Consider the following 68808-nt stretch of genomic DNA (forward strand, 5'->3'; position numbering starts at 1 on the left):
AATATCTCCCATAATCAGGAGCAGAAACCCAAAGTAACCAGACACATTAGGCAGAAGCACTTCGCTCAGGTACTAACATATACACATGGAGAAAGAATTACAACCTCTCCACAAGTTCATAAAATTATGTCCAAGACACGTATATACACAGAATGACAATATCACCAGGCATGCATGCTACATAGACCCACACAGGAACACAGTCCCATGCATACGCATAGAATCACAAAGTGACACAGACACCTGTCACCCAGTGCACCCACCCATCCTGAAGCGACCCCACAGATGAGGTGACACAGAGTTCTGGTGCCTATCAAGGCGAGGTCTTTATGGTGGTATAGAAACTGGTGGATTTCAGAGCCGGCGTGGCTGGTCCAGTCCTTTCCCGTCCCGCAGCTTAGCACAGTTCTCTTTATTGAGGGCCCAGTTCATCCCCTGAGGGAAGGAGGGATGAGATCCTTTTCCCCCCGTAGCACCCATCTGGACAGGCAATTTCCTCAAATAAACAGCGAAAAGTGCCTTTTGGAAAAGGGAGCGAGTTAGACTGAGAGAGGAAGACGTTTTCCTGTGGGAGACCAAGCATAGCACCATTGTAGAAAGGGGGCTGGGGACATGTGGGTGGTGGCAGAGAACGGAGAAGTCTCAGCCCCTCTCCCTGCCTCCTGATAGGTGGATAGGGCTATGCGCGTGCCTGTGCGGCTGGGGAAGTCTCCTGCACTGTGAACCTCCCAAAGGGGGTGAGGGAGTCCCAGGTTCCCCAGGTACCTGGGGTCAAGGTAAGTGCATATCTGGAGGGCTGAGGTGGGGAGTGGAGGGGATTCTAAGACAAGAAATTTTAGGGATATGAGATTGGCACTGGAGAGGTTTGAGTGTGAAGTCCATGGGCAGCGAAACCTGGAGGATAGGGATCTGGAATGGGAAGACTTAAGAAAGGGAGTAGGCATTGAGACAAGTTGGGCAGAGTGGGAAGGCCAGAATAGATTTCGGGGGCTGCATTCCAGAAGCAGGGAGTCAGGGGTTGATAAGATTCAGAACCAGAGGAATCCGTAGGGTGAGGTTCAGATTCTAGAACCAGAAACATTTGGAGGCTGAGTTCCAGAACCAGAAGGATTTGGATCTGAAATCAGAGGCAGCTGGCAGCTGTGAAAGCTTAGAACCAGAGGGAGGTATAGAGTAAGAGCTAGAATCAGAAAAAGCCTGAAGACTGAGTTCTAGAGGGATTTTGGAGCCGTAAGAATCAAGAGTTGGGAGTTGTAAGGTCTAGAACCAGGTAAATTCCTAATGCAAGGTCTATGATCAGAAGATCTTTGAAGGCTGACTTCTAAACCCGTTGCCATAAGATAGGCAATGAGGCAGAATTAGAGACTTTCTAGGGCTAAGGGAATTTATAGCATGAGGTCTGCAATCAGATACCTTTAAGGCCAAGTTCTAGAACCAGAGAAAAGAGATAATCATATCTAGAGTCAGAGAACCCTGGAAGTTGCAAAGTCTAGAAGCTGTGTGATCTACAGCCAGTGAATAGTAGATAGAGGTCATGAGCTCTAGAATAAAGAACTGGAACATGATGTCCTGTTCTGGAGGGACTGGTTATAAGATCAAAACATAAAACTCATTTTTACTTCTTTTTGATGGGAAAAGCAAATCTTGAGTGCAGAAAGTTAGAAGGGATGAGCTGAGAATCATTAAGATTTAGAAACTAAGAAGTTGGATTTGGAACCAACTGTGTTACAGATTGTGTTACAGACTAGAGCCAATAGGAAGCTTGGGGTTGTGAGGTCCAGAATCAGATAAGATGATCTGTTGTAAGACCTGGAACCAGCAGGAATCGGAGAGTGTGGCATCTAGAACAAAGGAGTTTATAGGAGAGGTCTAGAACCAGGGAAAGTCAGGGAGTGAGTTCTAGAACTGGAGAATTCCGATGGTCAGAGGCTCTAGAGCCAGAGAGAGTTGGAGGTTGTGAGGCCTGGAACCAGACAACTTTGGAGACCATGAAGTGTGAAAATGCAGTTGGAGGCTGTGAGGTCCAGAATGAGAAGGAGCCAAGGATTGTGAGATCTAGAATCGGAGGGGTTTGGAGGCCGTCAGGCCTCCACTAGAGCATTCGGGAGGTGTGTGCAGCCTAGAAACAAAAAGGCAGGGGGCCGTGCAGTCCAGAACCAGGAAGGTCTGAGCGTGTGCAGTCTAGAACCAGAGACAGCCTGAAGTTGTATGGTCTAGAACTGCAGAAGACTGGAGGTTTGTATCGTCCAGAAGCAGGGGAAGTTGAAGGCCATACCTGAAATAGGAACTCCACAAACAAATTCCGTACCCAGGCAAGGCTGGGTGCAGCGGAAACCCAGAATGGAGGGGAAAGGCAGGTAGGCAGAGCTGGGTGGCGGTTTGGGAGGCCAAGGGATCAATCAGAAGTCACTGGGTAGCGAGGAGGTCTGGGCCAGAGGCTCCCCTCCCCATTGACACCTGAGAGTGAGGGTGAAGGTTGAAGTCCCACATTCTTACGGACTCTGGGCAATTCATAGCTATCGAAAACATATCACAGAAGCAAAATTAAAAACGATACTAAAAGACAGATGGGAAGAAACATGATTGCGGTTATCAATAGGCCCCAGAGCCTAGAAACACAGGTCTGAACCCCAACCTCCCCCACCCCTAATTACCCACGTTAAAGCCAAGAGAGTTGGAGAAAGGCATGAGGGAAGCAGTATCAAGAACCCCAAGGGAAGTCCTGAGAGAAGGAGGAGGAGGGGGCCAGCGACCCCCTCCAGAGGTCACTGAGCTGAGACCACCCCCAAAAACCCGCAGATGGGGAAGGGGCAGAGGGGTGAGCACTGAGTAGGCCCGAGGTGGACAGGGGCTGCTGAGAGGAGAGGGGGATCTCTTGTCCCAGCTCCCCCATCCTGTGCATGGGCTGCCAGCTTAGACTGCGGTTGAGGTCCTTTCTGGGAAGGAGACGAGAGATGGGAAGAGGGGCTGGCTCAGTCCACCTGGGCCAAGCTCATTGCTGGCTGGAATTGCCTCTTGGGTTGGGTGGTGCCTTCATTCGGGCAGAGACGGAGCAGTGAAGGGCCCAGGCCTGTGGGGGAAGATAGAAGGTAAACCAGTGAGGAATTATCACCCCAACCCATCTGCCCTTCTTGACAATCAAAAGTGGGTGATGAGGCAGATCCACACGGATTCAAACCCCAGTGAAATCTTGGACAAGATCTGCTCTCTGAACCTCAGGCATTCAGGATGTTTCAAACAGTAAGTAAGAAGCCTGGAGCCAGGCCCTGCCCGGGTTTGAATCTAGACTCTGCTGTTTACTTGCTGTGTGACCTGAGGCAGGTGACTCTACCTCTCTGAGCCTCAGTTACCACATGTATAAAATGGGCAAATAATAGTGCCTCTCTCCCACGAGGAGTAAATGAGTGAATCCACGTCAAGTACTTTGAACAATAACTAGTGCTATTGCTACCTGGAAAACAGAGATGCTTATATCTACCTCATTTATTGAGCACCTACTGTGTGCCAGGCACTGGGGACACAGCAGTCAGTGAATGGGGAGAATGGAACGCCATGACCTCGAGGGGCTGGCATCCAGTTAGGGGCGTCAATGAGGTCATGCACATGCATTTAGCCCAAGGCTTGGCAAAGTGAGTGTTAGATAAACATTAGCTCTTCATTTGCAAACATATATTGAGGATCTCCTCTGTGCCCAGCCACTGGCCGGCACCCCCCACGGCAGAGTGCAGCAGTGACCAAGACAGGCCTGCCCCTGCCCTCACAAGGCTCACACCTCCAGGGAGACGACAGCCAGTAATCAAATAACTATGCAAACATCTCTGTAAATATGGTGTGTGATGAGTGTTAGGAGCCCTGAGCTTAGGAAGTTAGGGAAGGCTTCATGGAAGGAGCCATATTTGCACGGAGATCTAAAGGATGCAGTCCTTAGACAGAGAATGTATGGAAAAGCATTTCAGGTGCGTGGATCAGCATATGCAAAGGGCCTGAGACAGCCTCCTCAAGCAAGATGATTTCAAAGTCATTGCAATGCCCTCCAGAGGCCCTATGCAATATGCCCTACCCCACTCTCCCCTCCTCTGTCTGCTCTCGCCACACTTGACCTTGTTTTTCCCCAAATAAGACAGACACCCTCTCCTCACCCCAGGACCTTTGTATGTGCTGTTCCCTCTACCTGAAATGCCCTTCCGCCCAAAATTGCCACGGTCCATTCCCTCACTCCTTCTGGTCTTTGCTCAGATGCCACCTTCCCAGTGAGACCGCCATGCCTGCTCGTACGCACTGCTGAAACTGCGCCAGCCCAGAATCCCATTTCCCTTTAGGCAGTATTTTCTCCGAGAGCATCTTTCATCTCTCACACCCTTTACTGTCTTGGTCTGTTCGTCCTCGACTGTCTCCCCCACTAGAATGTCAGCCCTGCAAGGGCAGGGCTTTCTGTGTGTTTTGGTCACAGTTTTGTCTCCAGTTCCTAGGACGGTGTCTGGCATTTCCTGTGTGTTCTATATGGATTTGTTACATGGATAACGGACAGAAAGAATCAAAAGGCAGTGACTGTGGCTGAAACAGAGGATGCAAAGCAGCATGTGGTCTGAGATGACCCGGCAATCAGGCCCCAGAGGCTTGCATCCCAGCTGAGGAGCTTGATCTCACTCTGAAGGGCACAGGGAGCCACGAAATGATTTGGAGCAGAGGCAGGCCAGGGTCAGGTGTGTGCTTCGAAAAGGCCCCTCCGGCTGCTGCCTGGAGGTTCCGAGCGGAGAGCTACAGCTATTGACAGTCGCGCTGGAAGATGATGGTAATAGTAACACAGATGAGAGAACGGTTTGCCTTGCGCTCTGCGGAGGGGCTGTGCAAGCAGCGTGGCACACACGCAGGTCTTTTCCCTTTCCTTATTTTTCCCTTTCTTTCTTTTTCTCTCCCCTTCTTTCTTTTTAAAAAGATTTTATTTATTTATTTTTAGGGAGAGGGGAAAGTGGGGAGAAAGAGAGGGAGAGACATACGATGTCTGAGAGACACATCAATCTTGTGTGAGTGATACATGGATTGGTTGCCTCTCCCGCGCCCCCTACTGGGGATCAGGCCCACAACCCAGGCCTGTGCCCTGACTGGGAATTGAACCTGCAGCCCTTTGGTTTGCATGCTGGTACTCAATCCACAGAGCCACACTAGCCAGGGTCCACCCTTCCTTCCTTTCTTCCTTTCTCCCTCCCTCACTTCCATCCTTCCACATTTAGCGGTAAAGTGTCTTTTAAAAAAATTATTTATGTATCTATTTTTAGAGAGAGGTAAGGGAAGGAGAAAGAGAAGAAAAGAAACATCGATCAGTTACCACTCTCACACGCCCCCAACTGGGCACCAAACCCACAACCCAGGCATGTGCCCTGACTGGGAATCGAACATCGTGACCCTTTTCTTTGTGAGATGACTCCCAACCATCTGAGCCACACTGGTCAGGGCAGGGCAGGCACTTCCTGATCATTTATTGTAAAGCAGGCCTTGTGCTAAGCTCTTCCTGTGCAACATCTTTGCAGGTCCTCAAACATCTCCTTAAGGTAAGAACAATCACAATAAACCCTAACTGATGGAGGGGGGGTGGGAATGGAGGTGGGACTCAACCTCAAAGCTTAATCAGACACACGTTTCAGGAGATCTAGGCCTTGGGCTGGGCCCAGGTTGCGGGCCTCCCTCAGGGCCTCTCTTTCCCTGCACAGGGCCCCTGAAAGGAGAGAGGGGCTGCACCTTTCCACCAAGGTCACATCCGGGCACTGGCAGCGCCCCACCACCTTCAAGATTGCTCCACCTGTCAGTCAGCCATCAGGCACCTCCCAGGGGCGGGGCCAGGGCCTCTGCTTACCCAGGTTGCTACTCACTCAGGGGCTCATTCAGTTGCAGGAGGTGGCTGCGGGGATCCTGCTGGCTCACGGGGGCTGGTCCTCCTGTCAGAAGGAGACTCTGCAGGGCAGAGACAAAGCCATCACCACCACCACCATCATCATCAGGAACCATATCCAAGGAGGCAGGATTGCGCAGTGGTTGAGGGCGCTGTGGGGGTTCAGTGGCTGCTGCGGGATTTTGGGTCAGTCACCGTCCCAGACATCCTCCGTACGTCCCTCCCGAGCCTCATCTCCCCTTCTGCTGTGCCCCAGCAGGCTGCGTGTGCGGACCCCGTCCACGAACACCCTCGCTCTTGAGTGTCCCTATTGGGTTCATGTAACGGCAGATGCCAGCAGGTGGGAGGGGGAGGAGGAGGGGTGTTTGATCTTCCAGCTGCTGGGTCCTCACGGGATGGCCATGTCCCTTCTCAGAAGATTTCAGATCTTACAAGGCAGACCCTCCTTTCTGCAAGATCTGGTGACCCTCCCCTGTCCTGCGCCTTCAGGTTAGGGGTGGTGCCAGCTCCCCTCATTGTGGGCTCCTGGCTGCTGCACTAGCACGAGTTGATTCTGCCCATACCTTTGCCAACAGTCCTGTTATTAAATTCTCCTCAACACCCCATTTCAGCCCTGGCTGCTGTGGCTCAGTGGATTGAGCACTGGCCTGCGAACCAAAGGGTCACCGGTTTGATTCCCAGTCCGGGCACATGCCTGCGTTGCTGGCCAGGTCCCCCATAGGGGGCGCTCGAGAGGGAACCACACAATGATGTTTCTTTTCCTCTCTCCCTTCCCCTCTGTCTAAAAACAAGTAAATAAAATCTTTAAAAAAACACCCCATTTCAGTGTGCTGTCTTCTGCCTAGACTCTAACGGATGCGGTTGCCTAAACTCTCTTGTGTTAATGTGGATGACAATAACAATAATAATAATTATTATCATTCAAGAATGGTCATGGAGGTTGAATAATTTAATCATGTGAGGAATTAGTGCAGTCAGCATTTGGTACGTGGTAGACACTCATAAATACAAGCTATTGATAATATCGGTCACACCCCTCATGTTCAAACAGCCCTGTTGGGTAAGGAGCCAGGGAGCCCTTTCCTGGGAAATAAAGAACCATGGAAAGTCCCAGGGGGAGGGCTTGTGGAAGTCACTCAGTCTAGGCTGGCTTTTAGGAAGAGTGTCCTGGCTGCTGTTGTGCAGAACCGGCAGCCAAGGCGAGACTGGGGGCGGGGAGGCTGCGGGGGAACGGACGCTGCTTTGCTTTGTTTTCATACCCCCCACATATCTACAGTCTGCTGAGGATCGGGGAAGGGCCTCATTTCCAGTGCTTCTCATGGCAGCCCTGTGAGATGTGGGAACCGAGGGTCAGATGTTTTCAGATGAGGAAACCGAGGGGTGACATCACCTGCCTAAGGTCTCAGTTACTGGGTGGCTGACCTGGGACATGAACCCAAGTCAAACCGATTCCAGTGTCTGTTCTCTTAACACCACACCAATCACTCAAGGCCAAGACCTGTTCTTGGTTTGGAACGGGGCCCATGGGAGCAGGGAAGATACCTACGGATACCAGGCCTTGGCATTTCCTCTCTTCCCTTGCTAAGTTTTCTTCTTTCTTTTTTTTTTTTAAGATTTTATTTATCTTTAGAGGGGAAGGGAAGGAGAGGGGGAGAGAAATATCAATGTACAGTTGCCTCTAGTGCGTCCCTTGCTGGGAACTGGCCTGCAACCCAGGCATGTGCCCTGACTGGGAATTGAACCACGGTTGTTTGGTTTGCAGGCCCGAGCTCAATCCACTGAGCTACACCACCAGCCAGGTCTTGCTCAGTTTTCTTCTTAGCACTTCCTACCAACTTACATAAATATGCAATGCCCTTTCACACCCATTACCTGAGCTAGACTATCAAGGTCCTAGCTTCAACATGACCTCACTTCTAAGTGGAATCTAATGAACAAAATGAACTAACGAGAAAAATAGAACCGAAGACATGGAAACATGGAACAGACTGATAACCGTGGGAGGGGAGGAGAGCGGGAGGAATGGTTGAAGGGGAAGGGACTAGTCAAAGAACATGTGTGGCCCTGGCTGGTGTGGCTCAGTGGACTGAGTGCTGGCCTGCAAGCTAAAGGGTCGCTGGTTTGATTCCCAGTCAGGGCACATGTCTGAGTTGTGGGTCAGGTCTCCAGTAAGGGGTGTGTGAGAGGCAACCACACATTGACATTTCTACCTCTCTCTTTCTCCCTCCTTTCCCCTCTCTAAAGAGAAATAAATAAAATCTTTTTAAAATAAAGAACATGTATGAGTGACCCATGGACATGGACAACGAATAGAGAGGGGATTAACTATGGGAAAGAGGGTGCGCTGGGTGGAGGGGGGCAAAAGGAGAAAAAAATGGGACAACTGTAACAGAATAAACAATACAACAAAATAGAGAAGAAGAAAAAAAAAGGTTCTAGCTTCAGCTGGATTCCTGACCTTGCATTTGACCATCAGCCAGCCCCATCCCCCCTGCTCTTCCCATCCATAAACCACTAAGCTTAAGCCTGCTGGGTTCTGAGGGCCAGAGAACCCCACAAACCTCTGCACATACCAGGCTGAGAGGAGGCAGTAGGAAGTTTTCGGGTTCTCGGCTGGGGGACCGTTTGGGGGGTCTCACTCCCAGCAGCTCCACCCCCTCGGCCTCATCCCCTGAGCTCTGGGCCAGGGTCCTAGAGGAAAACAGATAATAACCTCAGAACATAGCAAACACGGGCGGGGTGGGCACCACTGTGAGCAGATGAGGCGCATCCATTCACTCCCCCAAGCAGTAGTTATCTATGCATCCACCCACCAATCCATCTTCCCATTCATCTGTGTGATTCACTCGCCCACCCATACAACCTCCATCCATTGACCCTCCTATTTGTTCACGTTTCTATCCATCCGCTCACTCCCCCACTTGCCGTCCATCCATCATCGATGCATCCCACCACCTACTGCAGTCATGAATTTCCTCCCTCCTGCATTTAACACGTCTTTATTAGGCACCCACTGTATACCCTGCGTCAATCTGGGAGCCTTGGAGAATACCGAGATGTATGCGTAAGAGCCTCGGAAGGACAGTAAACAGACCGCTCTGGAGACTAAATGGGCATGTGCCCACAGCTGCAGAGCAAAAACTGAAGTATTAGGGATCTAACATCTGAGGAAGAGGGACATGGACCCTCTGAAATCACATGCAAAACGTGTATTTCTAGGTGTGCGTAAACTTTCCTGGGAAAGAGCCTGTGGTTTTCAACAGATTCTCAAAGGTATTAGGAAACTTAGTTCTAGACAGTTTCTCTGACGTTGCGGCAATGTCCTCACAACCATGACAAATGGTCGCGAGGCCAGAGATCAGTATGTTCCAAAGGAGAGGGCCCTGGTGGACTGGAGGATTTAGGTAAACAACGAGAACAGGGAAGGGCGCACCAAAAGGCAAAGAGAAAAAACATAGAGGTTGGGCCCTGGCTGGTGTGGCTCAGTGGACAGGGTGCCCGTCTGCGAACCAAAGGGTTGCTGGTTCGATTCCTGGTCAGGGCACATGACTGAGTTGTGGGCCAGGTCTCCAGTAAAGGATGCGTGAGAGGCAACCACACATCAATGTTTCTCCCTCTCTTTCTCCCTCCCCTCCCCTTTCTCTAAAAAATAAAATAAAATGTTTTAAAAAAAACCATAAAGATTGGAACAAACATGCCATGTGTTGGAGATGCTGGGGTGGAAAGCAGAAGGATGAGGCTGAAGGAGGAGGCAGGAGCAAGACAGGCCGCCAGGGACCGTCTCTATACCCCCTTTGCATCCATTCCCCCCATACTGTGGCTCACCTCTTCCGGGCCCCAGCCACGAATGGGGCCGAGGGGTCCCCTCTGGAAGGGCTGGAGAAGCTCAGCCGGGGGTCACTCCCCCAGCGAGGCAGCAGGGTGGGCTCAGGAGGTGGGGGCAACAGGCCGTGGAAGCTCCGTGCACGGGGCCGGGGGGCAGCCCCCGGAGGTCTGTGGTAGGCCCTGGGCACGTGCTCGCTGGAGTTGAGCTGGAAGTCGTCATCCATGGAGATGTACGGGGCCAGCATCTCCAAATCCATGGCATCGACATCCTGCAGAGGGCAGGAAGGAGTTAACAGCGTGAGCCTCAGCCTCGGGTGGGTCCCAGCTCCACCACTTCCAAGTGGTGTGCCTAAGTTCTGAGCTTCAGTTTCCTCATCTGTCAAATGGGCATAAGGACTCTGTGGTAACCAGTTGCCAGCATGGCCCCCAAGGACCCTCTCCTCTTGGCTCAATCCCTGACTGCAGTGACTAGGGCTGCTCTGGCAACTGTAGGACATCAATGAGATGATGGTGCATGATGTCCATCAACATTAGGTTATAAAGATGCCGTGGCTGTTGTATTTTGCTGCTCTCTCTGTCTTTCTCATTCTCTCTCATCACTTGCTTAGGGCGGAGCCATGCTGTGAGCAGCCCCGTGGAGAGGCTCACGGGGTGAGAAACAGGCCTCTTGCCAACGGCCGAGTGAGTGACCTTGGCAGTGAATCCTCCAGCCCCAGTCAAGCCTTCGGGTGACTGCAACCCTGGATCACAACTTGACAGCGACCCGACCAGAGACCCTGAGCCAAAGCCACCCAGTTCCGTGGCTCCCAGACTCCTGACCCCCAGAAATTATGTGAGGTAATACATGACTGCTGTTTTAACCTTCTCCGTTTTTTAAAAGATTTCATTTATTTATTTTCAGAGAGAGGGGGGAAGGAAGGAGAAAGGGAAACACCAACGTGTGGTTGCCTCTTGTGCGCCCCCTACTGGGGACCTGGCCCACAACCCAGGCATGTGCCCTGACTGGGAATTGAACCAGCGACCCTTTGGTTCGAAGGCTGATGCTCAATCCACTGAGCCACACCAGCCAGGGTGGAAAGAGGATTTTTGATGTGTGGTGGTTGAAAGTTTAGCCACAATGCTCTCTGCAGCTGTGGGAAAGCAAAAAATGTAACTAGTGAACTAGGTGATCTAGCTAAGGAGGCCAGCCCAGGTGTCGAAGGGGCTGCCTGATTTCATTTTGTTACTTGGAATCAAAGTCAAGAAGAGAGGGAAGCTAAGGAAATGAAGGACCTGGGACCTGAAAGTCTTGAGAATCCTCAACCTCCCTGTGCACTGAAGAATTAACTTTACCCTGAAAGAGGTTCAGCCCTTGTCCTGGCTCCTGGAAGGTAACATCTAAACCACTGGAATTTCCTGAGTGGTGGGGTGTCTTTGCTGCTCATGGCGGGCCCCTCTGGACCGTGCCTGATAGTTTATGCCAACAAGATGACTCAGGATGAGGGCTGCCTATGCTGGAAAGATCAACGCTGTGATTACAGGGTTGGGGCTTTGGGCCACGTGACACCGGCCTGACCCCCCGGGCAGCAACTCAGTCAATGATGCCTACACGATGAAACCCTTAGGAAAGACTTTGGGCTCCAAAGCTTGAGTGAGCTTCCTGGAGTGGCAATTTTCCACATACAAGTTGCCACACATCAATGTCAGGAGGGTGACACCTTCCTGGGGAAATGGACACTTTGCACTGGGGGACCCTCCCAGTCCCAGATTCCACCCTATGCAACTTGTCCTTTCGGCTACGATACGACTGTAGTCATAAGTATTGCACTTTCCTAAGTTCTGTGACTAGATCTAGGAAAATACTGAGCTTGAGGGCATCTCTAAATTTTTATGCAGCTATTGTGAAGTGAGGGTGGCCCTGAGGAGCCTTGAACTTGGGCATATTTGGCAGTCTGGGCGACTCTGTCTTTTACTTTGGCTTTAGTTGACTCTGGGAACTCCCCAGATGGCAAATACTGCTAAAATGAAGAAATAAATGGTTTCTGAGCAAAGAAGGGCACTCTCAGAAAAGCATGATCTAAAGGAAAAGCCAGGGTCTGACTGTCAAACTCCTTGTGAAGACTTCAGAAAGATCAAGGTTGGTACCTACCCCTGTTCTTCAGTTAGACAAAAGGCTCTACAGTTTTGGGATGTGCCTCATAAATCTTGTCAAACAATAGGGCCTCTATTAAACTTCAGGGCACTCAGCCACCTCAGCAGAAGTATGAGACAGAAAAGGATATATCTCAGTGAGATTTGTGGCACGACTTTTGTTTAATGACGTGAACACCAACGAGATTCATAAAAGACCCACAAAAAGGTTAAAGAAAATCACATGAGTAGAAACACTGCCAGTTTGGACTGAAAGGGACAGAGATCATACAAAATGAGAAGAGACTTTTGGACCACCTGAGTTCTATAAGGAAGCCAGGAATGAAAACCACTCATCTGGGAATACCTGTTACATTTTACAAAAAAGGAAGGGTGACTGAGAGTGGGGAGCAAAGAGCCCAGAGGGCAGAGCCAAGAACCACTAAGAAAAACTCCTGGGAAGTAGCAGAAATGGGTTCTGATCAAGGAACTTTCAGTATTTCCTTGAATTTCAGTATTTCCCAACAGAATTTCAAAACTGCTATGGACCAGTGACACCTGTGTGTTTTCCTTCCACCTTTTTTCTTTTTTAATTTTTTAAAAATATTTTATTTATATATTTGTAGAGGGGAAGGGAAGGAGAGAGGGAGAGAAACACCAATGTGTGGTTGCCTCCCGTGTGTCCCCCGCTGGGAACTGGCCTGCACCCCAGGCATGTGCCCTGACTGGGACTCGAACCGCGATTGTCTGGTTCGCAGGCCCCCGCTCAATCCACTGAGCTACACCAGCCAGGGCTCCTTCCACCTTTTTTGAACAGGTGTATGTACAGCAGTTGTTCTATGCCTCTCCTACCACTGTATGTTGGGTATGTGGGGCCAGATGATCTGTCTCTTCAGTTCACAGGCCAACAGATCGAGATAGACTGTATTGGAGGAACTTCACTGCACCCAGGTCTGATTTAGGGGAGGAGAGGCTGGAATTCAAGCTGATGCTGCGAGAGGAAGTGACTTTGTAACGGAGCCCCCATGGTCCTTGTAGTTTGGTATTCACACCTGTATGTGGTTGCCTTTCACACTGCGCTAGGGTTGGTCTGTGTGGCTAACAGAATACAGTAGAAGTGTCGGTACGTCACTTCGAAGATTAGGTTATAAAAGACAGCACCTTGCCCTGGCTGGTGTAGCTCAGTGGTTTGAGTGCAGGCTTTCGAACCAGAGGGTTGCCAGTTTGATTCCCAGTCAGGGCACATGCCTGGGTTGTGGGCCAGGTCACCAGTAGGGGGTACTCAAGAGGCAATCACACATTGGTGATTCTCTCCCTCTTTCTCCTTCCCTTCCTCTCTCTCTAAAAATAAATAAATAAAATCTTTAAAAAAAAGAAAGACAGCATCTTCTGGCCTGGACCCACTCTGTTCCTTGGATTATTTGCCCGGGGGAAATACATCTGCCCCATTGTGAGGACACATAGGCAGCCTCCGTAGAGGCTCATGTAGTGAGGAACTGAGGCCTCCAGCCAGAGCCAGTGAGGGACTGGGTCCCGCCAGCCACAAGGTGCATAAGTTTGGAAGTGAATCCTCTGTAGCCCCAGATGACTGTAGCCTTGACTAAGACCTTGACTTCAGCCTCATGAGAAACTTGGAGCACAAACGATCCAGCTAGGCTGCTCCCAGATTCCTGATTCTCAGAAACCGTGCGACATAATAAATGTGAGTTGTTGTAAGGGGCTGAGTGTTGGGGGAATTTGTTATGCGGCAATAAGTAATCAATACATCATGGACTGCCATTTATCTATCCACTCAACCATTGATGCAGACATTATCCCTCTATCTATCATCCATCCAATGAACTGATGGTCTGTCTACCCAACTACCTGTGCAAACATTGCCTCCACCCACCCATCTACCCAAACATCTGTCTAAACCTCACTCATCTGTCTATCCACCATCACCCACCTACTAAACAAAATGGTCTGCCCATCCACCCTTCCGCGCGCCCTTTTAACCATCTCCCTTTTCTCCAAAGACCATGTATGCCGGCCCTCACACCAGCCCTTACCTGAGCTACATCCAGATCTGTCTCAATCGTCTCAAGGTCTTTCCCCGAGGCCAAGACTTTGTGTGTGGTCTCCACGTCCCCGAGTAGCTCATCTGGGAGATCGGCCTGGGAGGAGACAGGGTTAGGAAACCTTGAACCTGGTCGATGCCAGCAGGAAGACAGTCTAGACATTTGAGGCCAGGGGTACAAGTGAGGGGCAAAGGTCAAACAGCTGGACACCAAGGGTGTCAGATAGCAAATGCAAATGTAGTTCTTTTTTTAAATTTTATTTTTATTTATATTTAGAGAGAGGAAGGGAAGGAGAGAAACATCAATGTGTGGTTGCCTCTTGTGTGCCCCCAGGTGGAGACTTGGCCTGCAACCCAGGCATGTGCCCTGACTGGGAATCAAACCAGCGACATCTTGGTTTGCAGCCCGTGCTCAATCCACGGAGCTACGCCAGCCAGGGCTGCAAATGTAGTTCTAAAGGCATCTGTTCAAAGAGTGCCTGGATATTGATCCATAGGAAAAACATCAAAGGTCTGAAAGACCAGAGCCCGAGGCCAAGACATTCAAGGCCCTGTGGAATTAAAGGTCCTGGAATCTGGGGGGAAAACCACGCTGAGTCCAGCTGTCCCAGGGGTAAAGAGTGAGGTCAAAGGTCACAGCTTAGTTCTCTGGTGGAGAGAAGATGGGGGGCGCATAGGAACGTCAGCCCAGGTAATATGGACCCCTGAGTCAAAGGTCAGACTACCTGGACTCTTATGTAAAAATAGTAACTGCTATGGTCTATAGAACACCTACTAGGTGTCAGGCTCTTACTAAGGTCTTCCCGCGAATAATCTCACTGAACCTTTACAACAACCGATGAGGCAGCTATTTGCTATTATCCTAATTTTACAGGTGAAGAAACTGAGGCTCCACTTATCCGGGGGCAACACAGTGGTAAGCAGCAGGTTCAGGATGTGGATGTAAGTTTGTGTAATTTAAGACATTAGACGTTCTTAACTCATTGAGGTCAAACTTCAGAGAGCTCGGGTGCTTGGTCCACAAGCCAGGAGGGGCTCACCCAAGCCAATCCCAAACACCCCAGGTTTTGGTCCAGATAATGGTTGAACAATGTGGAATCGAGATCTTAAAGGCATCCCAGGCCCCGTCTCATCCCAACCTTCCTGCTACACAAATGGAGAAACTGAGGCCCAGAGAACAGCAAGGTTCAAGTCAAAGGACAAAGCAGCCTGGATCCCAAGGGCTTACCGGAAGGGGGCTCTGGGGACGCCGGGTGACTCGGGGTGCACTGGGGGTGGCGGCTACTGAAGTCCCATCTAGGATAGGTGCCAGGAGGCGACGGAGGTCAGGGCTACAGAAACGGCGGGGATCAGCGGCCAGGGTGGCCTCGCTCAGGGCAGGGGGGTGTAGGAAGGCCAGGATCCGGGGGCCAGAGGCGTCTGCAGGACACATGAGATGAGGGAGGTTGCAGGATGGTCACTCAGGGCTGAGGGGCGGAGCCCTCCACGCCAACCCGGGGGAGCATTGTTGACATCTTCAACAACCAATCAGGGTGGACACAATTCATAGCACTGGGGAGCTGGGTCTTAAAGAACCCCTGCTGGGCCAGGTGCTATCCCCTTGGTTGTCAGATTATGGCACGTCCAGGAGAGTTCTGTGGGAGGGGACAACATGGGGTGAGGGCACACAGTAGGCTTGAGATAGTAGCAATTGCCCAGCAGTGGGGAAGTGTTTTAATATTGAAAATTGACATGGCTGGACCAGGGCACACAACTGACTGGATTCCACCATTCGGCTGAGGGGGCCTTGAATGTTAGGAGAAGAGCCTGGCCCAAGGCTCTCCAGGACATTCTAAAGTCCCTGCAGGTCAAGACGTGGCCTGAGCCTGTTCTGAGCCAGGGAAGGAAAGGGGACCACCGACTCCACACCACACCCAGGAGCAGGGACTGCCAGCAATCAGCTTGGAAAAGGTGAAGCCCTTGAAGAACAAACAGGGACGGAAGCTCATCCAGGACTGGGGGGATGCCAGGGGTGGGCCAGGGAGGAAGAGGTAGTAAGGAACCAGATTGGAGAGGGTCAAGGTTACTGGAAGCCAAAGAGCAATGAAGGGGGAAGAAGGGGACAAACTGAAGGGCGGGGGCGATGGGGAGCCACAGCAGGATTCGGAGCACAGAAAGCAAACAAGACTGAAGCAATCATCGCAGGGACACAGGAGAAGAGGAGGGAGGAAAGAAGGAAGAGAGGAGAGCATTCTGGGCAGAGGAAACCACACGTGCAAAGGCCCTGAGGCATGAGAGAGCCTGGCACGTTCTGAGAGCCCCAAGGAAGCTGGTGTGGCTCAGAGTGGGTAAATAAAGGAAGGAGGCAGGAGGCGGGTCACACAGGGTCACAAGCCCACGTTAGGGCACTTGGGCTTTCTCCTAGGCATCCTGGGGACACAACCCTTCCCAGCCCCAGCCCTGCCCCATACCGAGGCTGTCCCCAGGATTACGGGTGTCCTTCTGAGAGACGGTGGCCCGCTGAACAGGTCTGCAAGAGCGTTGCTCCGTTTGCTCCAGGGACAGCACCACTCCAGTCTCTTCCACTCGGCTGGGGTACAGGGCAGAAAGGGGAGCGGGAGTCAGGGGGGGTCCTGGGTCCCGCCCAGGAAGCCTCCTTGGACGGTGTCCTTATGGGGGGCAATCCCATCCAGGAGCAGGAGGGCACCGTGCAGAAAATAATTTGTCCCATTTACTGGTTTCTTTTACAAATTTAATGTTTCTTGAATGCTTTTTATTATAATAGCATTTAAAAGAAAGTTAAGTGTATCTTCCCAAGCTCTTCTGTGGAAGGAAAGGCAGAAAAAAAGAGTTGGCATTTAGCATGGCTTTGGCAGAGGGGGAGGCTGAGGGGGGTGGGGAACTGAGAGGCAGAGAGGGCAGAACAAAAGGTATAAAAATGAAATATTCTCTTTATAGATATTTACTTATAGATATATCCATAAAAATGTATTAATGAGGAATATACATTTAACACTCCCATGTTATCAAACATGAAGAATCCATAGGGTTATATTTTAATGCATATTTTAAGATTTTTATTTCTGAAGATTCTATTCATAGACATTCAAGGGGATGGATTTATAAATACATCCCTCTTCTGTGTCCCCTGCGCCTCCCCTCCCCGCAGTCTCCAGCTGCAGAGACAATCCAAATGTTCGCTGAGCAAACTGCCTTTTGGAGAATTGGTCTGGGGTTGAGGACCAGACCCTCATTTGCATCTCATTTGCATAGCGCTCTCCAGGACAGAATGTGGGCGGTCCTCCCACCAGCTCTTAGAGAAGCTATGAGCCTTTCCCACCCTCCCTAAAACCCCTTCTGGGCTGGAAAAGCCGCAGTTTAGGCCGGACCAAAGCTACCCCATCCCCTTTGAAAAACACCAGCATACACAGTACACACACTCACACTCTTGGTACACATGGGCACCAATGTCAACACTCACATATGTCCATGAATACACATAAACAGTTAAGTGCGTGTATTTCATACACTCGGTCTGGCACAGGGAGTTCCTTATTTGTTCATCCCACAAGCATTTCCCAGACAATTGCTATGGCTTAGCAGCTAAGAGCAAGGGCTCTGCAGCCCGTGCGCTCTGGGTTCAAATCCCAGCTCTGCCACTATGAGCTGTGTGACCTTGAGCTTGTGGCTGAACCTCTCTGGGCCTCATTCTCCTCCTCTGTAAAGAAGGAATAATAATAGTAACTCTACCCCAGGTTGCTACAAGGCTTAAGTGAGTTAATATATGTACAAGGGGATAGAGGTAGATGCTACAAAGGACAAGCACCTGAACACACACCAATACAGCCACATAGCCACAGACTGTACAATATATACACAGCACGAATGATAATTAATATCATATGCTCCTCCATCCATGGCTACTAAGTAAACTATCATTCCTCACCCATTTTCTGCTGGCAAAACGGCAATTTCCAGGCCCAGCTCTTTGCTCAGAGTGCAAAAAAAAAAAAAAAAAAAAAAATCCCAGGGCCCGGCCATAAAAAGACAAATCTTCATAATGAATAAAAGCAGTTTCCAAAAGAGGTACATCAGCCCCCGTCTTTCACTGTCTGTAAGTTATTCAAAGATTCTGAACTGGAAAGGTGTCGAAGTGAGAACATTCAAAAGGCCATCCATCCGTGTGTTTTCTCGTGTGACAGAAAGACGCGTGTGAACACTTCTGTCACCACCTTCTATTTTCTAATAGAATCTCTCCTTGATTAAAAAGACCCTGGGAAGACGCCTAACCCTGTAGAGCAGGGGTGTCAAACTCATTTTCACCGGGGGCTACATCAGCCTTCAAAGGGCCGAATGCAATTTCAGCTCCTTAACAGTTAAGGAGTAGTTACATCTATACAATCTGAAATTATTTCGGCCCTTTGAAGGCAACCTTGAGGTTGATGTGGCCCCGCAGTGAAAATGAGTTAGACACCCCTGCTTTAGAAATTGGGACCATGTCCTAGAAGGTACCCTTCAAAGAAAAGCTATAATTCTCTCTGTGTTGTGTGATCCTTTATTGTCTTCAATGCCATGTTGTTATTATGGTGGAAAACGTCTAAGATACACAGTGGGGTGGGGGGCTTGGCTTGCCGTTACACTTCCGTGAGAACAGCTAACATTAAAACCCAACGAGACAAAAAGAGACAATGCAGAATGCTGTCAACCACACGACCGGAGCCTTCATACACTGCTGATGGGAACGCGCCGGGGTACAGCCACTTTGGAAAAAACAGTTGGGCAGTTTCGTATGAAGTTAAATATACACTGCCCATCTGACCCATTCATTTCACTTCTCAGTGTTTACAGAAGAGAAATGAAAACACATGGTTTCACAAAGTCCTGTGTGAGAATGCTTACGGTAGCTTTTTGGGTAATCACCCCAAATGGGAAACAGACCAAGAGTCCTCCGACGGGTGAATGGGTAAACAAACTGGAGTCTATTCAGATTCAAACCCCAGAATACTACTCAGCGTGAAAAAGAGTCTAGGGCTCTATACCACATCATGGCTTTCCAGACATCGCACTGAGCCAGAAGAGCCAGACTCCTGAGGCTGTTACAGACGCCAGAATCCCACCTACACGGCATCCTGGTAAAGGCAAACTTCTAGAGTCAGAGGGCAGGCCGGTGGTTGCCAGGGGCTGGGGGTGGGGAGGAATTCACAATGAGAGAATTTGGGGGGGGGCGATGGAACTATTCTATAGCTTGATTGGGGTCACAGCTGCACAATTCCACGCATGTGTCCAAACTCCTAGAACCCTGTACCACAAAGGATGAGTTTTTTTCCTCAATGCAAATTACACCTCAATATTTTTTAAAAGCAGAACAACTCCCCATGAATCTGCTAGATTTCTTATTCTAACTGGAATACAGCCCTTCTAATTTAAATGAACAGAAATTCATATGCACACACAGGCTCGTGTGCTCACATGTACACACACCTGTCCACACACATACAGACTAGACCCGGCACACAGTCACCCCGCCCCCTCCCGCTTACCTGATTAGGAAGTGGACGCAGATGATACTCTCAGACTCGGGGCCCCGGCCCCCTGACACCACTGTGGCCTGGGTCTGCGTCCACAGGTAGCCACCACTCCGTGCCAGGAAGCGATACCGCCCCGTTACTGCCTGTCCCTTGCTCAGCACTGGGGAGGGGGATGGGAGGGCTCAGGGCCACAGAAGGGGCACATGGAGAGAGAAGGCTCTCGGGGCAAAGGGCTGGGCATGAAGGGGCCAGGGAAGATGGGGTTCCTTGGGGATCGGGGAGCAGGGAGCTAGCTGGCATTGGCTAGGGCCACGCAGGGGAGAGAGAGCCGGAACACATACGGGTGTGGATGCTCTGGCCCACTGCATCCGAGTCCAGTGCGTGGATGTACTCGTAAGCAGAACAGCCAATCAGATCATCGGGGCTGTAGCCGGCGACTTCCGCGATCCTGGGGGTGGTACAGCGGCGCCTGGTCAGTTCAACTGGCTGAGGTAGATGGAGGGTGGAGGGAAGGGGGACATGCGGATCCGGGGACCAAGCTGGCAAGACAGACGGAGACAGGGTTGTGGCAGAGAGAGTAAGAAATAGAGAAAGAAGAGTGCAGTAGGCTGGATAATGACCCCAAAGAGGTCCGGAGCTAATTCCCAAACCTGTAAATGTGTGAGCTTACGTGGCAAAAGGAACTTCGCGGGTGTGATTAAGTGAAGGGTCTTGAGATGGGGAGATGCCTAAATTTTCTGTGGGAACCCAGCGTAGTCATGGGGGTTCTTATCAGAGGGAGGCAGGAGATCAGAGTGAGCGTAGGAGACGTGACGGAGGAGGAGGACGGTGGAGTGATGTGCTTTGAAGGTGGAGAAAGGAGCCGCGAGCCCAGGAACGCAGGGCGTCTTCAGAAGCTGAAAAGGGCAAGGTGACAGGTGCTTCCCTGGACCCTCCAGGGGGAACGCAGCCCTCGATTTCAGCTCCATGGGGCTGATTTCAGACTTTCCACCTCCAGCACTCTGAGGGAAGGGTTTTGTGTCATTGGGAGACACTGTGTTTGTGGCGATGTTACATTAACCACAGGAAAGGAATACAAGCAAAGAGGGAGGGTGGAATGGGACAAGGGAAGAAAAGAAAGAGAAGAGTAACAGTGTGAAAGAAAAAGGAGAAGGGGAGAGAGAGGAACAAAGAAAAGCGCAAAGAGAAAGATCAGACAGAATGAAGAGAAATAAAAAGTCATAATGATGATACTGATTTAAAAAAATACACACACACACACACACACACACACACACACACACACACACACACATCTACGGTGCTTCGTACCAGGCGACCTACTGAGTGTTCAGAACAACTGCTCACAGCAGGTTCTGTTACGACTCCGTAGGATAGACGAGGAAAGCGTGGCGCAGAGACGTGAAACCATTTGGCCGACAACTCACAGCCGGGGTTTAAACCCAAGCTGTCTGAACCCAGAGTTGCCATTCCTAAGTACCACTCCGGGGCCAGGGAGAGAGGGGAGATACAGAAAAACGAAGGGAGGAAGGAAGGAAATGAAGAGCAGAGAGAAGAGACGGAGAGAGAAAATAGAGAGATAGAGTGAGAACTGATAAAGACAGTTTGTTGGGCCTGGTACCGTTTCGCCTGAATTGACCCATTTTAAGAAAGCAGTAGGACAGGGAGGAAGAAACAAAGACTACAAGAGAGAAGGGCAGAGAGAATCAAAGATAAAAAGACCCACAGAAAACTCAGCGAACTTGGGCTGAAAGAAAGAGGAGGGGCTGCAAGGAGGACGGGCGCGTGCGCAGCTGGGCTACTGCGCACCTCTCGTCACAGTACGTGAACTTCATGTCCAGGCTGTGGCGGCTGAGGAAGGCGCCCCGGCCCAGCGGGGGCTCCAGGCTGCCCGGGTGGGGGATGGCTTCACAGATGAGCACCAGGCATTGCAGGGGCGGCTCTAAGTTGGGGCTCCTGGCTGGGGAAGTCTGTGCGGGGGGCTTGTAGACCCTCATGTGTCCAGAACAGTGCAGCACCTGGTGAAGGAAGGGCGAGGCGTGATGCGCAGGGGCCTGGGGAACCCGCAGGGCTGAGAGGTATGTGTCTCTGGGCCCCACAGGTGAAGAAGAGATCCCTGAAGACTGCGTGGGCCCAGCTCAGAGAGCCCTGAGGTCCCCCAGTCCCGCACCTCCACGGAGACCTGACCTAAGGAGGTTCTGAAGATCTCCAGATTTTAAGATTCAGGGAGGTCTGAGGACCCCAGGTATAAACCGCATGGAGAATCTAGTCGCAGGAGGCTCGGACCCCGCAGGCCCACAGAGATCCAGACAAAGAATGGATACAAGGACACCCAGCCCCCCAACTCCACGGACACCCAACCTCCTGGATACCTGAAGGACCCACCAGATCCCGCCCTAAGAGAGACCCCCAGGAGACCCCTGGACTCCCCCCCCACTCCCCGCACTGCAAGCCTTCTTCCAGGCCTGGCCCCGCCCACCTTCCAGGTGGCCGCCTTGAGGTTGAGTGTGCGCCCGCGGTTGGTGAGGGTGCTCTTCATCCGCAAGGAGAAGCAGCGCTCCGTGGGGGCCCCTGGCTTCTTTCTGGACAGGCCTAGAGAGGGCCATGGTGGGGCAGGGGGAGAAGCAGGTGACGGAGGCGGCTTTGGATAGGGTCCAGTTCCCTCTAGCATCCTGGGTACTAAAGCCTCCCCAGCCTCTTGCCCAAAATTGAGACCCGGACCCAGAGAGGGTCTCCCACAGGGTAGGGTTTTCTCCTTCAGACCCAGCCTCCTGGGACAGAGCCACATCCTCCTCTTCTCATTTTTTTTTTCAATCCAAAAATCAAAGAGGAGATATTCGGAGGGCAGGGCAAAGCCGCAGTTTCTGCAATTTGGGGACAGAGGCCTCCAGGGAACTCACTCTGCTGGGGGACCAGGGCATCCTGAAGCTCCTCTTGGTCGCAGGGATGGATGAAATCAAAGATGCTGTGTCCAATGAGCTCCAGCTGTCAGGGAGGGAAGGAGGGGGCTGCCTTGGAGGGAACGCGGTTGGCCAAGGCCTCTGGCCCACCTCCCCCCTTCCCCGCTTCAGCGCCCCGTCCTAATGCAGGAGCCTGGGTTATGTCACCCATCGCCTTATTCATTCATGCATGCATTCACTCACTCATCATTCATTCATTCACTCACCACCATTCATTCATTCATCATTCATTCATTCACCCATCATCGTTCATTCATTCATTTCTTCCTCCAGCATGCTATGTGCCAGGCCCTTGTGGAGATGGAATGGACACAGCAGTGACCACTAAGACAAAGTCCCTGCCTCCCAGAGCTTACTGGGTAGTGAGGGACAGTAGCCAATAAAAGAAAACCAAACCCATATTTATCAAAATAATATAATAAGAAATACGAAGAAAACTAAAGGAGGGGGAGGCGGTGAAATGAAGAGGTGCTATTTCAGAGGCCATAGTCAGGGACAGTTTCTCTGAGGAGGTGACGTTCGGACAAATTGCTGAACAAAGCCAGCGAGGTGGCCTTGTGGCTCTCTGGAGTAGACTGTTCCAGGAAACAGAACGGCAGGTGCAAAGGCCCGGAGGCGAGACCCCATTCAAATCCCACCTGTTTGGCAAACCAAAGACCCAGGTCTTTTTTTCAATTCAGGCAGTGAGCCTGGTGCTGGCAGCGGGGGACACAGGTAGAAGGGGATCCACAGAGCACACCGTCCGAGGGTAAGATCTCCCTCCTCTAACACCACCTCTCGTTGCTGGGTTTGAATCTGGACCCTGCCACTTTCTAGCTTTGGGGCTGTGGGACATGCACCTCTCTGAGCCCTGGAGCTCAAGCTGAAGGACAAATTGGTACCCGGAGTGAGGACACGAGGCAGGGAAAAGGAACAGATGTGACTTGGAACCCATTTAAGAAAAATAATGGTAACTCTTTCCCAGGGTTTGCTGGAAAGATTAGCTGAAATTAGTTCTCCCTGAGTGTCTCTTGTTTGTCTTCCATCCCCAGCAGCCCCTACTCCTCTTCTCCCACCCGAGGCCCTGCATCCACCTCCATCAGGATCTCCCCCACTCAGCCCCCAGAGGAATCTCTGAAATGCAAATCTGATTCTACCTCTCTGACACCACCTCTCCTCTGCTTAAAATCCCTCCGTGGCTCCCCAGTGCCCTGAAGATAAACTTCCTAATTTGACCCTACTCTAGCCCCTGCTGGCTTCTCTCACCTTTTTTTCTCTCTTATCTTCTCCCATTGTACTTTGAACTTAAGCAGGACCAATGTCTTTATTTTCCCAAAACACTCTGTTTTTATCCCACCTCTGGGTCCTGGCATATTCTGTTCCCACAGTTATCTATATTCCTAGCCTTTGCTGGTCTCATTTATTTATTCTCCACACCTTTTGACGGGCCAGGTCCTTCGGGTTTCTGCTTGGAAGTGTTCTCCTCCTGGAAACCCCTGATTCCCCCCAGGTGGGGTCTGGTACCCTATCCACGCTCCCCCGGCTCCCACAGCCCCCTCAGCTAGCTGTCCCTGAGCATCCTGAGTCTTCCAGTCTGGTCACATACCTGCCTCCCTCTGTACGGGGAGCCCTGTAAAGGCAGGGCTAAGGCAGTCCTGGTCACCCGTGTCCCAGCATCACCTGCCTGCGCTAAGCACAAAGCAGGCAGCTCCTCTCACCTGACTGAGGCCCAGGTGTTTGCTGACGTTCTCCGACAGGTAAGCCATGTCTCCCTCAGCGGTGAGCACCATGACGAAACCCTCCAGGGCCTTCAGGTAGCAGGCATCCAGTTGTTCGCCCCCTGTTCCCACCTGGTTCCACTCCCCTGGTGTCCAGACCAGGGTGGGTGGGGCATCTTTAGTCAGCGGGAGGGCCCCGCTGGCTAGCTCCCCTCTGCCTTCCCTCACTCAGAGGAAATTACAGGCACCTCCCAGAAGACAGAATTGGAAGGCAGCAGGTGTCTCCCAAGGGCCTAGAACTCTTAGGACAGAATTCTAAGGGGGCGAGATTCCCGGTGCTCAAAATTCTAAGGGGCCAGGGCTTAGGGGGAGTCGGAACTCCAAGGGGTCAGGCCTCCTAAGGGTTCTGAATTCTTGGGGCAGGACCTTCCAGATGGGCAGAATTCTAGACAAGCAGGGACTCCCAGGTGACAGAATTCTAAGGGGGCACAGCCTCCCAGACAAGTAAAATTCTTTTGGGCAGAAGATTGACAAAGCCTGAAAGAGGATGGCTCCACTTTCCAAGTAATCTTTTCAAGGGTCCTGGGATTCCAAGGCGCATGCGCACGCATGTGTATATGTACGTGTGTGTGTGTGTGTGTGTGTGTGTGAGAGAGAGAGAGAGAGAGAGAGAGAGAGAGAGAGAGAGAGAGAGAGAGAGAAAGCCTCCTGCAGAGTGGAATTCTCACTGGATGGGAATTCAAAGGGATTGCTACTTACTGGGACCAGAAATAGAACTAGGGAGCTGGGGAAGGGAAGGAGTACTTTCTAAGTAATTAAAAATTGGGCAGAGAAGCCTCCCAGGGATATTTATTATAAGGGGACCAGGCCTAGTTGAGGTCTCCCGTAGGACCAAATTCTAAGAATTGAGGTGCTTTAGGGAATTAGCAGGCCCCCAAAGGGAGTGAGGCTTCCCTGGGGTGCAATCCAAGGGGCGGGACCTCGCAAGTGATGGACGTCTAAAGGGGCGGGCTCCGAATGCTCGGAATTCCAGCGGGGCGTGGCCTCATCGCCGAAGTGGATGCGGAGGGATTCGGGCTCCACACGGGAAAGCATCAGGGGGCGGGGCCTTGTCGGGATTGGCTTCCCAGAGGAGGGGCTTCCCTGGGGAAGGACCTGGCCAAGGTGGGAATTCCCAGGAGCGGGGCTCACCTGCGGCGCAGAGGCGGTGCATGCGCAGGTAGCTGATGGTGAGGCGCATGATGGAGGCTTTGTCCAGGTGGGCGCTGACCCCGCGCGCGAAAGGCAGCGTGTGCGCCAACTGATAGAGCACCTCGGTCTCCTGGCTGCGACGGCTTCTAGCCGCATCCCGGGATTTTTCCTTGCGGAGCTCCGTGCTTGACCTGCAGGCATGGGCAGCGTTCACTGGCGGCCCCTCGGGAAGGCATAGAGGTGGACGGCACAAGCACGTGCGACGCGGTTGCCACATGGGACCCGGGTTCGCGGTGTGGTCCGGGAGAGTTCCCTGAGCACTCTGGGCCCTGGAAGGCTTATACTCGGGAGTTGCTCCTAGCCTCGGTTTTTATCTGTCTCTACGCCAGTCCAGGCTGCCCTCCTGTGCCTCGCAGCGCTATTCTGTCCCCTCCCTGACTTATCTGCCGTTTGTTTCGCTGCTTGGGACGCCTGGGGCACAGGGAGGCCTCTTGCTGGGAGGGGGCCGGCTGAGCTGGCCCGGAGCTGGCGGGGAGCCAGGGAAGGGAAGGAGCGTGAAGAACACGCCTGTAGCCTCCCAGGCCCCCTGCCCTACAGGGTCCCAGAATCCCCTCTCCTGACCTTCCCGCGCCTCCGCCGAGCTGAGTCCTCAGAATCCTGGAGCATAGATCTCAAAGTCCAAGGACCCACCGACAGGGCCCCCTCTGGGTTCTGTCTGGCCAACAGCTAAACACTCACCGCTGCCCTTTAATCCACTTCCAATGCCTGGATTCTGCAAGTGGCACTGGGGGTAGAAGAATAAGTATCTTTTGGTCAGAAATATATGTCAGCTCTAGCTAGTGTGGCTCAGTGGACTGAGCATGGGCCTGCGAACCAAAGGGTCACCAGTTCAATTCCCAGTCAGAGCACATGCCTGGGTTGCGGGCCAGGTCCCCAGTAGGGGGACGGGTGAGAAGCAACCACACATTGATGTTCCTTTCCCTCTCTTTCTCCCTCCCTCCCCCTCTCTCTAAAAATAAATAAATAAAACCTTAAAAAAAAGAAAGAAATGCATGTCACTTATTTAGCTTTTACTATTGTGTCAGCTCCTGTGCCTCATGTGTGTGATACCTTAACCCATTTCCAGCACAGACAACCTGAGAAGGAAGGTAAGCATCCCCATTGAACAGATGAGTAAACTGAGGCACAGCACGGTGCAGCATTTGCCCGTAAAGAGTGAAGCCAGGGTTTGAGCACTTCTATTTTCTCTGTCCCCCTGGCACTGGGTTTGAATCCAGGTTCTGGTGCTTCTCTCTGTTTCTACCACTGTCTTCAGAGTCGAACTCCAGGTCAGTGTGAATCTGAACTCTAGTGTTTGAGAACAATTTGTAGAGTATACTACCTGTAGCCTATATAATCTTATCTATATTTACAATAGTGGTAAAACCATTCATGATAAGCAGCTATAATTTGCTAAGCAGGTGTGTGTGTAACTGGTAGAGCCAGGATTTGAACTCACTCGGGCAGTGAGGTTCCAAAGCCTTCCTACTTCTGATTCCTGCCTTGTGACCCATCCCAAGCAAGCAAGACTCTAAGACGGGAGGCTGTCCCTTGCTGGAAACCAGAGGCCACTTCTAGGGTTGGCATCAACCTCACCCCCAAACAGCCCCAGCCACAGACATGATGGGGAGTGGGGAGGAGACTGTCCCGCCTGGCTGCAAAGAACAAGACTCCCCAGGCTGGGTGGAGGGCGGAGGGAGCCAGCGATCGCCCCCCATCCCTTCCCTTCTGGCGGGTGGGTGGGGGTGCAGGGGCCTCCAGTCCTGTTCTGCCCAGAGGACATTCCGTCCTGTCCTGTTCTGGTTCTGTTCCAGCCCTGTTTGTCATCCTGCCCAGAGGGCGGGGGTGGGCGGGGCTCGGGCAGAGGGAACAGGCAGTGGGAACAGGAGCGGGGGTGGGGCCGGCCCCCACCTCCCAAGCAGCTGGGCTCTGTAATCTTCTCTGCGGCAGACTTCTCCCTCTACAGAAGGAGCCAGGGTGGCTGCCGCAGGCCCTCCTTCCGTCTCCCAGCCTGTTCTCTGACAGGAAGTGTGGGCCTCTCCTTGGTTTCGTCAATGCCAAGGTCTCCGACCTTTTCCATTAAACACGGTGGGGGGGCCAGTTCCTCTGGTTCAGGGTTCCAGTCTTAACTCAATTACTCATGAGCTGTGTGACTATGGACAAGTTGCACAGCCTCCCTGAGCAAAATAACAACACCTACCTCCCAGGGTTCTTCGAAAGATTAAATGAGTTAGAACGTATCACGGGCTTCGAAGAGGACCTGGCCATAGCTAGCACTCTCTCTATAATTCCCCCCTGGTCCACATCACGGACGGAGGGTTTGGGAGCCTCTTGGGCACTGGAGAAACTGGGGCCTTCGGTGGAATTCCGCGGTGCGGTGTGTGTGGTTACTTACGTGACTTTTACGCAAGCACTTTGGGAAGAAGTTTAACCAATAGGTGACAGTAATAACCATGACAGCCTTGGGGTATTGAACACTCACGGAGCTACGGACTCCATTATGTCCTTTCCACAGCCCTGTGAAGCAGGCAGAGCGACCTCCCTGTCACAGTTCGGGGCCCGGAGAACCCAGCTGCCAATCCCAGACCCTGCACCAACGCCCCAGTGCGAGGCATCTCAGTCAGTCTGACCGTGTAGTTGTTGGCGTCCACACCCCGCCCCGTTTTCCTGAAAAGGAAGCCAGTTCAGGGAGATGATGGAACTTGCCGGAGGCCACACAGCTTTCAGCAACAGCAACAAATTAGAAACCAGGTCTGTCTGTTTCTGCCCAGAGCTCTGTCTGAGTTGAACATGGTCGATTGCATACCAGTGGGGTGTCCTGCTCCCAAAGAGCAGTTCCCTCCCTGCTCATCAACTGCATACAGTATGGGGGAGACGAGGCATGATGGGAGTTTTCCCAGGATGTGAAACTGACGCTCGGAGAGGCAGCCACTGGCACAAGGCCTCGCAGCCTGGAAGCCGGTGAGCTGGGATTTGAACCCTGACTTTAGGGCCCTGTGTTCTTCAATGCCATGCTTTGGCAGGCGTGCCCAGCCGAGGAAACCCTGCCCTGCCCCTCCTTTGCCCAGCAGCCTCAGTCCCTTCCCTTTGTACCACCCTCGCTGTCTCCGGATTTCCCCAGCTGGACAGTCTCCCCAGCTGGCCTCTTGCCCAGCCTTGGTCCAGCCCCCTGGCACTCTGCCCAGCCCGGGACGTGCAGCTGGAACCCTGCCACCCTTCCTCTGTTCCAGCAGAGAACAGGGGGCGGGGCCAGGGCCTGGAGGCCCCAGGGTGAGGCCTGAAAATGGGGACTGGAGCTGGGTACCCCCTAACCAGGAGAGGGAGAAGCCCACTTCTCCCCAGTCCTGAAGAACTGGCCACCCATGAGCAAAGGCCTAGGGAGAGTGGGGAGACCCTGGCTCACATTCAGGGCTGCTCCTGGGCCTCTCTTTCGACACCAAGCTGGGTGTTGGGGGTCTTGCAAAAAGTGTAGAGGACGTGGGGGCCTTAGGCTGTATCTGGGCAGGGACCCTCTTGGCACTGCCCAGTGGTGGCCTGAGAGACCAGAGTCAGGGTTTGGATTTGAGAAGGAGGCGGGGGTGGGGGCCCGGAGGAGTCTCCCTGCTCCCCACCTTGCTCATTGCCAAGGTCATGGTAATCCAGTGGGGTGCCCTTACCGAAAGTCCTGTCTTCCCTGGGAGCCCTCCACCCCGGGCAGCATGCCCATCAGGAACTTCCTAAGAATATCCCTGATCAGGGCAGGGCGGCGGTAAGCCCAAGCAGGAGGAAAGGAAGGGGGTGAGGGGAGATGGGGACCCCACTCGCCATGGCCAAGGCCCCCTTCGGCCCAAGTGCCATCCTAGGGGTGCAGGAGGGGATGGAGCACAGCAGGGTCCGGGTGCGAGTTAGCAAGTGCTGTACGGCGCTGGGCTGACACCACAGGAAAAGGCTGGCCTGGGGGGGAGGGGAGAGCACCCCAGCTCAGCTGAGAGGGGCCCCCACCCACCCAGGGGGCACTGGGAGGGGTCGGGCTGGGACTGGGCCAGAAGGGATGGGACGGAGTTCCCTGGTGGGCCCAGAGCCAGGGGCTGGAATAGATTGGGGGGAGGGGGATGGTTGAAGGGGGGTAAAAAACATGGGTGTGTGGACGGATCCAATCAGACCTGGGAAGACAGGGAGGAGGGGAGGGGGTGAGGTTTCCTGGACGCCTCGGATTGGGCAGGAGAAACCAAGGGCCTGGGCCAGTTTCTGGGGTCCCCATGCAAACACAGCAGGACAGGGCCCTTGGCAGTGAACCCGGGGCACAGGTTCCCACTGCCCTGGCACCTGCTGGGGGCTGAACACAGAACCCTCCCTCTGCCCAGGATGGCCCAGCGGGGCACTGCTGCGACGTGCTCCCGATATGGTTTGCACTGAACCAGGCGCAGCACCCTCCTTCCGCCCTTCCCCCTAAAAGGCTCGGTGCCCTCAGGTCCCTGGCTGTAGGGACTGGGTGGGGTGGAGGAGGGATATCAGACCCTAGACTTTGGCAAGTGGGTCGGGCTGTTTCCCTGTGCTCGCAGGGGGTTGTCCTACCCTTCAAAAGGACACAAAAAGGCTCCTGAGAAGGGTCCCAGGTAGCTTGTGAAAGGTGAGCCTCTCTGTGGATTTCTAGGAATCCCAAGTTCAGGAGACTGTGTCAGGAAAGGCCCAATTAAAAGGGTTCCCTCTTCTCTTGAACTCAGGAGCTGACTCCCCATTTCAGGGGACTCCGTATATCTAGGAAGGCTCATTTTGGGTGTATCCCGTGTCCTTTAGGATCTCAGGAGTCTGGTGACGAAGAACAGCCTCAGTTTGGGGGGTTCAGAGGCCAGAGGGTCAAGACGTGGAGGGAGAATGCGTCCTGGAGAAACCCAGGAGCCGTTGAAACGCAACACCCCCAATTCCATAGGGACCCTGAATTTCACCCCCAACCAGGAGGGGAAGCGAATCCGGATCAGCAAGAAAGCAGGGATCATGACTGAAGTCGCTCTTGGCAAGAGAGGCGGGGCAGCCGGAGACTTGGGGAAACCCTGCACCCCTGCAACCCACCCCCTAGGGTGGAGGGTGGGGCAGAGACGTGCCCCCAACCTCCTGTTCCAGGGCCTCCTTGGCTTGCACCCACGCATCCCCCACCCGGGTCAGGGGTCCCTAGAAGGAGAGCCCCCCCCAATTTCAATCATTCCTGCCCTTGAACCCCAGTACCTTGCGCGCTGCAGCCCCAGCGCCATGGCTCGCTCGTCGCGGCTCAGGAGCCCTTGGAGGCCCCTAGCCCCCTCCCCTGCCCGGCGAGCCCCCTCCTCAGCTCCTCCCCCGTCGTATTATTGGCTGCTCTGAGCCCGGCCCTCGTCTCTGATTGGCCTAACCATCTGTCACGTCCGAGAAAGAGGCGGGATCAGAGACAGAAACTTAGAAGGCGGGGGTGGAGGAAGGGGGAGAATACGGTGGAACACACACCCCCGCCACGCCCCTTGCCTCCAACTTTCTCAACCGTGTCGCCAGCCAGGTCGGCGGCCGCGCCTCCTGGCCAGCCTCTCCAGCGACGTCCCGACACCCCTACTCTTCTGATCCACCCAGTTAACTCTGTTCCTTACTCGATCCCCCACTCGCTAACCCCCCACCCCCGCTCGCATCCCCAGTTCCTATCCCTAGTCGGGCCCCTCCGACATCCAGTCCCACCCACCCGACCCCGGTCGCCCCGTTCTGCCTCCTCTCTCTCCTCTTCCTTATCCGCTGAGTCCCCACTTCTCCCGGACACCCTCCAACTCCCTCTCCAGCTCTACAAACTCTTTCCCTCTGTACCTCACAGCTGCCTCTCAGTTCCCCAGCAGCTGCCCTCCATCCTGCCCGCTGTGACCCCAGCGCTACCTGCTTGCCTCTCTGGCACCCTTTTCAGGTTCTCCTGCTGAATGTCAAGTCAATGTCAAGTATATATGTAAAATTCAGTTACACCCACTTTTGAAAGGAGCAGAGAAATGGGATCTTTGTACCATTGTGGTAAGGAGGGAGAGGTACAAGGTCACCAAGGAGTGGGGGAAAGCCTTACGATTGGATAAGGAACAGTGTGTGTGTGTGTGTGTGTGTGTGTGTGTGTGTGTGTGTAATCTAGAGCTCACCAACATTCTGGATGCAGCTTTGAGCAGGGAAGGAGAAACTACAGCAGAAGTGTGTGGGTTTTGCCCACCCAGCACCCCACTCAGTCTTCTTCTGGGAAACCTCTCCTCTCCGCTCTGGGTTTGTTCAATTTGAGGACTGGCTCTAACCCCACCAGCTCCAGGGACTCAGGAGCCAGACCCAGCCAATCAGCTTTTTCTGTTTCCCTGGGCAAGGCGATTGGCTCAGGGAAGGCATGTGCCCTAACCTAACCCAGGGAGAACCAACTCTGAGACATTTGATGCAACTATCAAAAAAAAAAAAAAAAAAAAGAGAGAGAGAGAGAGAGATTTTCTATTTCTGCAGGTGGGAAGTGAGCCAGAGCCCATGAGGCTCAGCCTGCCAACAAGAAAGGAGAGGATTTATGAGATGAAAATCAACACAGGGAAAAGTAGAAATGAAAGATTATGAAGGACATTCTTGACACCAGCATTTGGGTGCTTGGATTCAGCCATACCTGAACTCCAGTTTAATTCTTTGAACCTTAATGAGTTTTTTCGTGTTGCTTTTTATAAAGCTTTATTTATTTATTTTTAGAGAAAGGGGAAAGGAAGGAGAAAGAGAGGGAGAGAAACATCAACATGTCATTGCCTCTCGCGTGCCCCCTACTGGGGACCTGGCCCACACCCCAGACATGTGCTCTGACCGGGAATCAAACCAGCAATTTTTTGGTTTGCAGGCCGGCACTCAATCCACTGAGCTACACCAACCAGGGCTGCTGTTGTTGTTAAGTACTGCTTTATTTATTTACTGTGTGCTTTGATTAGTTTGAGTTGATTTTAGCTGCTTGTACCCAAAAGAATTGAGGTATAAACAGAGAAAATATCTCCCAGGCCCCCAAGTACAGGCATGTGGAGGGGGAGAAAACGGGGCCCAAATTAGAAAGGGCTGCAGAGAAAGCAGAGTGCTATTCTGAGAAGCAGGGGCTATCCAAGTCATGGCAGGTAGCCAGCCGGAGGGATTTACAGAGCCCAGGGAAAACTGGCGCTTGTTACACAAACATTAAAGCAGAACAAACCGACCTCTACACGAATGCCCCAGACATCTATGATCTGGGTTAGCATTAACCTTCACCCTGGAGGAGATGGGGGCGCGGGGGGCTTTTGAGCGGGGAAGTTTGAATCTGAGCTAGGTTTGAATGAAGTCCTCTGTCCCCTCATGGGGCAAAGAACAGGAAGCTCTCTGGTTTACAAAACAAACCACCCCAGTGAGGAGAGTTTTCTTGCTCATGAACCAGCGATCTGGGCGGGGCTCAGTGGGGTGAGTGCATCTCTGCGCCGCTTGGCATTTGCTGGAGCAGCTTGAAGGCTTCGGGCTGGAATGATCTGCTGTTTCCTCACTCACCTGCCTGGCAGCTGGGACCTCACTGGAGGCTGAGGCTGGAACATCATCCACACACAGCCTGTCTTTGTGGCTCCTTGAGCTTCCTCACAGCATGGAGGCTGGGTCCCGAGGGAGAGGGAGTAAGGAGACAGGCAGAAGCCATGTCTCCTTGGTGACCTAGCCCTGGAAGTCACGCGGTGTCACTTTCATTCTTGTCCTAAAAGGCAATCACAAAGTCCTCCTCTGCTTTCAGGGGGGAAGAAAACAGACTTGACTTCTCGATGGGGAGAACTAAGCTTCCATAGGAAGAACAGTGAGACTGGACATATTACTGCTATTTTGTTTTGGCGAAATATCTCCCACACTCTTGATAGGACAGTATCTTGGAGCTCGGCCTACGAGCAGCAACATGGAGGTGGATCTTTGGCCTCGGAATACTGGAGAGGAAACACTTATGTTATTCACGAGGAAAGAGGTTTCAGCAACAAAAACCCAGAACCACGCGCACGCCCAATTCTGATAAGTCAGTGTCTCTGGTTACTGTCCCCAGGACATCAGCTTGCTGATGTTCACCTCTGGGCGACTCACCCTCCCTCCAGCCCAAGGCTGGGGGAAATTGCTACAGCTCCCTCTTGTGACCTGATTTGTATCTTCACTCTCCCTTCTCCTGACTCTGACTCCTCATGATACCCACTGACAAAGGCCAGCTGGCATTCCCGGAGCCCTGCCAGGGGCAGAAAGTCCCTCCAAACTCAAGCCCAGGCCAACCTGGAACTACATGATGGAAATAAACAGCTCGAGTCGTGAGCCGAATGCTTGGGTCCTGCGCCAAGTGCTGTACTAAGCCCTTCGCATTCCTGCTCTTACTGGAACACCAGGACAGCCTGGTAGGGGGAGCTCCGCTATTTCCATGGAGCACAGTGGTTTCCACTCAGGCTCTGGGGCCGGCCTGCTGGGGTTCAAATCTGGGCTCCATCATTTGCCGGTTGTGTGACCTTGGGCAAGTTACTTAACTTCTCTGTGACTCAGAGAGTCATTCCTGAAAAATGCATTCAATACAAAAAAATTCCCTGTAGTATGTTGGGTTATTGTTTCCAAATCTCCATTCCCTCCGTGTTACAGAACTATTTACATCCATGACTTTACCATGTGACTTTAGAGGCCCCCCTGAGTCAGGTAAATTCCCTGGCCCAGGGAGTTGGGTCTTGATCATGTGACTTCCTTTGACCAATGAGGTGAGAAAGATGCTGTTATCTCTCTCTCTCTCACACACACACACACACACACACACACACACACACACACACACGAGATGACCAAGCTTGGTGTGCCTTCTGGGAGGACACAACCCCTACGAAATATTTTCACCAAAATAATTGAACCTGAATCTGATTAAGCTTCCAGGTGTCACTACCAGTGTACAGAAAAGACAGTGAACAGAGGAACAGGTTACACAACACCATGGAAAGACAATCAGCCAGATACGGACTGTAGGAAAGTCTAGACCAGCGTCGTCCAGTAGAACATTCTATGATGATTCAAGTGCTCTGTATCTTTTTAGTCCAGTACAGTAGCCATTGGCCCCATGTGGCTACTGAACCCCTGAAATGGGCTGAGTGTGATGGAGGAACTGAATTTTTTACTTTTATGCTTTGGAATAGCGATCTTTTTTATTGAGGTCAAATCCATAACATAAAAATAACCGTTTTATAAGTATAAAATTCAGTGACATTTAGTCCATTCATGATGCTGTGCAGCCACTATCTGTACCTGGTTCCAAATAATTTTCATCACTCCCCCCTCAAAAACCTGTCACCTCCCCCGTCCCCTCCAGCCCCTGGCAACCACCAACCTACACTTTTCTGTCTATGGATTTACCAGTTTTAGATGTTGCACGTAAGTGAAATCATACTATACCTGGCCTTGTGTGTGTCTTGTCACACTGAGCATAATGTTTGCATGGTTCCTGCAGCAGCCCACCCTGTAGCCGTGATCAGCAGTTCATTTCTTTTCATGGCTGCATAACATTTTAATGTATGGTTGTACCACAGTCTGCTATCCATCCCTCAGCAGCTAGACATCCTTTGCTCGTTTGCATCCTTTGGTTACTGTGGATGGTGCGGCTGTGAGCATTCGCGTACAATTACTCGTTGCAACACCTGCTTTCGATTCCTCTGGGTATATGCCGAGAAGCCGGATTGCTAGATCATCTGGTAATTATTAACTTCTTGAGGGACTGCCAGACTATTTCCACAGGGGCTGCACCAGCCGTGAACGAGGGTGGCACTATCTCGACATCCCCACTAATACAAGAGCACGGGGTCCATGACGGTGGGGGCGGGAGGACCACTCAACTCCTCTTCCCTGGAGTTAAGTGTCCACACGACAACCCCCCCTTCACCCCAAGTTCACAGGGTCAGGAGGTACCACTTGGCACAGAACTTTTCAGTCTCACTGGGAGTGTCTCTAACTCTCTTCTCCTCTTTGAATTGGCGATAAGAGGCTTCTATTTTTCTAGCTGGAGGAGTGCCTGCCCTGGCGGGATGGCCTGGCGTGTCCTGGAACTGGGGGGAGGGGATCATCCTATCACAGTTAGAATGGGCCAGTGGTTAAGAACACTCGCTTTGAAGCTTGGGAGACCTGGGTCAAAGCCAGGGTCTGCCATTTACAAGTCTTATGGCTGAGGGAAAGTCACACAGTATCTCAAACACGCAGGTTTCCTCATCTGTACCGTGGGTGATGTGGCAGTCCCTTCATCACGGAGATCGTGGCATGGGCTTAACCAGATCAGGTCTGTGAGTGCTTCATAGAGACTGGTGGCCATTCATTAGCTCATTAATTCATTTTTAATTATTAAAAAATTTTCAGTTACAGTGGGCATTTAATATTATATTAGTTTCAAGTGCACAGCATGGTGCTTAGACATTTATATAAGTTATGAAGTGATGCCCCCAATAACTGTAGTACCCACCTGGCCCCATAATTAGCTACCACACTATTATTGGCTATATTCTCTATGCTATACTTTATATCTCTGTGACTATTTTTAAAAAGATTTTATTCATTTATCTTTAGAGGGGAAGGGAAGGAGAGAGGGAGAGAAATATAAATGTATGGTTGCCTCTCGTGTATCCCCCACTGGGAACTGGCCTGCAACCCAGGCATGTGCCCTGACTGGGAATCAGACCTGGACCATCTGGTTCGCAGGCCTGTGCTCAATCCACTGAGCTACACCAACCAGGGATATATCTCCATGACTATTTTTTAACTGGCTGTCTGTACCTCTTCATCCCTTCACCTTTTTTAGCCAGTCCACTACCACCCCTCCCGTCTGGCAACCCCCAATCTGTTCTCTGTATCTGTGAGTTTGTTTCTGTTTTGATTTGTTCATTTATTTTGTTTTTTTTTTTTTTAGATTCCATGTATAAGGGAAATCATATGGCATTTGTCTTTCTCTGCCTGGTTTATTTCACTTACCATAGTGCCTTCTAGGCCCATCCATGCTGTTGCGAATGGTAAGATTTCACTTTTTATGGCTGAGTAATATTCCACGGTCTCTATGTAGCACATCTTCTTTATCCAGTTGTCTATCAATGAATATTTCATTTCTTCTGTATCTTGGCTGTTGTATATGAAATATCCTTTTTTGCCTCTTGTTATAGGCTGTCATTCATTCATTCATTCATTCATTCATTCATTCATGTATTCAGTTGTTCATTCCTTCCAGCATGTAGGACACATCTCTTCTCTGCCCGATGGCGGGGACATAGAACTTCATCAGAACTGCCCCTGCCCGTCAAGGGGCTCCAGCCTGGAGGGAGGACGGACAAGGCTCAGACAGGCACTTCCACTACCCACACGTCCACATGCATACATGTCCACATGTATGTCAGTCACACACATAGGTGTCATCAGCATGCAAGTCAGAAGCAGCCCATGTGGATTCTGACAACACACGTGGGATCAAGACCTTTGTCTTAGCCTCAGACACGCCACCTTCCTATTAGCCTGCTGTCGATGGTGACACGTGGATGCGTGTCGGTTACCATGACAGAGACACAGGTGCATATCCGGGTTCTGCAGATAAGGCACCTGTCATCAATAAAATACGCGAAAGCTCACGGTCATGTCTATGGTCACATGCATGTAAAATTCCCATGCATGTCATGCTTCCCTGCACGGGTGCTGATGTACCGTTGGTGTTGGTGCAGGTAGCTGCCCCACTGCGGTTTGCTGGGCTCTGTGGCTCGAGGCCTTGCCCGCATCCTCAGCGCTCTGGCGCCCCCTACAGGAGGATCTCTCACTCAACTCGGGGAGTCCAGGGGGGTCCATCCCAGAGTCCCAACAGCAGCCCCGGTCCTGTGCATGCAGCTCTCTCAGAGCTCAGAGAGCAAGTCTCAGTGGCCAGGGCTGGTCGTGGAAGTGTACGGAAATCTGTCAGGCTTCTGACAATGGCTGCCAGGCCGGGGACTCCAGGCTCCTTGTGATGCATTGCACGGCCCAGACAATCTAGCCAGTCCTGATTTGGCTTCTCTCGTAATCTACATAGTCACCTGAACATACTCGCTTAGGCCTTATTTCAAAATGTCAACTATAAAGGAAAAGAGATGTCTGACTAATTTTTTTAGAGAGGGGAAGAGAGGAAGAGGAATATCAACGTTAGAGAAACATGCGTCTCAGACGTGCCTTATCTTGGGACAGCACCCACAACCCAGGTGTATGTCCTGGCTGGAAATTGAACTGGTCACCCTTCACCCTTGCTTGACGACACCCAGCCAACGGGGCCACACCAGTCAGGGCTGACTGCAGATTGTCTTACGCACCTCAAACCTGAAGTCATAACTCATCAAAAAGCAGGAACATTTGGCTCTGTCATGCCTGTGAGCATTGACCTAATGAGACACCTCTTGTGTATTATAAACCACGCACCCGCCATCAGCACCGACAGTTCCAAGGTCCAAATAGCTGCAGAAGAGAGCTCGCTGTCTCACGTGCTTGAGGGCACCACCTGACCCAACAAAGCCCCTTTGGTAATCCGCACTGATCCCAGCTCTGGGTGGACAGCTCAGGTCTCGCTGCGGAAACATGAATGTGTTTGATTCCCGCGGCCGCCCTGACTGCAGCTGGGCTGGTGCGTCGTATATGCCACATACATGGGTCACCTTTCACCTAAACGAGGGCATTTTTTTGTTGCTGTTAGAAAGACAGGAAGGGGGGAGGGAAAGAAGAAGGGGGGGAGAGAGAGAGAGAGACACCCACTGGCTGCCTTCCCGTAAGCACACCGACCAGGTATCAAACCCACAGCCTGGGCATGTGCCCTGAATGGGAATTAAACCATGACCTTTCAGTCTAGGAGACGATGTTCCAACCAACCGAGACACATGGTCCAGGGCACGTGCTACCTTCCTAAAGTCCAACCACCTCTTTGGTGCTTACACACTCGTGTCTGGTAAAGGACTGTAGACTGTATTTTTCTTTTGTCCCTTCTCTATATTATGATAATGTACTGCAATGATTTGTTACATTATAGATTATATACAGGTAGAAGTAAGTCATGCTGTGTATGGATTTCCCTTCATAATAATAAAAGAAATATTGTGAGACATTTATTTTTTAAAGGGAGGGCACTGGATGGAACAGAGGTAAGAACAGAACGTCTAAGCCTGTGGTTCCGGAAGTGTGGTCCGCTGACCCCTGGGGGCCACTGAGGTCCTTTCATGGGCCCGCAAGGTCAAAACTAGTCTCCTAATGACGGTGAGAGGTGAGTTTCCTTGCTCCTTCTCCCAGTGGAAGTGAAGTCTTCCAGGGGCCACGTGGTCTGCGATGATTTCATTGCTCTGGTAGTAACAGGCAATGGATTTATTATTGCTATTGTAAGTAGGTAAAAACATCTTTAAACATTTTCTCAGTCTGAATGTACCTAAGGTAAATAGGAGTAGCTATCCAGTGGTGTGCTGGTGCTGCCCCCTACTGGCCGCAGAGAGCCAAGTGGTCAAGTCTTAGGCATATGAGCTGGTTGTTAAACCTTGGGTGACTTGAAGTGGGAAATGGTGGGAGTATTCACACCACAGCAACACGATAGCTGGGGTTGTTTTTCCTTCAGAGAGCTGGTTTGCAGGGACACCATGTTGTATGTAACCCCCATAAACAAGAACTCTGGAGATCCTCAATAATTTTTAAAGTATATTTTATTGATTATGCCATTACAGTTGCCCCAATTTTCCCTATTTGCCCCCCTCTGCCTGGTACCCCCTTTCCTCCAGCAATATCCCTGTTAGTTCATGTCCAACAATCGTGCATGTAAGTTCTTTGTCTTCTTCATTTTCTATACTATTTTTAACATCCCCCCCCCCCGTCTATTTTGTACTAATTATGCTTCTTATTCCCTACACCTTCCCCTCCATTCTCCCACTTCCTCCTCCCTGCTGATAACCCTCCAAATGATCTCTATACCTATGATTCTGTTCTTGTTCTAGTTGTTTGCTTAGTTTGATTTTGTTTTTTAGATTCAGTTGTTGGTAGTTGTGAGTTTGTTGTCGTTTTACTGTTCATAGTATTGATCTTCTTTTTCTTAAAAAGTCCCTTTAACACTTTATATAATAAGAGCTTGGTGAGGATGAACTCCTTTAGCATTACCTTGTCTGGGAAGCACTTTCTCTGCCCTTCCATTCTAAATGATAAATTTGCTGCCTAGAGTAACCTTGGTTGTAGTTATTGGTTTCCATCACTTTGAATACATCTTGCCAGTCCCTTCTTGCCTGTAATGTTTCTTTTGAGAAACCAGCTGATAGTCTCATGGGAACTCCTTTGTGTGTAACTCTTTGCTTTTCTCTTGCTGCTTTTAAGATTCTCTTTTTATCTTTAACCTCTGACATTTTAATTATTATGTGTCTTGGTGTGGTGCTTTTGGGTCCAACTTGTTTGGGATTCTCTGTGCTTCCTGGACTTGTATGTCTGTTTTCTTCACCAAATTAGGGAAGTTTTCTTTCATTATTTTTTCAAATAAGTTTCCAATTTCTTCCTCTTACTCTTCTGGCATTCCTATGATTCGGATGTTGGCACTTTTGGAGATGTCCCAGAGTCTTCTTATTCTCTCCTTGTATTTTTGAATTCTTGTTTTTTTTTTTCTGTTGTGGTTGATTGTTTATTTCTCCCTTATGTTCCAAATTATTGATTTGAATCCTAGCTTCCCTCCCTCCACCATTGGTTCCCTATGGATTTTTAAAAATTTCACTTAGTGTGACCTTCATTTCTTTTCTTATGCTTTTCGCATACTCAGAAAGTTCTCTAAGCATCCTCATTACCAGTGTTTTGAACTCAGTGTTTGATAGGTTGGCTATTTCTGTTTCACTTAGCTCTTTTTCTGGGGTTTTGTTCTGTTCCTTCACTTGGGCCATATTTCTTTGTCTCCTCAATTCAGCAGCTTTCCTGTGTTTGTTTCTGTGTATTAGGTAGAGCTACTTTGACTCTCTGTCTTAGTGCACCATTCGGGTGAATATGGCTTCTTTAAGTCCTTGGCTGTGGGGTTTCCATGCAGTTTGATTTTCTGGCAGTTCCAGCTGTTTTTTTTTGTTTGTTTTTGTTTTGAGGTTAGTCGTGATCCTTTCTATGGTTGTGCAAGGAGGCAAAGTGTCTCTACCTATGTCTCCATTGATGACCTGACCAGCTCCTTTTAAAATATTTTATTACTTTTATTTTTATACAGAGGAGAACGGAAGGAGAAAGAGAGGGCGAGAAACATCAATGTGTGGTTGCCTCTCACGCACCCACTACTGGTGATCCAGCCCACAACCAAGGCATGTGCCCTGACTGGGAATCAAACTGGTGACCCTTCGGTGCGCAGGCCAGAGCTCAATCCACTGAGCCACACCAGCCACAGCTAATCCTCAATAATTTTTAAGAGTATAAAGGAGTTGTATTACCAAAACATATGAGAATCACTGGTCTTGTCAAACTAAAAATCAGTCAAGCCCTAAACATAAACCTGAGGCGCCCTCTGGTGGTAGAAATTATGATGGCTGTGATGATAATACACACATATACACCTAAAAATGTATGTGTTTGCTTGTGAAGAAATAGCAACATACAGATAAAGACCACATCGATTACATATTTTAGTGTCGATTTTACGTCATAACATCTCCAATTTATTGAAAGATTACGTGTCAAGAGCTGTTATAAATTTTCACATTGTATAATTTAATCCTCATATCTATCCTATGAGATAATTCTTACCTCGCTTTTGTTTCCTAAACTAAAGAAAGTGGCCGACATAACGCCTCATCACCTCACCGTTGAATAGTTCGGTGTGCAATTGCTGCAAACAAGGGCACCTCCTGTGCATAACCAAATCCAAGGTCAGCAAATCAACATAATACATCACAGCCATCTAATCCTCAGAGCTCCTTCAGCTTTCGCCAGTTGTTGCAAAGCTGCCTTTTGTAACAAAGAGGCCAAATTCAGAACCACACATCACATTTCATTGTCACCTCTTACGTTAACTTTCATGACCGGCTCTCAGAGCTCGGTCGTCCCCTCCCACTGATTTCACAGTAAATCCAGCAGAACTAGGGATTGCATAAAGGGCGGAGTCCCTGTCTGCCTAGAGGCCTGGGCCCTGCGTGCGTAGGCGCCCGAGTTTGGGCGGGAAGCCGGAGGTAGAATCTGAAGGGCAAGAATTCTAGGTGCAGTTGTGGTACGGCCCCAGGTTGGTGGAGGCTCTGTGTGTCTCCCAGATGCTTGTCACAGATGAAGTCATTCTCACAGCTCTGTATTGTGTGAGGGGGACTGAGGAAAAATGGGCCCCAGTCCAGGGACACCAGACCTTTCAAGACAAAGCACTGTGGCAGCAAGTGGCTGGCCCGAGATGGGCGGGACTTGCCCAGAACCTCAGGGCGCATGCACGAGGTTGGGGACCCGCTGCTGTTGTGGACACCCTTCCCCCAGGGTCTGGGCTGGCGCTGTTCTGGTCCGAGAGTGGCGTGGGGCGCGCTCTGCCCTCCTGCGCCAGTGCGTCGGTAGCTGCAAACGCGCGGCAGGGGGCGCTCACGCTTCCTCCGCAGGGAAACCCACAGTCCGGCCCCGAGGGCCTCTGTCCAGGGTCCTGGGCGTCCCCAGCCCGCGCACAGCCCAACCCTCCATCCCCGGCTGGGCGGTTCCGCCCCTCCAGGCTCTGGGGCGTCTTTTCCTGTCGGGCCCCTGGGATCCGCGCGGACTCCGGAGTGTCCTCCCCCAGCCCGGTCCCTCTTTCGGAATTTGGGCCTCTGGTGTCGCAGAGCCTGTCGCCTGTGGCCGCGGTTGCTTCCCTGTGAGTTGTAGCTGGGAGAGTCCAGGACTCGGGAGGGGTTTCACTGCTGATTGGGGTGAAAGTGGACAAGTGGAAACGTGCTCAGTTAGGGGACCTGACAGTGGGTGACAGGGTTGTGGTGGGACCCGGTGGGGACACGGACTTGCTGATGGGGAGGGAGTCCTTGGGTAAGGCGGGGTGAGCAGCATTTAGGGATCATCAGAGTGAAGTTTTTGGGGTTTTGGTCTTATATTTTTTTAAATTTTGATTTCTAAATCAGAGTATATGTACACTTCTCAGAGTGGGCACAGGAAATACTTGGAAGTATTGACCTCGACAGTGTCAAAGTAGTTTTCAGTTCGGGAAACGCTGAGTTTTGTGCCCAATTTACATCCGTTCATGTGCGATTTTTTTCCAGTGAAAATATTTTAAAGTTATTTTTAAATCTCACAAAATATTTGGTAAAAGCATTTAATCATAGAAATCTAATGTCAGTACTGATTGAGACTTGGTGAGCAGAGTAATTTCCTCTTCGTGGGGTTTTCCTCAGTTGTCATTTGATTTTTCCTTTTTGTCATCAGTGATGGAAACATTTAATTTAAGGATCTGTTTGTTTTTCTTTTCTAATCACTAGTAATTAATGTAGCTATAACAATTAATTTTTTTAAAAATATATTTTATTAATTATGCCATTACAGTTGTTCTATTCCCCCCTTCATTCCCCTCCATCCTGCACACCCCATCCCCACCATTCCCCCCCTTTAGTTTATGTCCATGTGTCACAAGTTCTTTAGATTCTATATTTCCCATACTATTCTTGCCCTCCCCCCTATCTATTTTCTACCTACCATTTTTTGCTACTTATTTTCTGTACCTTCTCTCCCCTTCTCCTCCTCCCACTCCCCTGTTGCTAACCCTCCACGTGATCTTCATTTCTATGGTTCTGCTCCTGATCTAGCTGTCCTCTTAGTTTGCTTTTATTTTAGGTGTAGTTGTTAATAACTGTGAGTTTGCTGTCCTTTTGCTGTTCATCTTTTTTATTTTCTTTTTCTTAGTTAAGTCCCTTTAACATTTCATATAATAAGGGCTTGGTGATGATGAACGCCCTGAATTTGATCTTATCTGAGAAGCACTTTATCTGTCCTTCCATTCTAAATGAAAGCTTTGCTGGATAGAGCAATCTTGGATGTAGGTCTTTGGATTTCATGACTTGGAATACTTCTTTCCAGCCCCTTCTTGCCTGTAAGGTCTCTTTTGAGAAGTCAGCTGACAGTCTGATGGGCACTCCTTTGTAGGTGACTGTCCCCTTAGCTCTTGCTGCTTCTAGGATTCTCTCCTTCATTTTAATCTTGGCTAATATAATTATGATGTGCCTTGGTGTGTTCCTTCTTGGGTCCAACTTCTTTGGGACTCTCTGAGCTTCCTGGATTTCCTGGAAATCTATTTCCTTTGCCAGATTGGGGAAGTTCTCCTTTATTATTTGTTCAAATAAGTTTTCTACTCGTGGCTGTTCCTCTTCCCCTTCTAGTACCCCTATAATTCAAACATTGGAACATTTAAAGATGTCCTGGAAGTTCCTAGCCTCTCCTCATTTTTCTGAATTCTTGTTTCTTCATCCTTTTCTGTTTGGTCATTTTTTTCCTCCTTCTGGTCCACTCCTTTGATTTGAGTCCCAGTTTCCTTTCCATTACTATTGGTTTCCTGTGTATTTCCATTCATTTCAATTAGTTTAGACTTCATTTGCCCATCTAATTTGTGATGAAAATCAACCAGTCCTGTAAGCATCCTGATCACCAATGTTTTGAACTGTGCATCTGAAAGTTTGGCTATTTCTTCATCACTTAGATTTATCAGCTCCGGGGCTCTGAGTTGTTCTTGAGCCATGTTTTGATCTGTTCATGCCTGTTATGTGTGAGGAGCAGAGCCTTAGTTATTCACCAGGGCGGGGCCACCCAGGTCGCTGGTTTGTGATGCTGTATGTGGGGGTGGGGTCAGAGAGGGACAATGGCGGTCCCCTCTGCTGCTTCCTGCCACTGGGGCCTGCGTGGTCCATCTCACTGCTCGCTCCTTCACCGGTTTATCTGCGCGAGAATGTGTGACCACAGTCAGCCCTCAGTGGGTCCAACGCCTTGCACCCTCAGTGGGTCCAACGCCTTGCACCCTCAGTGGGTCCGCCTGCTACTCCACACCTGGGATCTGCCCACGGCTGCTGGAGCACCTGGGTTGCACGCCGGGTCAGTCCGGTGGATCTTTCTTTCCTGCCCAACCCCGCTCTGCTGCTGGCTCTGCCCCTTTTACTGGTTTGGCTGAAGGGATTGTTGTTGTCAGACTTTCATGTAGTTCAATTTTCTGTGGTTCGGCTGCATTTTTGTTGCTAAAACTTTGTTGTTTTTAAACTTGGTTGTGAGAGAAGACAAAGTGCTTCCACCTATGCCTCCATCTTGGCGAAGTCTATAACGATTAATTTTTAATCTTTGAATGTTTCCAGTCTTTCCATATGGGAATCACTGAGGATTTCCATTCCTTTATTTTGGATTTATATCGATTTTATATATAAGACAAGCACGTGGTAAATATAAGCAGCTTGGAAATAAATAAAATGAAAAGCAAATCTCCTGCCCATCCTCAACCTTTGTTTTCCTCTCCTCAAAAAACACACTATCAACAGTGCCTAGTTTGACCTTCCAGAAGGTTCCGCATTGATGTGATGGGGGTACCAGGTACTGGGGGAGCGGGAACTCTTGCTCTGGGGGTCCCCAGGTCAGACCCCACCCTGCTATTAATCGTATGACCAAAGTAAGTGACAATGACCTCTGTGCCTCAGTTTCCTGAACTGGAAAGTGGTGATGCAACCCAGGTAAAGTGAATTGTAATTGTAAAGGATTTCCATCTGTGCCTGGAGCACATCAGACATTGTGTGAACGTTTATTAAAACAGAAATGTTTTTTGTTTGTTTTAAATGTACACATGTATGTCTTTTACTCTTTTGCCTTTTAAATGTAATTGGAACATATTTTTTCCCTTGAGGACCCATGCATTCATGTCAGGCTTTCTTTCTTTTTCTTTTCTTTTTTTTTCTTAAAGATTTTGTTAATTTTTAGAGAGAGGGGAAGGGAGGGAGAAAGAGGGGAGAAACATCAATGGGTGGTTGCCTCTCACACGCCCCCCCACTGGGAATTGAACCTGCGACCCTGTGTTTCACAGGCACAGTCAATCCACTGAGCCACACCAGCCAGGGCTCACGTCCGCCTTTCTATGGCAGAGTCCCGTGGCGGTGTCTGACTGTACTGAGACGGATTTCATTAGTACCTAATTTGTTTCTGTTTCACAGATATTTCAGTGACATGGAAAATATTCACAGCATCCTGTTAAAGGAAAAATACCCAGCGTCCAATTGTACATACGCTGAGAACCAACGGTGCAGGGGTTGGGCAATGTACGTGTGTTCACATGGACCAGGTTTTCCTTTGGGGGCCTAGGAAGGGCAGGGACTTGCCCATCTCCAAGATGCTGGGAGGACAGTGCCTTCAAACTAATATTGTCTGGGGCTGGGTTTCTCTCCCTACCCTCCACCGCCATTGCTTTGCTTCTCCATAGTAATTTTTTGAGCTAGAATTTATATAACAACTTTAAACCCACCATTTTAAACATCTAACATACATAACTCGGTGTTTCCCTGAAAGTGTATTTACCTAGTTGGTCAACCATCACCATCAATTCCTGGCACCCCCTTCTCCCGCCTGTCCCCCCCACCCACAACCACCAATCTACTTCTTGTCTCTATGGGTTTTTGACCCTTCCAGACATTTCATAGAAGTGGAATCTGACGTGGTCTTAGGGGATTGGCTCTTTCACTTTGCCTAGGGGTCAAGGTTCATGCAGGCTATATAGTGCATCAGTCCACCATTTTTTTCTGATGTCAGTGGTACCCCACTGCATGGACATACCACCTTTCATTCATCAGCTGATGCACATTGGGGTTTTTCCGTTTCCACTGGTGGCTATAAAGAATAACGCTACTGTGCAAAATAAATGAACAAACAAAACAGGAAAAGACTCACCAAATGCAGAGCACAGAGTGATGGCTGCCAGAGGGGAGGGGAGTTGGGGGGACTGGGGGGAAAAGGTGAAGGGAGAAAGAAGTGCAAGTTGGTAGTCACGAGATTATTATGGGCATGTCAAATACAGCATAGGGAATAGATATAGTCAATAATATTGTAATAACTGGGTATGGTCCTAGATGGGTACTTTAAATAGTAGGGGTAGGGGGGCAGAACGTAAAGTACATGCTTGTCTGACCACCGTGCTGCACACCTGAAATACAAAATAACATCGAGCTCACACCGTCATGATGCCAGTGTGGACGTCTGTTTACAAGGAGCGTGTAGTGGTACCTCGTGTTTTTCATTACGATTTCCCTGGTGACTGAAAACAGTGAGCATTTCATGCTTTTATTGGTCATTTTTATATTTCGTTCAGAGAAGTGTGTTTGTATCCTTCCTATTTCTTTTTTATGTTACTTTTGATTGCTGACTTATTAATATAGTCTAGATGAAATTCTTTTATCAGGCATGTGATTTGCAAATATCTCCTCCCACGGTGTAAGTTGCCTCTTCACATTCTTGATGATGTCCTTTCAAGTTTTTCATTTTGATGAAATCTAATTTATCTGTTTTTACTTTTTTTTCTCTCTTGCTTTTGTTGCCATCTATGACACCCTTGCTTTCCTCTTCTAGGTCACAAAGGTTTACTCTTAGTGAGGCAGGAGACAGCGTAGGAAGAACTCTGAGACGGCGCTGCTGTTACTGGCCAGCATCTCACACCCTGGTTGCCAGGAAATGCCTTTTACTCCTTAGGTAGGATAAATAATGAACTGAGGCAGGAGGAGGAAGGAGACAGGTCTCACAAGCTAACTCAGCAGTCCTGAGCCTGAGGTCTGATAATATTGCCTGGTGTTCCAACATCACAAGAAACACTATGTTAGCAAGAAAGGAGGGAAGTCCTTGGAATTCTATGTAGCGTTCTCACTATTTGGGAAAGAAAGCCTTGACATTGCTTTCATCCTAAGGTGTGGAATGCAGGAGAGGGTCCCCTGTGCCCAAAGAAGGAGCCCATAAAAAACTCGGTTAATTGTCTACCTCTGGTCACTATCTGTTTTACGAGGGACTCCCTGATGCTTACAGAAAGAGCCCATAAATCACTTTGGAAAGTGCCCCAATTTTAATTAAACTGCCTTCTGTCACATGTCTGTTTTACAAGATGAACAAATGGAGTCTGAAGGAAGATAAGGATTCGGGCTAACAGACCCCAACACATACCTAAGTTTGGGCAGTCACATTCCCCCAGAAAAGCGGGCACCGCATGTACTTGTTAATCCATATGTAACTTTTTTTCCTTCTACCCACCAACTATGTATGTAAGTCCTCAGAACAAAGGGCACTCTCTCTCTGTCAGACTCAGGGTGTTCTTGCTGCTCCTGGCTCTCGGGCCACTGGGCCTCTGGCCACCTGGCCTCAGGCCACCCTGGTCTTCAGCCACTCTTACTTTTGTCTCCCTGCTTTGTCCTGAAACTTTGCCTTTCACCCCCCTCTCTACCCGGTTCTCTTTTCTTCCATAGGAATGGACCACTAATAAACTGCTTACATGCTAATAGATTTGCTGATCTGTAATTCTTTACGTGCATCAGCAAGAAGAACCAGGTCTCTCCCATCAACACGAGCTTTCTTGAAGAATTTTATAGTTTCAGACTTTGCATTTAGTTCTGTGATCCATTTTGAGGGCATTTTTTATATGGCGTGGGAAACAGGTCCCACTTAGTTCTTTGGCAGGTGCATGTCTGTTGTCCCGGCACCGTTGGCTGAAACTACGATCCTTCCATCATTGAATCATCTTGGCACCTTGTCAAAAGTCAATTGACTAAGCATGTGAGGGTGTATCTGTGAGATCTCAATTCTATTCCATTGTTGTCACCATCAGGCCAGGCCACCCTGTTCTCATTCATGACGGCTTTGCAGTAGGTTGTGAAATGGGAGACGTAAGTTCTCCAACTGTTTCTTCTTTTTCAAGCTTGTGTTGGCTGCTCTGGGTCCCCTACGTTTCCTAACGAATGAGCGTCAGGTTGCAGAGCCTGCTCAGTGGGTAGCAGGGTTTTGGTAGGGATTATGTTGGATCTGTAGATCAATTTGGAATTACGCCCATTTTAACAATGGTCAATCATCTGATCCATGAAGATGAAAAAATGATTTTATTTCATAAGATATGGCACCTGACATTAGTTAAGTTGTCTTTTGTGTCATAAGGTTAACATTGACTATTCTGACTTTTATTTTGCTGTTATAGTCAAGAAGGTATTGATATGTAAATGAATTGGGAACATACATGAACTTGTCCACCATGGTTGTATTATCTGTCCTTGAATCTTCAGGATGTTCTGTACTCTTCCAATTCACTCTGAGTTCAGGAAGTTCTTGGGATAACCTCCCCCGTGATAATTCTGGAATCCGGAGGTTGGGTTGAGGTCTAGACACGGGGCTATTCCTTGGTTCCTCTTCCTTGTCCAGGTAGCACTACTCCACTCTCCCAGCTTACCTACAGGCTTCAGAGGATTTGGGGTGAAATGTTCAAGGTCACTGTCTGCCTGTGCTCTATTGTATCAATGTCACCTCCTAGTTGTATTTCCTCTGTCCCTGCAGGGGGAAGGAGGTGTGCCCTCTCTTTGGACAGACCTGGGCTGAGTTCAGGTTATAGTATGAATGGGCCTCATAGGGCCACTTCTAAGACATGTGCCCAAGAACGGGACACCCAGTCCCCCAGTGCCGTGACCTGGGGCACCCTCCATCACACCTGGTGTCTAATGGTGGTTTCCCCATCCACATGGCAAGGTGAGATGACTCATGTCCTTCAGTACTTCTGTGGTTTGACTGGATGGGGTCCAATTACTTAGGTGAAAAATGTTAAATCTTCCCAGTTGGACAGTGTCGTACTCACGCAGGTCTGGACTCTCATCATGGAGCAGGTCCAGCCGTGCCAGAGAATTTATCAACCCCTCATCCCCAGTATGTTCAAAGCTTCCTCTACTGATACCGGGCTGAGTGGTTTCCGCTTGCTGCCACTGGGAACTGGAAGTAGGGAAAGGACCTGGTGTGCACACCCAGGCGGCGATCCCATTAAGCTGTCACAGGCAGCTGGAAACAGGCCTGACACCTGAAGAATGCAGTGGAGCAAAGAGCAGCCGAACCATCTAGTCAGCCAGCAGAGGGCAGGGCCCGGGGCACTGGGGAGTGCCCGACCTGCATACCTGACATTTTTGGAGCTCAGCTGAAATTCCTCTACAATCTTGCCTGTCCCCAGGGAGGGGTTTCCTGCAGCCAGGTGGAAATCACACCCTGCCAGCAGGGAGAGTCAGCCTATTTAGCTGCTGGGCCACAGGAAGGCCAGTGGGGAAGCCTATGACAGGTGGAAATCTCAGTTTCCTTCTCTGTTTCACATTCCAGAAGCACAGATCTGCCAGCACCACCTGGGGGAATGTCTTCCTTGGGGTTTGTCCAGCAGTGCCTAACCCTGGGGCCTGCTCTCCCTTTGGGGGGGGCTGGGCCTGGGACTGATGGAGACCCCATGCCTGAGACCTGCAGAGGGGCCTCATGCCAGGGTCTTCCTCACACCCAGGGAGCTGGGTAGAGAGAGTACAACCAAAGGGGTTTCGATATCTCTTATTTCCCATGAGAACCTGAGTGTCCCCTGATCTTTGGAAGATACAGCATCCCCAACTAGGCACCTGTCTGTGGCCCTGCCAGCACCGGTCTTAATATCACAGAGCTGCAAGTCCAGGAGAGGTGGCCGCCTGGCCCCTGACAGTGACCACTGAGACTGGGCAGTGCAAAAGAAGCTGCTCTAGGACTTTTGTTGTTGTTGGTGGTGGTTTTGGGGGCCTAGAGACCCTGGCTGGATACAGGACAGCCCCCCAGGCAGGAATTTATAGGAATGTCAGGAGGAATGACACACGGCACAAATGTATATAAAATAAAGTTTACAATGCACACAGGAGAGAAGAATAGGGCCCCCAAGGGGAGGGCCTCAGGGTTCACCCAGGGCAAAGTCAGGGGGAAGTGGGGGAGTCACAGCTTTCATTTAGGCCCAGAGCTGGAGCAGGTCTTGCTCTTTGTGGTTTGACCTTCCCTTAGGGGTGAGGGATGGAGCCCCAGGACTTTCCTAAGGGCTGGACAGCTGTAGTGCTGAAGAGGGAGGCATGGGACCTGAAAGATGTCAATCAAACATCAGGAAGGTAGTCTTCCTCTCCATTACAGGATGTGGAAATGGGCTCTGTAACGGGTGTTTGTTTCCTTGGTTTCACGTCTCCACGGGTGAAATTCTGGCAGGTGCTCCCACTGTGACATCACTGTGTGAATCTTCAGCAGCCCTCACGATGGTCTGAGTAGTGATGTGTAGACTCGGTGGGCGTGGTCTTCGAATTGTTGGCATTTCTTCCGCGTGGCTATGATTTGTCTCTCAAGAGTTGATTCCTCATTATTTTTTACAAGAGTTTATTTGAGCCAAACTGACAACATAGGCCAGAGAGGAAAATCTCAAATGTTTCCTGATTTCCTATTTTGACACACACACCACCGCCAGGAAGAAAGAGGCCCTGGTCCTCCTGGGGGGTGCAGAGTGAACCCACCCTTCCCACAGAGGCAACCAGTTCTCGAGTACAATCCACAAAATAAATTCAATTCTTCGTGAGGTATTCCTGGGAATCTACACACATTTTAACTATGTCCAAATATTCTGTATTTCTCCCATCCAAGTACTAACCAGGCCCAACCTTGCTTAGCCTCCGAGATCAGACGAGATCGGGCGCATTCAGTGTGGTATGGCCGTAGACTGTATTTCTCAATAAAGTCTTTTTGGATTTGTTAAGTCCTTTTTAATGTTCCCCTTTTATTTTTCATGATTTTTAGCCTTTTTTTTTAACCGCATAGTTGCCTTAAGGCCTATTAGTTGTGGGGCAAAAAAGCTTTCAGCAAGATGTGTGCAGCAAAAATACCAGGCACGTTTTTTGGAACTTTGGGAAGAGGCAGAGGTGGGAGTGAAGCTGGCCTGTCTGTCCCCAAAGCCTCATGTGGTCGAGTTAGAGGCTCTCAGTGTCCACCCCTGTGGGGGCCAGGCAACGCCCTCCAACCATCCCAGTCTTCTAGACCCTTCCACCCCCCACTGTCCTGATCTGTCCCAATCTCACTCCACTCCCTTGCCCAGAGTCTGACTCAGCAGCCCAGGGAGAGCAGCTCTGGGCTCAGGAGGGTGGACTGGGTCCTGGCTAAGAAACTCCAGGTGAACTCTGGCTTTGGAACTAGCTCCTCTCTCTCAGCCTGGCTCCCTGCTCCACCTCACCCTCTTGGGGAAGAGACAGCCAGGCTGGGCGCCAAGCCGGTCCTCAGCCTCCCCAGAGGAGCTGGCAGGCTGTTTGAGAGCCCAGCATCTCCAGCATCCTCATTCGCTGTCAATTCTGAACAACTGGAGGTCTGCATGTACTCTGATGACTGTGAAACGGTGTGACTATCTCTCTGTGTTTGGGATCTCTCCTTTTAGTTCTGCTGATGTTGCTGTGTATACATTATTTTAAAGCTTTGTCATTGGAGTGTCGTGATTCAGGATGGGGGTATCTGCCTGTGGCCTGGGCCTCTCTTCATCTTTAGTAAAGCCTTTGTTTGAAAGCCCCTCTGAGAGCAACAGAGATCCGCCAGCCGTCTCTGGTTGGAGTCTGCCTTTCCGTCGTTTTTCCATCTTTTCTATTTCAGTCTAAGTCTTTTGTTAAAAATGTGACTCTTATAAGAAGCATAATTTGTTTCCATATATTGAAAAACATATTTGATAACATTTTTAAAAGGATTTTATTTATTTATCTTTAGAGGGGAAGGGAAGGACAAAGCGAGAGAAATATCAATGTATAGTTGCCTCTCGTGCATCCCTGCTGGGAACTGGCCTGCAACCCAGGCATGTGCCCTGACTGGGAATCGAACTGCAATCCTTTGGTTCGCAGGCCTGCACTCAGTCCGCTGACCTACACCAGCCAGGGCCAATTCACCTCTTCTCGACTCGTGTAACTCCCTTGTTCCTACTCCCCTCTATCTATAAATCTCTTGCTTTTTGGAGCTCCTTTCTGTCTGCTAGATTGGATGCTGCCCGATTATGTATCATTGAATAAATCCAACAATATCTTTATTATTTTTAAAGATTTTACTTGTTTATTTTTAGAGAGAGGGGAAAGGAGAGAGAAAGAGAAGGACAGAAATATTGATGCGTGACAGATACATCAATTGGTTGCCTCTCACATGCTTCCAACTGGGGACCTGGCCTGCAACCCAGGCATGCGCCCTGCCTTGGAATCAAACCAGTGACCCATTGGTTTGCAGGCCAGCACTCAATCCACTGAGCCACACCAGCCAGGGAAGCTAATGATATCTTTAAAGCTGACTTTTGTTGTTTAACACTTCTTTCCTCCAGAGACAAGAAAGGAATAAATAAGACTTCATCCTGCTTACAACATTAGAAGCCAGATCAGTATTTTATAAACTGGTAGAAATAAATAAATACATAAATAGACATATCCCTGGCTGCTGTGGATTGAGCACTGGCCTGCAGATCAAAGGGTCACTGGTTTGATTCCCAGTCAGGGCACATGCCTGGGTTGCAGACCAGTTCCCAGCAGGGGATGCATGAGAGGCAGCCACACATTGATGCTTCTCTCCCTCTCATTCTCCCTCCCTTCCCCTCTAAAAATAAATAAAAAATTTTAAAGAAAGTGAAAAAAAAGACAACTCCCTATATGATAGAAATATTGATACATTCCATGCCTCATAAGGAAATTATATCCAGAATATAAGAGACATTCTTACCAGTCAATGATAAAAAGCCAAACAACCTAATAAGTTGACAAAAGACTAAAAGACATTTCTCCAAAGATGATACACAAATAGCCACAAAACCCATGAAAGCAGAATCGTGTTAAGTCATCACGGAAATGAGAATCCAAACCACAAAACCTCTTCACACCCACTTGTACAAGTACATTCACAGCAGGATTCTCCTAATAGCCTTAAATTGGAAACGACCCAAAGAGAACTGATGAGCAGTGCCGTGTGGGTCTCCACCCATTCACACTGATGCTCAGGGTGGAAGAAGGCCCGGGGCCCCACCTGGGCCACTTTTGCCGGTGGTGACGCCCACAGGCATTTTCCTGGACTGCAGTCACGCTGTGGCTGGACCAGCCCCCGTTGTTCTTACTGTGATTGCAGCATGCGCCTCAGCAGAAGCCATTACCGAACTGGTAAGCACAAGATTTATTACTCACAGCCCTCACCAGTGTGGCTCTGTGGTTTGGGCGTCACCCAGTAAAGCCAGAGTTCACCAGTTCGTTCCCCGGTCAGGGCACATGCCTGGGTTGCAGGTTCAGTGTCAGGTTGGGATCTATAGAAGCGACTTCTGGATGTTTCTCTCTCACATCGAGGGTTCTCTCCTTCTCTTTTGCCTTCCCTTCTCCTCTCTCTAAAAATAAATAAAATCTTTTTAAAGAGATGCATTAGTCACAGATCCTGGAGGGTACACAGCATACCAGAGGGCCCCCCGAAAGTAGAGGGAGGGGAGGAGCATGGACCTGGGGCTCTGTCTTTCTTAGGGTCCAGGGGTGGGGTGTCTAGGGTTGGAGACTTCACTCTTGATTGACGAATTTAAAACCTAAGGGTTTAAAAAGGGGAAGGTCATGGTGCGAGCTGCCTGCTTCCTCATCTGCTTGTTTTGCTAGCAGCTGTGTCATCTGGCGTTGTATTTATTGGAGATGGTTGTCCCAGGTTGAGATGACTCATGGCAGGCCATTATGTTACAATCAGACGCTTCGCATCAGGCACTTTACCACAACAAATAAACAAAATGAGTTGTGTTCATACAGGGGGACATTATTTTCACTAAAAAGAAGTGGAACTTGACACACCGAACCCTGAACCTGGACCCAACATGGATGAACCCTGAAAACCTTACACTAAGTGAAAGCCATGAATGACCACATAGGGTGCGGTTCCATTGATATGAAATGTCCAGAAGTGGCAAATGCATAGAGAGAAAGCAGATCAGTGGGTGTGAAGGGTTGGGGGGAGGGGACTCGGGGTGACTGCTAGTAGGTGCGGGCTGTCTCGCTGGGCTGATGGAAATGTTTGGGGAGTAGTGTGAGTATTGTACAACATTCTAAATACACACACACACACACACATTTAAAACCCAGTGATTAATTACATCAGAAATTCTTTGTTTAAGGCTTTGTTTAAGGCTAAAGTGAATTTTACTTTAAAGTAATAATAAAAACTTACCCTGGCTGGTGTGACTCACTGGATTGAGCACTGGCCTGCAAAACGAAGGGTGGCCAGTTCCATTCCCAGTCACGGCACATGCCTGGGTTGCTGGCTGGGCCCCCAGTAGGGGGCGTGTGAGAGGCAACCACACATTGATGTTTCCCTCTCTTTCTCCTTCCCTTCCCCTCTCTCTAAAAATAAATAAATACAGTCTGGAGATAAAATAGTAATAATAAACACTTGAAGCCAAGCACTGAAAGAAGAACAGTCATTGATGTATTGCTACCTGGCTGTCGTCCAAGTACCACATGGTCAGGCAGCGTCCACCCTTCGCTGCCCCTGAAGAAATCCTGAGGCTCCAGGAGCTCAGGGACATGCATTTTCAAAAACTGGGCTGCTGGTCTAGGCAGTTATGTGTCTTGGGTTTTTTTCCCTTTAACATTATGTTGCGAACACTTTCCCTGTCATTTGAAAGTCTTTGAAATATATATATATTTTTAAAAGATGCGTATTTAAAAATTTTGATACATTCGGACAGTGCACCCACTTTCTGGCATTGAGAAGTGGGAGATGAATCTATGGCTCCACACACGGAAATAGTTTTGTACTTTTCCTTATGTTAAAAAGGCAAAATAATGAGTTATTTATACACATCAGTTAAAACAGAGAAGAAAACATTTATTTTTTCAACAGGCACTGACACGTTTAATATATTCCAGGCACTGTTTGGAATCTTCTGCAAATATGGATTCATTCTACCTGGTTTCCATCATCATTTTACAGACAAGGAAACTGAGGCATAGAGACATCATCACTCCCAGAACCACACACTGAGTAGCAAGGCAGGGTCTCACCTGGGTCCTGCAGCTGCAGAGTTGCCGCTCCCCCAACACCTGCTGCCTCCATCCTGTCTGTGCAGACATGCACAGAACCTCCTGGAAGGTCACACTGACACTGTCCATAGTGTGCTTTGGAGGGGAGGGTGACAAGGGCTGAGTGAGGATGGGGAGGAGCTTTGCTTTTTTATTTGACTTGCACGCAAAGGTTTCTGAGAAGTGGCAGGTCTGGACTTAGTGACACAAGTAGAGACAAAGGTCCGAGTGGACAATCCCCGAGGCTCCGGGCCTCTCCTCAGGGGAATGACTGACTCTCAGGGGTCTCCCCTCAGCCAGTGGTGGTGGGTGGGGGGCCTAACAGCAGCCAAAGGCCATTTCATCTCAGGCCCCTCAGTCAGGGCTGCACCCAGGACACCAGCATTTTCAGAAGGTCTGGGGCACCAAGTAGGAGCGGGGAGGGGCCTGCTCATGAGACCCCACTACAGGGACTCTGAAGTCCCTGCCTCTTCTGTCCAATGTTCATATGACTGTTTAAGTAAAAATTAATACATAAAAGTAGTTTTCATTTCTCCCACAATTTAAAAAGTGTCTGGAGAGGACAGGAGGCGTTTGCAACTTCTGTTCAGGGTCTGCCCAACCTGTCCAGGCCTGTCCTGTTCTATCCTTCCTTGTCCCTCCCTGTCCCCTGGGCCTGCTGTGATCCGCTCGCCCCTCCTCCCTGAACCGGGTTCCCCTTTCCAGAAGTCCTGCCTCTGCCAGTGACCGCGGCTCCCTCGCGTGAATTGTAGTCGGGGAGTCCAGGACGTGGGAAAGGAGTTTGTGCCCTCGGTTTAGGGTGAAAGTGGACCATTGGAAATGCTGACACCTCTGGCTTATTTATTCCAAGATGATTTTTAGGCAGGCAAGCCAATTCTTCCTGTCTGAGTGTCTCCGCTGCCACAGCACGCCCTTCTGCTGACAGTGACGAGTGGAAGGAAAGCCCAGCCTGGGGCTGCGTTGCTGGAGCGGGGCCCTTTTCCTCCTCAGCGGCGGGGGGGGGGGGGGCGTGGGAGGCACATCGCTGGTCCACATCCAGAGCCTCCTGCCAGGCCGGCGCCGGCTGCCACGCACCCGCTGCCCACCAGGGGGCGAAGCTGCCACAACCTCTCTCCCCTGGGGCAAGAAGCTAAAAGCCCCTTCCTTCCCTGGGATCCCGTCCTTCTCCTGGTCGCACGCACTGGTGAGGGCACAAAAAAACGGGAGCCCAGAGATGACATGGAACTTTTATTAGTGAAACAAGCAGATCATGGTAAACTTTGCTTATATTTGGCAAAAGTGGGCATACCTTGCGACCCCTGGAAGCCAAAGAAAGGACCCCTGTCTACCATTTATGACCCTTCCCAACCGTTCATGAGCCAGGACAGTATGTGCACAGCTGCAAAATTTTTTTTTATCGCCTTGTTTTGCAGCAGGTAGAGAAAATGGCCTGAGGTAATGAACTGTCTCAGAGAAGGGGCCTGAGGATGCTGCTCCGTGAGACTGGCTCCAGGTGTCCAGACCCTCCCACAGCAAAGCAATCTCTCCAGGTTGTTCAGAATCGTGGAAAGAGGACCAGCCACCAATGTAGGACAGGCTTAGTGTTAAAGGAGCAAGAACAAGACAAGCGATTGAAGCTGAGTGTCTTCTGTCACCAAACATCTGTTCCACGTCCCAGAGCTCTGTCGGCACCAGGGCCCTGTGTCCCGGCTCATCCAGGAAGCAGAATCCAGCAACCAGATGGCCACCGGGTCCTCTGTTAGCTGACACTGCAGAGAGAGGGGGCCAGAAATGGAGGGATGGACCGAACATGGGCAGAGGGGTGGGAAAGAGAGACACGAGAAGGACAGCGAAGAGGGTGAGAGAAGTCAGAACAAGAGGAGAGAGAGAGGGACAGGTGGATGAATAGAGCAGGTGGACGGGGACAGGGGGACGCTGACAACAGGGCAGAGAGGTGGTATCATGGACAGACCTGGCATCCAGACCCTCCCCAGCCCCCACTCTCCCCCCCATGACCTATTCCTGTGAAGGGGACAGGACCTTACCTGGAACAAACCCTGTCGTCAGAAGACCGGGGCAAGGAACACGCCTGGCCTCTCACTTTGACCACGAAGGTCTCCTGGCGTGTGAATGACCAGGGACAGCACTGCTCAAAGCAGACCCTGAAGGTGCAGTTCCCACACCTTCGGGTCCTGCTCAAGGGCACCACAGCGTTGTCATAGCAACAGTGCTGCTGGGGGTCGTAGAACTTGTCCCCACACCTTGTGTGTGACTGGCACAGCAGCAGGTGAGCGCCCGTGGGAGACACTGGAGGAGACAGAGCTGGTGAGGCCCAGGTGGCAGGGCAGGCAGGTCCCACCCTGGGTGCTCTGGGAGTTGCAACCGACCCCCACATGTCCCTGTCACTCCTGGGCTCACCTGGGGCTCCATGTGAGCAGAGGAGGGTGACAATGCAGAGAGCAGCCGAGACAGCTGTGGGAGAGGAGACAGGTGAGTGAGGCTGAAGGGGAGCCATGGGCTCACCTTGGGGAGCCAGGTCTGAGGCGGGGGAGGTCTGAGGGGGTCTGTGGGCTGCTCGAGGCTCAGGGGAAGGTTCAGAGCAGCCCAGGGTGGGACTGAGTCACCTGTGTTCAGGCTTCTTGGGACCATGGACCTGTGGAGGGTGAAGGGTGCTGGCAGGACTCTTGGCAGAATTGGATGTAGGGCTCTGGGGAGGGTGGGCATTTCCTGGGCAGGAGCTGAGAGCAGGGGGCTGGAGGGCTGTCAGGCTCTCAGGGGGCTGAGCTGGTGGCTTGTATTGGGGAGGACCCCTGTGAAAGGTTAGAAGATTGGGTTGTGGGGAAGAGGGAGGAAGAGGGATATGGGCGGCATTGGGCATGAGCTTCAGAAGTGAATCTGAGGTGTGGGTGGGGGTGATCCTGGGGATGTGGATCAGCTATTAAGGTCTGGGGCTGAGGAGAAGGACTAGGCTGAGGTTGGGGAAGGGTGGTGGCTGTGATCGGAGATGGGCTCTGAAGGAATTGGGATTGGGTCCCCCTTACCCAGGATGTAGCTTCGGGGAGTCATGGCTCTGGGTTGGTTCCGTCAACACCTGCAGAATCAGAGGAAAGTCTGCAATCTCCACAAGGTGCTTTTATTTGATAAGGAGGTGATGTCATTCAGTCTCCTGTGCCTTCTGTCTGGGCCTGCAGAGACACGCTGAGCCCTGGGGTCAGGAGGATCCAAACATTGCCCTAGCACTGCGCATCCTTTGGCAGCCAAGAGAGGATGATGCCCTGCTCTCCTGCTGGGATACTCTGTCCAAATGCTTCCCACTCATGCCCAGTGCCACGGCCTTGTCCACAAGCAGGATGTCACAGGGTGTGCCTCACAGCCATCCCCACTCCTCCAGAATGATTTTTTTCAAGTAAGTTTTTTAAAAAGATTTTATCTATTGATCTTTAGAGAGGAAGGGAAGAAGAGAAGGAGAGAAATATCAATGTATGGTTGCCTCTTGTGAGTCCCTTGCTGGGAAGTGGCCTGAACCCAGGCATGTGCCCTGACTGGGAATGGAACCAGGATCGTGGGGTTCACAGGCCCACGCTCAATCCATTGAGCTACACCAGCCAGGGCGTCCAGAATGATTTTGAAGCTGAAAAAGCCAGTGTTCATGCTACCTGTCACTACCAGAAGCAATAAACAGAGACGGCAATTGAATGTTTATGAGCTCTTATTTCTGATGGCTGGCAATCTGAGAAGACAGAGGGTTTGCACCCTAACAGACTGTCTTATATTTCCTTTCATGTCAGCCTTTTTATCAGAAGGAAAAAGCCTAGGGAAGGGATTTGGAATTCAGGAAAGAGTTTCATCGGATAGAAGCTGCAGTTAATAATTTCCCCTAACATCCTTTCTTCCTCTGACCAACAATTGTCTATCTGTGGCCTGTGTCCTGGGAGATTTCTTTTCTTTACATTTTTAAAAGATTTTATTTAATTTTTAGAGAGAGGAAGGTAGGGAGAAAGAGAGGGAGAGAAACATTAATGTGTGGTTGCCTCTCCAGTGCCCCCTACTGGGGACATGGTCAGCAACAGTCATGTGCCCTGACTGGGAATCAAACCCCTGACTCTTTAGCTTGCAGGCCAGCGCTCAATCCACTGAGCCATACCTGCCGAGGCTCTCTCACCAAACTTTAAGGACAAGAAATAGTGATAATAACATTGACCACAACAACCAAACTGAAAGTCTTTCTCTCCCTGACTCCCAGCCTCCCTCTCGTGAACTGCATGTAAATAGGGACTTGTGAATAGGCTGCTTGCCCCTCTCTCACCTGTGTCTGAAACAAACCTGGGCCCTGCACGGTGCTAAGTGGACATGAGCTCCTGAATGAATGATGGCGATGAAGAGACAAGAGATAGGGACGAGCACCTGGGAATCTGTGAGTATCCTCCAAGCCTTCCCCATGGTTCTGTTTCATGAGCCGCCCCAGCCTCCTCCCCACATATCTCCTCCTTTCCCCAACCTTGTTCAACCTGGAATTTCCAAATATGCGAAAAGTAGTCCCTTGCACCCAAACACTATGAGCTGTGGTCTAGTGAACAGTGCCTGGTCTGGGGCTGTGAGGTCAGGGAGCTGATACTCTCAGGCCCAGAGGGTGTAAGGGGTGGGCAATGTGCAAAAGAAAGTAGAGAAAGGAGGAGACTCACAGGTTGCGACAGAAAAGCTGTTTGGTGGGTTTGATGGGAGAAACGAAGAGTTCAAAGTTTTTAGTTTTAGGTAATAGTTAATAAGCTTGGTAGTCAATGAATGTAAGAGGTTTCAAATTGTTCCAGGAACTGAAGGTGTGACTCACTCTGACTCCAAGAGACCACAAGTAATACCACCTTTGAGCCCCAAGAGGGCTGCAAGCAATCAAGGTGGTATCTGAGCCATTGTGTTACAGAGAAAGACACCCCACAGCCCAAGACACAGATAAAGAAAAACCCAGCGCTGACTGGTGTGGCTCAGTGGATTGAGCACCAGCCTGCAAATCAAAGGGTCACTGGTTCGATTCCCAGTCTAGGGCACATGCCTGGGTTGCGGGCCAGGTCCCCAGTAGGGGGCGCACAAGAGGCAAGCACACATTGATCTTTCTCTTTCTCCCTCCCTTCATCTCTCTCTAAAAATAAATATATAAATAAACCTTTAAAAAAACAAATAAAGTTTGATGAGAGAAATTCCAGCACTGTCATAGATTCTCCAAAGCTTTGAGGCTTTGATCCTCAACATGTAAGTTCAGAGGGGGGATGTGGGATTTTCTCTGAAAAGAGAGAGCCACGTTGGGGTCAGGATGTGAGGACAGAAGGTGAAGGACGCCTCCCCTGAGGGACACTGAGGGGTCAGCTCTGTGAGTTCAGGTCCCCACCCCCTGCAGTGAGGACTAGAAGGCCTCTCCCCCAGGTCCTGTAGGAATTCACCTCTCAGGGACATCCCAGCCCATTGCAGCATGAACAAGGTTCTCTTTGGGGACACAGGAAAGGTGACCTGTCACTCTTGTAGGAGGCCCTGCCCCCTCTGTACCTCCTTCCCACCTTTGCAAAGTCCCTGCTTCCCATGTCTCTGCTTGCCCAAGAGAACTCCCAGGCCTGCTTTCCCAGACACCCCTCCCCTTGGAGCCCAGATCCAGCCAGAATCTCCTCCATGAAGGGCACCCATTTCACACAGAAACCTAAGTGGGGAAACGGTGAGACACAAGTTTCCCAGGACAGTGCCAGGCAGGCTGGGACCCAGGTCTGATCGCCTCTGCCAAAATGTGGGGTGCCAGCAGGGTGAGGGAGAAAACACACTCCCCAGGGAATGGCTCAGGTTGTACCTGAATAAAAACAGCCCAGAGCACAGCCCAGGTCACACAGCTGAGTGACAGGATGGTGGAGGGAGATCAGGCCAGGGCAGGGGTTTGAGAGGCTGGGTGGATGAGCAGACAGCTGGTCCTGAGATCTGTGGACACTGAGAGCCACTAACCCAACAGCATGTAGGCTTTGGGGTGAGACATGCTGGGATTCAGATCCTGCACAGGCCCCTCCTGGTGGTGTCAGTGAGGCCTTTGCACATAGTCCTGTCCAATTCCACCAGCAGCTCCCTCAGGCACCCCCTTCCTGTTGTGTCCACTGTGGGACACAAGCTGTCTGGGGACAGCTCTGTCTCCTGCAGGGGAGCCCCCATCTGGGAGGTAGGATCCGGCCTATCTGGGTTGAAGCCGTGGTTAGGTGTTGGGATTCTGCCTCTACTAATGGCTAGAAAAGGTTCTGGCTCTGTTGGTAGTAAGTTCAATAGCCTGACCTCAAACAGTCATTGGTTTTATTTTCCCATCCTGCTCCCTGAATCCAAGTAGGACACCCAGCCACAGTCCTACTGGTCAGTGACACAGGCTGGAACAGAACCCCGGACTCCTGAATCCCAGTCCAGGAGCCCCCATGCACCCCTGGCCAGGCCCCTCTGGGAAGGACAGGCAGGCCCTGCTCACAGACACCAGGGACGAGCCCAGGTTGATGTTCCCAGGCTCCTGGTTGAGACTGACAGAGCTGGGCTGCTGGGTGTGAAACCGGGACACTGGCATTGCCAGCTTTCTTCCTGGCATTCCTCCTGGCATTCCCTTTGCCCAGGGATTCATTGAAAATATCCCTCCTGTCAGCATAGGAGTGGGATTTCCATCTGGCCCAGAAAGCTGCCTTCCAGGCAACAGGCAGGAATGTGGTAGTTTCAGGTGTAGAGAAAGAATGTCAGGCATGCAGGAGGCGGGGCTGGGGCTCTCCAGGGACAGGAAGTCCTCCTCCTTTGATTGGTGAGGAAGATGTGTCACTCCTTGGCTCTAATGACATCATCAGGATTTTAGTTACCAACCCCTCTCCCTGCAAAGGGACATTTGGTGACCAAAGAATGGATGGAAGAATGAATGGTCTCTCCCCACCCCAGCCCTGGTTGGATCCCACAGGAAAAACAGTGAGTTAAGAACACACTTATCATAAAAGGGCCTGGAGAAGCAGGGTCTGGGCTGTGACCCCTAAAATGGCACTGCTGATGGAACTCAGAACCTGGATCTCACTTCTGCAGCCCCAGCAGCCTCAGGCAACTCAGAGCTATTACCTGCACCCACAGTGGCTGCTGGGGAAACACCTGGTGGAGCTCTGTGCTGCCCAGAGCTTCACATGCATCCCAGCTGCAAGGCCACCTGGGAAAGGCAGTCTGAGGCAGCCTGTCCTCTGGAGTCAGGGAACCCCTAAATGGTTGGGAAGGATGCCAACTGCCCTGCACATCTGTCACGGGTCCCCATCAGTGCAACCCCAAATGTCTTCCATGAGGGCTCTGCCCTCATGTCTCACAGCTGTGGCCTCACCACTCTCTCCCCACTTTCTGGTTCTGACTTCAGTGCCTGCACTCCCCTCCACATCCATGTGTCCCAGGCTCCATGCCTGATGGTTCTCATCTGTGTCCCTTCTCTCTTCACATGCATTCTATTTATTCTCCAGCTTCAAGTTTAAATGCCACCCTCCGCAACACCTCTGAACCCAGAGGCTTCAGGGAGTCACCCCATTCTATGCTGATGGCACTTTGGACATCTTCTGCCTCGCACTTCTTGCATCTCTTTGTCCCTTTGCCGTCAAGGAAGACACTTGAGAATCAGGCCCAGCTGTGGTTTTTGATCGTCTGTGAGAAGGTAACAAGGGTTTCATGGATGAATTAGATCAAGGGCTTTAGGTTTTGTTGAACCAGACCAGCCTCCACTCTCACAAGCAGGTGGGGATCAGAATCACACTGTGAAGTGTAGATACTCCCAGGATGGGCCATTCCAGCACCAGAAACAATGAGAGAATGCACGTGGTCAGCACCAGAAGTGTGGACAGTTCCCCTGGTCCACTCGATGCTTTTCCTTTTCCTTTCTCCGTGTGGCCCGACGCACATACAGTACAGTTACCATTTGAACCATTGTAAGTTCAGTGCCATTTAGGTCATTCCAAATGTTGTGTAACCGTCACCAGAATATTTCTCAAAGAAAACCCTATGCTAAGAAATAGAGGAAGAGAGAGGGAGAGAGAGGACAAATCCTCGTACTCATTGAGCAATCACTGCCTGCTCTTCTTCCTCCCAAACTCAAGAAACCACTGAATCTGCTTTCTGTCTCCATATATTTACTTATTTTAGATTTTTCATGTAGATATAAAAATGCAATATATGCACTGTGTCTGATCTTTTTCACTTATCACAATGTTCCCAAGATTCATCCATATTGTAACATGTATCAGTACTGCATTTCTTATGAGAAATAACATTTCATTATATGGATATACCACCTTCAGTTTATCCATTTATCAACTGATAGACATTTGCAATATTTACATAAAAAAGAAGAAAAAATGTTTAAAAAGAGAGGAAAACATGGAGTGGAAAATAGAGAAGTTGTGCGGGACACTTGGTCAGCAATTGACGGCTTGAGAGGTGATTGATGTGACCAATGTCATTATCATACTTACTTGCTTCACTGATGATCTGGACAAAAAGTCCAAAGAATCTCTATAGATTGGGGCCCTATAAGAGTTGGGAAACAGGATGAATGGAAGGTTTTTCCTTATCTCTTTCACAAGAATTCTGTTTGTGTCAGAATATGCTTGATCAATGGGAGGGGCCATACTTCTCTCTGAGAGAAGCCCCATGGAATCACAAGGTGAAAGTCCTGATCCCCTGAGGAAAGCTGATGGTGCACTTCTTGGCCTGTTTTCACTTTCTTTTGCAACTGTGTGTAAATGGCATGATGAGGCAATGCCTGTTTTTTCCAGGAGATGCAGCCAAATCAGTAATATAAATCACTAGTACCATTACTAATGAAGAAGGCTCTGAGCCCTGGCCCAGCTCATTCACTCCAGGAAGGACCTGGATGTTGGCAGCCTGGGTGAGCAACATGGGAAATTTCCAGTTTTCTTGGGTCACTCCTGAAACCAAGACAGGAGCTCAACTGCCTAAAGGAGACTATGTCCACTTCTGGATTTGTTGTTGTTGTTTTAGCTGTCTTTTATTCAATGACACAAAGCTTGCACACCTCAGGTGCAGTTGCTTGCTCTGAGATTCATGCTCAGGCCACCCTGCAAAAGGGGTCCCAAGTGTGTGGCAGAGATGAGCTGCGGAGTGGAGGCTGAAAGGGAAGATCTGCACAAAGGAGCCCCCAGGCCTTTGCAGCCCAGGAGATCCAGGGTCCAGGGTCCAGCTGAACACAAGCATTGCAGGGAGAGCAGGGAGGCTGCCTGGAGAGGTTCAGGGACCAGTTCTCAGAGGGTCTGTGTGTGAGGACAGACACACCTTGAACACAGAGCTTTTTTTTTTTTTTCACATATGTACATAAAATATTTATTTCTTTTTGAAATCCTTTTTTATTGCTATTCTATTACAGTTGTTCCAGTTTGGCCTTTTCTGCCCATCCCACCCCCTGCTCCCGCAGTCAGTTCCCACATGTTGTCCATGTTTGTGGATCACTCCTACATGTTCTTTGACTCTTTCCTTCCCCTTCTTTTCCCCATTAGCTCACTGCCCCCTCCCTTCTGGTAACTGTCCTTTGGTTCCTTATTTCCATGTCTCTCATTCTGTTATGCCCATTTGTTTGTTTTGTTAATTAGGTTCCACTTATGGGTGAGAACATATGGTATGTGTCTTTCACTGACTGCCTTATTTCACTCAGTATAATGCTCTCCAGTTCCATCCATGTTCTTGCAAAAGGTAGGAGCTCTCTCTTTCTTTCTGCTGCAAAGTATTCCATTGTGGAAATGTACCACAGTTTTTTGATCCACTCATCTCCTGATGGGCACTTAGGCTGTTTCCAGAAGTTGGCTATTGTAAATTGTGCTGCTATGAACATTGGGGTGCATAGGTTCTTTAGAATTGGCGATTTGGAGTTCTTAGGGTAAATTCCCGGCAGTGGAATTTCTGGGTCAAAAGGCAGTTCCATTTTTAGTGTTTTGAGGAAATTCCATACTGTTTTCCACAGTGGCTGCACCAGTCTGCATTCTCACCAGCAGTGCACTGGAGTTCCCTTCCACCCCTTCAATCATTCACTCACTCATTGAATATTCCCTGTGCACTACTGTGCCTGTCATCAGCCCTGTGCTAGTTGATGCTGGGGACCTAGTGGTGACTTAGTCCCAGGCCCTGTCCTCCTGGTTCTCAGGTCCAGTGAGACACACCAACCACCCCAGACATGACCCAGAATGAATAGGGCTGGGGAGGAGGGCCAAGGGCATCAGGGGTGGCTTCCTGGAGGTGGGGCTCTCTGAGGGTGACCTTAAGTAAGTATGAGCGGGGACTCTGACTATTTCAGTGGGGTTGGGCTATGGGAGGGCAGAGGGCAGGGCAGGGCCAGTCTCCCTGTGGGACTTCATCTGGGTGCTCTGGGACCCCCAGTGGGTCCTAAGCAGGGGATGAAAGAGGTAAGATTTGTGTCTGTGGAAGATCCCAGTGTGTGTCTCCTGTGAGAGAGGGGACAGGGGGGTTAAGCAGGAGGTAGGAGAGCAGGGAGGAGGCATCTGAGAGCAGAAACAATCATGCAATAGCAGAGCCCCAAGGGCCAGGGGACAGCACGCTCCTCTCCCTGCTCTTCAGGCCTCCCCTCTCTTACAGCTGCAGGGCAGAGAGATGCCTCCAAACTGCAGATCGTGACCATCTCTCCCCTGTGTTGCCAGTGAGCTTGTCCGAATGGATACCTCAAACACTAAGAGGGTTTATCAAAAACGGAATAGTGTACACTTTTAGAATGTTGACCATTACTGGGTAATTCAGAGTGTCTTTGATCTGTGTACGCCTGGCATAATGATGTAACATCTATGTTTTCCAGTGAGTCACATACACACAGATAGTCAACACGGGGGGTGGGAAGGCTCCGGGCACAAACTTGCATCTCCTTTCCGGACAAACTGCCTCATCACGTCTTCTAAAAAAGTGGGTTTGGCTCTCATGTCCTCTGCTACAGGCGTTTTCTGTGGAGACTGAAGTTGGACCCTGCACGCAACTCAGTGTCTCCGTCAGTCCCAGAGGTAAACAGGATCCCTGGGGCAGAGTCGGGTTGGCACCTCTGAGGAGGGAGGGGCCCATCTCCCACCTGGCCTGGATCCTAGTCTCTGTAGGTGCCTGAGTCAGGACTTGGGTAGGAAAGGGAGGGAGGTGTGGGTAGGGTAGGGGCACCTAAGGGACTGTGCAGGTGAAATGGGCACTGAGGGCCAGTCTGTGGACACTGAGAGTCTTGTCTAAATAGTGATGAGGGTTTGGGGCCAGACAGTCCTGGGTCGAATCTTTATACTTTCTCACAGGACCTCATAGGCTTTTTTCCTACTAGCTCTGTTCATCTTCCTGTGTAAGAGAGAGAAACATTGATGTGAGAGAAAAGCAGTGACGGGCTGCCTTCTTGCATGTGTCCAACCAGGGATCAAACACACAACCTGGGCATGTGCCCTGATTGGGAATTGAACCCATGTTCTCTCAGTCCAGGAGATGGTGCTCCAACCAGCGGAGCAACACTGGCCAGGACACATGCTGCCTCTCTAAAGTCCCCATACCTTCCCGGTGCTTACACCCTCACGTCTGGTAAAGGACTGTAGACTGTAATTTTCGTTTGTCCCTTCTCTATATTATGATAATGTACTGCAATGATTTGTTACATTATAGATTATATACAGGTAGAAGTAAGTCATGCTGTGTATGAATTTCACTTCATAATAATAAAAGAAATATTGTGAGACATTTATTTTTTAAAGGGAGGGCACTGGATGGAACAGAGTTAAGAACAGAACGTCTAAGCCTGTGGTTCCGGAAGTGCGGTCCGCTGACCCCTGGGGGCCACTGAGGTCCTTTCATGGGCTCACAAGGTCAAAACTAGTCTCCTAACGACGGTGAGAGGTGAGTTTCCTTACTCCTCCCAGTGGAAGTGAAGTCTTCCAGGGGCCACGTGGTCTGTGATGATTTCATTGCTCTGGTAGTAACAGGCAATGGATTTATTATTGCTATTTTAAGTAGGTAAAAACATCTTTTAAACATTTTCTCAGTCTGAATGTACCTGAGGTAAATAGAAGTAGCTATCCAGTGGTGTGCTGGTGCTGCCCCCTACTGGCTGCAGAGCCAAATGGTCAAGTCTTAGGCATATGAGCTGGTTATGAAACCTTGGGTGACTTGAAATGGGATATGGTGGGAGTATTCACACCACAGCAACACGATAGCTGGGGTTGTTTTTCCTTCAGAGAGCTGGTTTGCAAGGACACCATATTGTATGTAAGCCCCATAAACAATGAGTCTTTGTGGATTCTTAATAATTTTTAAGAGCATAAAGGACTTCTGGTACCAAAACATGAGCACCACTGGTCCATTTAAACTAAAAACTGGTTAAGCCCTAACATAAACCTGAGGTGCCCTCTGGTGGTAGAAATACATGCCTAAAAATGCGTGTTTGGGTCTGTGTTTGTGAAGAAATAGCCACATACAGATAAATGTCACATTGGTTACATATTTTTAGTGTCTTGATTTTACATCATACCATTTTCAATTCATTAAAAGATTATGTGCTAAGAAATGTTGCAAGTTTTCACAGCGTATAATTTAATCCTTGCATCTATCCTATGAGATAAATATTATTGCCTTACTTTTGTTTCCTAAACCATTTGGAAGTAAGTGGCCGACATAACGCCTCATCACCTCACCGTTGAATACTTCGGTGTGTAATTGTTGTAAACAAAGGCAACTCCCCTGCATAACCAAATGTTCCTAAGGCCAGAAAATTCACATAATACAGCACAGCTATCTAATCCACAGAGCTCCTTCAGGCTTCACCAGTTGTTCCAAAGCTGCCTTTATAACAAAGGAGCCAAAGTCAGAACCACACATCACATTTCACACTGGTGGTGTGGCTCAGTGAATTGAACGCTGGCTTGCAAACCAAAGGGTCGCCAGTTTGATTCCCAGAGAGGGTACATACATACCTGGGTTGGAGGCCGAGTCCCCAGTAGGGGGCATATGAGAGACAACCACACACTGATGATTTTCTCCCTCCTTTCCCCTCTCTCTAAAAACAAATGAAATCTTTTAACATATGATCTCACCTTAAGTGGCATCTAATGAACAAAATAAACAAGTGAGCAAAACAGAACCAGAGGCATCGAAACAAGGAACAGTCTGAAAGCAACCAGAACAGACTGAAAGCAACCAGAAGAGAATGAGGAGGTGGGTAATGGTGCAAAAAAGGGGAAGGGACTAGTCAAGGAACGTGCATGAATGACCCACAGACATGCGCAACAGTGTGAGAATTGACTTTAGGAGCAGTGGGTGGAATGGGCAGAGGAGGACAAAGAGGAAAAAAATGGGACAACTGCAGTAGAATGATTTTAATAAAAATGATTTTTAAAAATATTATCAAAGATAGTAGTCACATCCTGAAGGCCTGCTTGTAAAGCAAGTTCCAGGAAAAATGTTTAAAAGTACATGTTGCTTGAAATACTAGAAAAATGTAGCTAGTTAAGCACAAAACAGCCACGGCCTAAATAATAACCAAGATGATTAGATGTTTAGTTTCTGCCTTTTGCCTTAATGATAACATTGCTGATGCACAACCC

At 50.1% G+C, this 68808-nt stretch overlaps 2 protein-coding genes across 4 annotated transcripts; both read right to left on the reverse strand.

Annotated features, from left to right (window-relative positions):
* Positions 1-336: 336 nt before the first annotated feature.
* On the reverse strand, positions 337-30518 carry HIF3A (hypoxia inducible factor 3 subunit alpha). Of its 3 annotated transcripts, XM_037155146.2 has the most exons (15): positions 30477-30518; positions 25236-25426; positions 24045-24190; positions 22288-22372; positions 21867-21979; positions 21197-21405; positions 19729-19835; positions 19400-19547; positions 16331-16449; positions 15109-15299; positions 13873-13977; positions 9713-9981; positions 8461-8578; positions 5868-5949; positions 337-3070 (listed from the first exon to the last, which is right to left on the reverse strand). In XM_037155146.2, the coding sequence occupies exons 1-15, from the start codon at positions 30500-30502 to the stop codon at positions 2973-2975; spliced, it is 2007 nt and encodes a 668-aa protein (XP_037011041.2). In that variant the 5' UTR covers positions 30503-30518; the 3' UTR covers positions 337-2972. The 3 variants fall into 3 exon arrangements, with proteins under 3 accessions (XP_037011041.2, XP_053524910.1, XP_037011042.2); XM_053668935.1 differs by lacking the exon at positions 30477-30518 and having other exon boundaries at positions 25236-25587; XM_037155147.2 differs by lacking the exon at positions 30477-30518 and having other exon boundaries at positions 2990-3070; positions 5852-5949; positions 25236-25587.
* A 26460-nt stretch (positions 30519-56978) lies between these two features.
* On the reverse strand, positions 56979-58285 carry LOC128627908 (insulin growth factor-like family member 1). Its single transcript, XM_053668271.1, has 4 exons — positions 58261-58285; positions 57638-57691; positions 57265-57526; positions 56979-56988 (listed from the first exon to the last, which is right to left on the reverse strand). The coding sequence occupies exons 1-4, from the start codon at positions 58283-58285 to the stop codon at positions 56979-56981; spliced, it is 351 nt and encodes a 116-aa protein (XP_053524246.1).
* Positions 58286-68808: the final 10523 nt, after the last annotated feature.

The sequence above is a fragment of the Artibeus jamaicensis genome, unplaced genomic scaffold (genome assembly GCF_021234435.1).
Source record: "Artibeus jamaicensis isolate MK-2021 breed Jamaican fruit bat unplaced genomic scaffold, CSHL_Jam_final contig_1526, whole genome shotgun sequence".
Classification (NCBI taxonomy): domain Eukaryota; kingdom Metazoa; phylum Chordata; class Mammalia; order Chiroptera; family Phyllostomidae; genus Artibeus; species Artibeus jamaicensis.

Bases quoted from the DNA above. Each gene is read 5' to 3' on its own strand.
- HIF3A (XM_053668935.1), bottom strand. From the start codon at position 25,512: ATGTGGCAACCGCGTCGCACGTGCTTGTGCCGTCCACCTCTATGCCTT. The intron at 22,373-24,044 runs GTGAGAGGAGCT...CCTCCCTGACAG, and splicing joins AACACCTGGGCCTCAGTCAG to CTGGAGCTCATTGGACACAG. The intron at 5,950-8,460 runs GTATGTGCAGAG...TCTGCCCTGCAG, and splicing joins TACTGCCTCCTCTCAGCCTG to AGTCTCCTTCTGACAGGAGG.
- LOC128627908 (XM_053668271.1), bottom strand. From the start codon at position 58,285: ATGACTCCCCGAAGCTACATCCTGG. The intron at 57,692-58,260 runs GTAAGGGGGACC...CCTCTCCCACAG, and splicing joins TCCCCGAAGCTACATCCTGG to CTGTCTCGGCTGCTCTCTGC. The intron at 57,527-57,637 runs GTGAGCCCAGGA...TGTCTCCTCCAG, and splicing joins CTGCTCACATGGAGCCCCAG to TGTCTCCCACGGGCGCTCAC.